The sequence below is a fragment of the Plectropomus leopardus genome, chromosome 23 (genome assembly GCF_008729295.1).
Source record: "Plectropomus leopardus isolate mb chromosome 23, YSFRI_Pleo_2.0, whole genome shotgun sequence".
Lineage (NCBI taxonomy): Eukaryota > Metazoa > Chordata > Actinopteri > Perciformes > Serranidae > Plectropomus > Plectropomus leopardus.
The window spans coordinates 3,431,204-3,503,292 of record NC_056485.1 but is presented as its reverse complement, the minus strand read 5'-3'; the positions used below and the strand labels follow the sequence as shown (position 1 = coordinate 3,503,292).

General features: G+C 38.1%; 4 protein-coding genes and 1 pseudogene across 5 annotated transcripts in view; 3 read left to right on the top strand and 2 right to left on the bottom strand.

Annotated features, from left to right (window-relative positions):
- Nucleotides 1-1,435, top strand: part of LOC121962278 (rho-related GTP-binding protein RhoA-C) — a 5,437-nt gene extending 4,002 nt beyond the window's left edge. Inside the window, exon 5 of the mRNA XM_042512511.1 lies at nt 1,026-1,435. Coding sequence (XP_042368445.1) covers nt 1,026-1,199 — 174 coding nt within the window. The 3' untranslated portion in view covers nt 1,200-1,435. The remainder of the gene's footprint in view (nt 1-1,025) is intronic.
- Nucleotides 1,436-6,152: 4,717 nt separating this feature from the next.
- LOC121962391 lies at nt 6,153-11,430 on the bottom strand (annotated as a pseudogene).
- A 3,376-nt stretch (nt 11,431-14,806) lies between these two features.
- LOC121962277 (nudix hydrolase 20, chloroplastic-like) lies at nt 14,807-21,316 on the top strand. The gene is made up of 8 exons (XM_042512510.1): nt 14,807-15,041; nt 15,132-15,373; nt 17,947-18,010; nt 18,095-18,225; nt 19,027-19,145; nt 20,729-20,861; nt 20,990-21,086; nt 21,173-21,316. The coding sequence occupies exons 1-8, from the start codon at nt 14,972-14,974 to the stop codon at nt 21,220-21,222; spliced, it is 906 nt and encodes a 301-aa protein (XP_042368444.1). The 5' UTR covers nt 14,807-14,971; the 3' UTR covers nt 21,223-21,316.
- A 7,836-nt stretch (nt 21,317-29,152) lies between these two features.
- Nucleotides 29,153-45,057, bottom strand: arrb2b (arrestin, beta 2b). Its single transcript, XM_042511989.1, is given in 15 exon segments — nt 29,153-30,196; nt 30,966-31,094; nt 31,659-31,742; nt 31,904-32,041; nt 33,120-33,161; nt 33,163-33,190; nt 33,380-33,464; nt 33,546-33,681; nt 33,907-34,004; nt 34,006-34,035; nt 34,927-35,123; nt 35,212-35,256; nt 35,724-35,784; nt 35,933-35,963; nt 44,937-45,057. Coding segments are annotated over 15 exon segments (1,227 nt in total). The 5' UTR covers nt 44,960-45,057; the 3' UTR covers nt 29,153-30,096.
- Nucleotides 45,058-46,125: 1,068 nt separating this feature from the next.
- Nucleotides 46,126-64,367, top strand: cd99l2 (CD99 molecule-like 2). 2 transcript variants are annotated; one of them, XM_042512431.1, is made up of 10 exons: nt 46,126-46,313; nt 52,492-52,545; nt 53,207-53,266; nt 54,040-54,165; nt 55,897-55,977; nt 58,850-58,918; nt 59,003-59,050; nt 59,136-59,255; nt 60,264-60,329; nt 63,251-64,367. In XM_042512431.1, exons 1-10 carry the CDS (start codon nt 46,253-46,255, stop codon nt 63,310-63,312), a joined length of 747 nt encoding a protein of 248 aa, XP_042368365.1. In that variant the 5' UTR covers nt 46,126-46,252; the 3' UTR covers nt 63,313-64,367. The 2 variants fall into 2 exon arrangements, with proteins under 2 accessions (XP_042368365.1, XP_042368366.1); XM_042512432.1 differs by lacking the exon at nt 55,897-55,977.
- Nucleotides 64,368-72,089: the final 7,722 nt, after the last annotated feature.

Sequence of the window (72,089 nt, the reverse complement as noted above, 5' to 3'; positions counted from 1 at the left end):
TTGACCAGTAATGGTCTGAACATACACTGTCATCCAAGTTTGATATTAAAATTTGGGGTTGACCTATATAGGTTTTTTAGGGCCGATACCAGTTATTAGTACTTAATACTTAATTAGTACTTAAAGCGCAGAAAAGGCTCTACTTCCTATGGAGACTTAGGAAGGCTAAATTCTACAGCAAGATCCTGGTTAACTTCTATAGAGGAGCTTTACTGACTTGAAACATGGCTTGTAGAAGGCTCTACAGCAGGTGATTAAAAGTGCCCTGAACATCACAGCCTAAAGGATACTGAAAGACAGCAGCCACCCCAGCCACAGTCTGTTCACCCTGCTGCCATCTGAGAAAAGATACTTGCTTCTGAACCACCAGACCACAGCAAGCAGTTTCTTTCCCCAGATGCTCAACTCCTCCTTCGATGCCAGAAGATGTAGCAGGATTAAGGATCAACTTCAATTTCATTTCTTCTTAAACCTCGTTTAAGAAAAAGGACAAAATAAACCTACCTTGTACCTTAAACAGACCAACAACCGGTATTTGGAACCGATATGCATTTACAATAACAATGAAAATATTTCTGTCAAAATTTAGAATTTTACATATAACAAACTCCAACACAAAACTTTATTCAAATGCCTTTAGCAAATGTTGGATCAAAGCTGAAACATTCACCATCATATACAGCAATTTTCTAGCAACTTTTTGATAAAAATGAATAAATAAAAATAGCTTACTGAGGTTTTACACAGTGAAAGTTCCTCCCATGCTGCTGCTTTCTTTGCAAGCATAGCAGACTGCCTTGCCTCGTGTTAGTTGAGTGTAATACACACACTTTTTAATTAATTAATTATATTAGTGATCATTAAAATAAAATACTGACACAGATAATTGGCAACATGCCAAATATCGGCCCTGATAATCGGCCTGGCCAATAATCTGTCGAAACCGATTTTAAATGCGTTTTCTACATTTGTAAAATGATGTCGACTATTTTGGTTCATGATTTTTCTTTTTTTTTTCCGCACAGGAACCAGTGAAGTCGGACGAGGCGAGGGACATGGCTAACCGCATCAATGCCTTTGGTTACTTGGAGTGCTCAGCAAAGACGAAGGATGGAGTGCGGGAGGTGTTTGAGATGGCCACCAGGGCAGCGCTGCAGGCCAGGAGGCGAGGCAAGAAGAGCGGCTGCTCTCTGCTATAGAGTGTCAGGTCTCACAGGATGGGGAGGGGGAAATAAACTGGGCCAAAAAAAAAAACCATCCCTCCTCTGTGTCTGCTTTGACCCAAAGGTGGACACAGATAAACGGGGCGGTATAGGGATCAGAGAGAAAAGTCAAACCAGACTAAAGGGGAAATAGAAAGGTCAAATGCATTGGGAAAAGGGAGTATAAGGTTATAGCTCTTAGCTTTCAAATAAAAATACTGTAATCTTGTGTTTAGGATTTTTCATTAGACATGAAATTATAAAGAGAATGTGAAAAGAATCCTACTTTTTAAAGTGTGGGAGGGTATGTAGGCTTTCCAGTTCTCTGAATGGAGTGGTAAACCGTAGCTCTATGGTTAGTGGTTGAGAGCAGCTCCAGAGGAGACGAGGTGTGTCAGAGCACCCACGGATGTGTGCCTGCCTAACTAACTGTGGGAAGACTTCGTGGCTTGCAGTGTGACTCTGCTTGTCTTTTTTTTTTCCTCCTTTCTTTCCCGGGGAAACATAGACCGACCTAACATTATATGGTCCCATGCTTCTGTTTTATCAACCTCTACTATCTGATAATGTTCATTCATTTAAAAAGCTGAGTTTGTATAGTTAAGCATAAATACATGATTATCATGAGACATAAAGTCATAATAAAGTCATAATATTACAAAAAAAATACATGATTAAATTTGAATATTTTTAAGTTTAAGCATGTAATATTACAACTTTTCTTGTAGAATTACAACTTTATTCCTGTAATATTATGACTGTTTTTTCTCAAAAATTTAGACTTTTTTCCTCATAATAGTATGACTTCATTCTCAAAACCTGAGATTTTTCCAATGTGGCCCTAATCCTCCTCCATGTCAATGAATGTAACACTTAACCCTGTGAAACCTTAGCGAATCTGCTTTTCTTTTAAAAACATGGGAGGAAGGCAATTAGCAACTTAACAAGAAATGACCAAAAAAGTGAGTAACAGATCTATAAAAAGCTACAAGAAAATTCAGAAAATTAGCAAAAATAACCAAAACAACAGCAACAACAAAAAGTCAAAAACAAGCAAGAAAATGGCCTGAAAAAGGTGCTAAAAATTAAAAGTTATAGATTGTGTAACACATTTAAATACATGTAATTCTAATAACCATAAATATAGTTTGTGGACATTTTTGCCTTTAAAAATATTTTTCTAATATTTCTCTCTCCCTGTCCTTTTCTTAAACATTAATTTCAAGCTTGTTTTCTTGTTACTTTTTAACAATTTCTTGCAATTTGCTCATTGTGTTTTCCCACGTTTTTGAAGAGAATGAAACCTTTTTGTTACTCAACCAGTAGTGGGGCCTTAATTATCCTTAGCCACAAAGCGAAGTCCTTTATGTAAAACAGGTTTATTTTAGAGACAAGCCTTATTTCTAATTTCCTGTTTATGTATTTTTAATTATATTTCCTCATATTTTCATAAGAAGCCTTCCTGTTTTCCGATCTGCTCCCGTTTAAATTTGCTGTTAATGAAAACTTAACTCTTCCTCCATGTTTTGCTGTTGTCTTGAAGGAATAGTTCAGATTTTTGGGGTTGGGTTGTATGAGGTACTAATAAATAGTGTGTTACATTCAGTTGATGTCAGTTAGCACGCCCCAGTTTGGAGAAGCAGGCTGGAGTCTGACATGGAAGCTAAGCAATGTGCTGCTGTGGAGGGGTCCGCAACAAGATGAATTTTAGACACCTAAAAAAACAATATTAATTTAGGTGTACACTATATTGAGAGAATTTCCACAGCTTTCCCTTTCTGTCAGACAGTCCATTCAGACAGGGAAGCCATGGACAACTCCAGTTCCCATTTATGCTCTCTGAACAGAGGAGCTGCTGATATACCACTGCTTCTATCAGTTAGTCAGTTTGTAATATTCGTGAGTTCGGTTAATCAAAACAAACACTTTTAAACCCCAAAGTCACACAATAACACGAACAAAGTAACAGATGGAGGCAGCAGTAGACCAGCAGCTCCTGTGTTCAGAGATGTTAAATTATTGTTTTCCTCTATAGAATCTGGCTTTAAAGAGAGCGATGAAATAGCTTAATTTTCCAGTCAAACAGAAAGGTAGAGCAGTGAAAATACTCTCAGTATTGCGTTTACTTCAACTGATACAATTTATTTTGCTGGTGAGATGTTTTTTAGGTGGTCAAAATATGTTTTGTTGCAGACTCCTCCACAGCAGCACAGTTTCCAAACTGTAGACATGCTGACTGATATCTACTGTAAGTAATATACTGTTTATGAAGAAGTACCCCATGCAATCCCACTTGAAAAAATCTGAACTATCCCTTTAAGAAATTCATAATGTAGATTTCTACAGCACTATTTTAGTCACTATAGCCGTGCCAGTCTCTCATTTTAACATAAATACAATTTGCACTTTCAAATTTTGCTGTTTTTCTGTTTTTAAGCTGCCATCAGTGAAATGCAACACTTAATGTGCAGATTTTACATTAAAATACTTCCAGCAGGTCACAGGATTTCCTCTTGTCACCAGTAGGCTTTTAATTTGAAACATTTTCATTAAAGTGTAGCATTTCATTTAAGATGACTAGCAATTTAACAAAAAATGCAACATGGAAGTGATTAGTGACTGAAAACAGTATTTCTGTTGGAGAAGTGAAACATTTAGTGAGTATGCTGTGAACAGGTTGGACAAGTGCTGGGGGAAATGTACATGACTGATTTTAAGAGCCTCTGTGTTTTAACCCAGCCATTATTGGTCCTTAAGCCGTCATTGAACACTCCTCGTTATTTACATACTAGCTTTTATGTTGAAATGTATGTTGTACCTGTATGTCAGGGTGTTTTTTTCCACTCTGCCTGTTCACTTATGATGTCTACAACTATTCTTTTTCTGCTTCATATTCTGTTGTACGTTATTTTAACTACGTGATATTCTACTGGCTTATATTGTATTATTTGCACACAGCTTAAAACAAAAGGTCAGTGTGGTCTACACACTTTGAAAAAGATATGTCAAATTATGAGATGCAAAATTGAAAGCAACTCCTAAACGATTGGTTATTTGTAAGAGGAAATATGTTTTGTATACAAACGTATCCTCACATTCCTCCAGTTGTATTTTTTAATGTATTCTACAAGAAATAAATTGTGACTGAGAATGACCAAATCCTGTCACTGGTGTCACTCCTCATATGTTCTGTCTCTTAACACCATTTCAGTTGAGCTCCTTTCCAACAAAAAAACCCCAGCTAACACCGTAACATCTGGCTTTTGTATGCAATGGGAAAGGTTACAATCAGCTTTCTCACACGGGTCAAAGGACTCTGCAGTCATCAGTGGGAATTATTGGCAGTGATGAAAATGCAACACCTGCGTGAACATGCTAATTTAAGCCCCTTAACCTGCGAGATGCAATGATGCACCACACCACAAAATACCACAGTTTGTGGAGACTTGATAAATACAAGCTATAAAAGGAAGTAAAAAAAAAAAAAAAAAAAAAAAAAAAAAAATATATATATATATATATATATATATATATATATAATTTAGTTTTCATCACAAAAAAGTAACATACAAACTAGCAAAACCACACCACCCACATACATAAAAACAAAGCCAACAAACAAACAAAAAACCCCAAAACAAACTGGACATAGAGCCATGTTAGCCTGTTACATTAAGAGAAAGGAAAAAGAAATGGGTAAGAGTTATAACAAAAACTTGGTGTCACACAATGAGGACTGAAGTTAATTGATGGGGATTGATATGTCTAATTATTAGGCTCTAGGTTCCATCAAATTTGCCCAGTGTGCTGTTTCAAATTCTCTCAGTGTGTATGTCTTGAGACTCACTTCCTTAAGCCATCTCGAGGAAACGAGGAGCACTGGTGGCTGCATGGTCACAGCAGTTCACATCATTTAGTGGCATCATGCCAAAAACTGGCATTTAAAGGGTAAAAATATTAGAGATTAACTAATTTTTCATAGTTATGATCAGAAGTGATGTTGGTTAAAATGTCTTGCTCAGTAAAAAAAACAAAAAAAAAAAAAACAAAGATATACTGTTCTTATTGCAGTTTTTTTTTTAAACTAGCATGGCACAAAAAAATGAATTGGATCAAAATCAGTGTTTTTGCAAATCACTGACGTGTCAATAAATAAATAAATTCAACATAGTATTTTGTAGGGGGAAAACAAACCTTTTTGTGTTTTTCTTTTTCATAAAAGCAACAATAATGTTATATAAACATACTTGCAATTTAAGGGTTAAAATTCTGGAGCTGAATTAATTTGTGGTGGTTATGATCAGTAATGATGTTGGTTAAAATATCTTACTCAATGGAAAATAATACAAGCACATAATATTTTTTAATTACAGTTAATTTTTAATCTGACACTGCTCAAAAAATAAAAATGCATCAAAATCAATGTTGTTGCTAATAATCGACACTGAAAAATAAATGAGTCCCCTTAGAATTTTGTAAAGGGAAAATAAAATCTTTTTGCATTAAAAAAAAAAATAATAAAAGTGATGTCATGTAAACAAACTGGCATTTATAGGGTTAAAATTCTGAAAACAAATTAATTTTTGTTAGTTAGTTAGATCAGGAGTGATGTTGGTTAAAAGATCTTCCTCAGCAGAAACTAACATAAACATACGCTATTTTTATTGCATTGTTTTTTGTTTTTAAATCTGACAATGCAAAAAAGTGTTGTTTAAAGTTGTTTAAAAGATTGAAGTCAGTGAAAGTGGAAACTGGTATTAATATACATTATTTAAATGGCAATTTTTTGGTGGGGTCATTTTTGTTTTACCACTGGAGAGATGGGAAATTTTCTCGTGAGCTGCAATAAGAAACTTCATGTTCAACTTTTTGCAGAGTTTTGTTGGAAAAACCTTTATCCCAAATCCAGCCCTCAGTTCACCAGTAATAATGTGAACTAAAGCTCATTGACAGCTTCATGCTCCAGATTCCAGAGTCAGTGGAGTCTTGGTTTTTTCAAAGCAGAAACTAGGGACACAGCCGTATTTGCAAAGATGAATGTAAACAACAGTGTAGATGTGTGTTGTCCTCTGACAGCGGGCTCACTCCTCGGCTTCACTCTAACGTCTGATGGAGTCCTGTCACAAACTCCTGATAGCATGGCTCTGAAATGAACAGAGAAGATATCTGAAGTCATCATCTTATTTTCTAATTGATTTCAACAGCAGACATTTTGTAGATGGGCCACAAACCTGAGTCTGGCTCAATAAACGAGTGTCTAATGAGGAAGTCCAAGACCACCATGGCAGAGTTGGGTTTAAAGTCATCAGTGGCTATCAGTTCCTTCACCTGAAACCAAGATGGAACCATCACAAATGACCCTTCTCATATTTTAGGTATATAAAACTTACCATTACCCCTCAAAATATAGTTATTTAGCAGGATCAGTGTTCAGAATACGTCAGAACTGCTGACCTTCTCTATGGGCAGGAGGTAGAAATCTTGCACCTCTCCATCTCCGACTCTGGGCTTGAACTCCACAGGAAAGTTCCAGATCAAAGACAAACTGACTCTCTGCAAACAAGCCCTCTTCATCCTCATAGGTGTAGCTAGAAAAAACATTGAAGAATCAGAATTAGAATCTGGTTTTATTGCCAAGTACATTTACATATACAAGGAATGTGACTTGATGTTTTGGTGCAAAAAAATTAACATAAAGGACAGAAAAAAAAATAGTGACTTTAAATAGAATAGAACATAAGAGAAAAAAATATAGAAGCACTTTAATTATATAAAATTCCAAAAACAATATAAAGGACACAAAATGTATGTGCAAAAGGTGCAGTGGAGGGATCTGCTGCTGTCTGCAGTTTACCTGTTGTCTGTCCATGACGTAAAACGTGACACACCAAAACAACCCACACACACAAAGAAAGGCAGACTCATCTGACGCAGATACACAGCTTTGCTCTACAGGCAAAGTGAAAGCAGTCTATAGCCTATTTTTAGCAGGTTTACCCATGTTTGAAAAACCTACATGTGTGCTACTTTGGCGGCTTTCTTCAAAGCCAGACTTCACTGACAGAGACTGTCATATAGTCTGCTATAGTTAAACGCTGACCTCTATGAAAATTCATCGATACATTTTCTGTTTTTGTATTTTTAATTCACCAGAAGCCTGTGATAAAAACGTTTATGCCACAGTTCCACATAATATAAATACTTGGTATTCCTTAAAACATTTTTTTAAGTTTAAAATATAAGGAAATTCTGAGTGTTCTAAAGTAAATTGATCTAACTTTCCTTTGAATTTTCTCCACAACAGTACAGGTACAGGTACAAAATGTTTCTGATATTAGAAAACCTCTGAAAGAAATCATTGATTTTTACAGTATGATTTGAGCTGACTCTCTGTTAACAGTTATGTGCAGTGAAACTGTGTCATGGTCATAGTCAGGGTCTTTTTAACAGAAATCCATTGTTGTCAGCTATTTTATCAAATTAGGACTTATTCACAGATGGCTTTATTTGGTTTATAAGATATGAGAAATAATTGCTGAAAAGCAAGTCTTCCTTTGTCCTTTTTGGTCGCTCCAGGCACCAGTACTGCAATAAATGGACGGGCATCAGAGTCTGTGTTATTCTTTTGTTTTTTTTCTGATACTCAACCAATCCAAGGTGCAGACCCAAACCAACATTTTAGTTCGTCTCTCAATACGTTTTGACTTTTTGTCTGTGATCCTCGGCTCCAGGTCCACTGATTCTTGCTAAAGACATAAATCTGTAAAAAAACACCTCACAAACATGTAATTTCATTGCTCAAAAAAAAAACGGTTCTGCAAGTTCCTTAAACACCACTGTAGTTTTGATCAAACGTTACTCAAACAGGAGGCAGTAGTGCATTTCTTAGGAACTATATTCAGCTGCGGATGGATCCTTAATGTGAATGATTACGGTAATAAGGGGCCATGTCACTCAGTGCAGCAGTTTGGCTCACTGATTAGTTTAGTTTTGGACAAAAATTGAGCTGTATGGCACAGAGGAAGACAAGATAAAAGATATATCAGGCTTTGACACTATACTTGTTATATATACCATTCACTGCTGGTTTGGGTCATTTACTCAGGTTTGTTGACAATAATTCACCAGCTGTATCCTTTCACTCCAAGAATATCTTTTTGTTTGATGAGTGGTGATATCAAGCTCACCTGACTGTGGATACAGGATGAGCCTTCTCAGCAATGGTTTCTGGGATACATGCTTCCTCCTGACATTCTTTGACCAGAGTGTGTTTGATGCCAACCCCAGCGGCCAGACCACCTGCTGCCTTCAAAAAAAAACAACAACACATGAGCCTTCTTGATTCATTTCTGGAAAACCGAATGAGAAAAGATTTAAATTTAAAATGGTGAACTTCTCCTTTAATTCACATCTTTTACCACAGTTTGCTGTATGTACTTGCGCACCTTATGTAGAAAGTAGGTGGGTTTCCATTAACCATCAAATTGTGCAAATTGAAATTTCGATTATAATTCGCCTAATGGCAATTTGAAAAAACTCCCATTTATCACAAATAAAAAGTTTTTTACGCTTGCATGAGGTGGCATTTCAGGTAATATTGAAAAAATCATATTTTGCAAAGCTACAATGGAAACACTTTTTTTCTTTTCTAGGTCACATGATGCTATGGCTATGTGCTTGTCAGTAGGAACTGGCTGCCTCATGATGCAGCAGGAGCTACAAGAGGTGTTTATTGCATCACATAACTCTTCAAAAAAGTTGAGCAGTTTTTAATCCACAATTCCTCTGAAATGTGAAATGTGGACTATCATCTCCCAGAAATCCCTCATTTGTGGCTGCTCCCACATATAAGGGGCTCGTCTTTCCATTATGGCTCCATAACACGCCTACGTGGCCTTGGATTGGATATAATGACGGCTAGTGTGGTGGCTGCAATAGAAATAAAGCTGCTAATGTTTTGAGCATCCATCACCATGCTTCTTGGAATGTTATCACCAGAGGAGAAGTCTGACATCACAGTCAGCTCATGCAACACTAATATTAATCAAATATTATGGAGCTGCCGCTGTTTGTGCCAAACTTACTTGTAGCTGCTCTTTCCATCCACATCAGGGGAGGGTCAAAGAATTTTGACATCACACTGTACTTCTGAAAAAAGGTAGGAATGCTTCAGAATTACTGTAATCATGTGGTGTTACTGACAACACTGAGGGTCATTTTAGGTATTAGGGTGTGATTTTTACTATTCTTATTTTTACAGTCCAAGATCCAGTCCAGTTTAGAGGCCCTGACACACCAAGCCAACAGTTGGCCGCGGTGAACATCTGTTGTCGCTGTGGTGTGTCATGCAGTTTTGGCCCTTGCTGTCTTTTTACTACCGACTTAGCATGTTGAATTATCTGCGGCCTTGGAGATAAGAAACAGAAGTGAGGAAAGTAAACAAGGAGCTAAAGTCAAGAGGACTATGAGATCGAAACTTAATTGTTGAATAAGGTCAGACAGCTGTTCTTTTCTGCTACAGGACAAGCTCTCCAAGCTGAACGTGCCTGACTCCACCTGCAGGTGGATCACAGACTTCCTGTCTGACAGGAAGCAGCAGGTGAAGCTGGGGAAGCATGTTTCTGACAGCAGAACCATCAGCACCGGCTCCCCTCAAGGCTGCGTTCTTTCTCCTCTCCTTCTTCTCCCTGTACACAAACAGCTGCACCAAGTCATCAGTCCGTCAAGCTCCTCAAGTTCGCGGACGACACCACCCTCATTGGACTCATCTCTGGTGGGGATGAGTCCGCCTACAGGTGGGAGGTTGACCATCTGTGACCTGGTGCAGTGAGAACAACTTAGAGCTCAATGCTCTGAAGACAGTGGAGATGGTAGTGGATTTCAGAAGGATCGCTGCCGCCCCCGCCCCCATCACCCTCTGTGACTCCCCAGTTTCCACTGTGGAGTCTTTCCGCCTCCTGGGGACCATCATCACCCAGGACCTCAAGTGGGAGCTGAACATCAGCTCCCTCATCAAGAAAGCCCAGCAGAGGATGTACTTCCTGCGGCAGCTGAAGAAATTCAACCTGCCAAAGACAATGATGGTGCACTTCTACACTGCCATCATTGAGTCCATCCTCACCTCCTCCATCACAGTGTGGTACGCTGCAGCCACGGCGAGGGACAAGAACAGGCTGCAGCGTATCATCACGCTGCAGAGAGGGTGATTGGCTGCCACCTGCCATCTCTCCATGACCTGTACACCTCCAGGGCCCTGAGGCGTGCAGGTAGAATTGTGGCCGACCCCTCAACCTGGATCAACATCAGTTTTCTTGTGCGGTGTTCAGATGCCTTTTAAAAGCTGTTTAACCCTTTGAAACCGGAACACTGGTTTGATTTCTTTCAAAAACATGGGGAAAAAGGCAGTTAGCAACTTGGCAAGACATGTTCCATGAAATTTCAAGAAATAAGTAGATTTGGAGATTAAAAAATAAAACCAAAAAAAAAGCTTGGGGAGAAAATGTCCTCAAAACTGTATAATAATTATCATAACTGGATATTTAAAATAATTTCACGGAATCACTATTATTTTAAGTGCTTTTTTCAGGGCATTGACTTGTTTTTTTTTTTTTTTTGTTTATTTCTTTTTTAAAACTAACATTTTCTTTGTCTTTTTCTGTAAAAATGTCAGTTAACTTTCTTGTATTTTATTTTTTTACAATTATAGTTTAAAAATAGTTCATTTAGTTTTTGGGTCAATTCTAATCAAGCTCCTCATTGCATTTGTGTGTGGGTGTGTGTGTGTGTGTGTGTGTGTGTGTGTGTGTGTGTGTGTCTCACCTCGTCTCTCCAACCTTTGAGGCAGGTCATGGAGGGCTCGTGTCTGAGAATCTGCAGGACAGTGTCCACGGCCTCAGACCTGCGCTGGTAAGAGTCCAGGCTGGACACAGGGTCACTGGCGCCCCCCTGTGGCGGGAAGAACACCTCTGGATAGCGGCTCAGCAGGCAGCTACATGAGGAGGAACCCAGCCCACTTGGGAGATTTGTTTATCTACAAACCGTAAGCACTTAGCACGACAGGAGCCTGTGGGAGCATAGATTGCAATGTTTAGTGAAAAAAAAAACAGCTTTTCATACCGTCGACCGCGTGTTGAATTTCACTCAGTGTCTCTGTGTGACCTGACTAAATAAAAGTTATTCATTCGGCGGATGAGTTGAAGTATTTTCTTGACCAGGCACAGTTAGCCATTTCCTCTCTGTCAGCAAAGCATCTGTCAAGTACCACAGCAGTAAGTGCGCTTGGTTCAACTAAGTGGACTGAGTCTACTATCTGTTTACACTGGACTTGTAAACACCATTAGTGAATACAGAGCTGGTCGCCATATTTTTTCTCCCATCGGCCCGCTGTAATGCGCAGGTCTGCTTCTCCGTGGCTGAGATTGTTGCATGAGGGACCTGGTAAATGCCAGGTAGAAACCCATAGACTATAACGTTATATTATAGGGAAGTATATAAAGATATATTTATAGAACAGTCCATGGGTAGAACTCCCTCCATCTAAAAAGAAATAGATAGATAATAGATAGATGCACTTTATTTGTCTTTAGCAGCAAGGTATATTTTAGAGGGTTTTTTAGAGATAGGAAATAAAAATACTGGTGTCAAAGGGCTTTCATCTAAAGCCTTCATTTATATCCAAATGAAAAACGATGTTTAGGTCCAGGATAATTTACTTCTTTAAAGGATAATTTGTTATTTCTTGGTATTCAGAGAATAAAAGTATCTAATAAGCAAGCCACAGAAAAGAACAATTCATGCATGACAAAATGTTTTCAACATCTACAATTTAGAAATTACAGAATTTACTGGATAGATTTCAATATGCAAGATTTCATTCGATAGTTTTTATGGAACAAAAGAAAGTCACGAAGTCACACACTCCGGTACAAAAGTGCGGAAACTGGAAACTGTCAATAAATTGCACACACTGTGGTACCAGCCAGAAACAGCTGAACATGTGGTACTTGACTGCAAGCATTACGGTAACCACAGAAAGAATCTAAATTCATTCACTAAAGAAGGCAAAATCCACAACTTTACATTAACAGGGCTATTGGGGAAATTAATAGGTAAAACAAAGCATGATGTGGATTATTAAGTTCCTGAGATGAACTGAGTTAGGTTAGTCTATGTTTTTTTTTTAAGTTAGTTATTTTACTGTCTAATCGCTTGCTCCACTCCATTTTAGCGGTAATGCCACCGGAAAGTTTGTCAACCACCAATAAACCTCAAATAAGAAGGAGAAGACACTCCGGTACAGCAGGTGGCGGCATGCACCGTAACGCTGCTGTGTTGCCCGCCAATAAACTGAAGAAGAGGAATAAGAAGCGGCAGCACTGCAAATAAACACAAAGAAGGATATGACAGCAGTAAAGAACTTTAAATGGTGTGAGGGGAGTAATTCAGCAGTAGTCTCTAAATGTTTAAGAACCGGGAGGCTACCGTGTGTGTGTGAGAGTTATGAAGGAGAGTCCTGCAGCTCAGCGGCTCTGTCAGCTGCTCTCTCCTGTTAGATAGCTGTAGCTCCTAACTAGGGGTACTGTGTGTCGACTAACACTCAAACAGCAAACTTTTTCACCACAAAAAGGAGGAAACATTTACCAATTGAGCCTTGGACTATTCTAGAAATTTGGACAAACAGGAAAGATTTCTTCGCTGTCTGAAATAACGCATTCCTACTGTCCTTGTGCGCTCACATAACCAGTCGGCTTAACGTTCAGTGAGAGGGCAATGATTTAAAACTGCATTCAAAACTCTTACAAACGGAAATTGATCTTAATGTATAGACGACTGATAATGCAATGCAACACGCAAGATATCTGGTAAGAATTTAGTCGGAGTATTTTCTGTCATATAATGTCTTCTGTAGCTGGGTGTTAACTCATTTGTTAAGCAGTTACAAACATATTCTGACCACTGCTACTTGGCTGGCACTGTGACTTACCGGCTTTGTGATGGCCCCAAAGAATAAACATGAGGTCGTGAAGCCTTTCTTAATATTGAGAGGTGTGTGTGTGTGTGAAAACACCATTACAGTGCGTCTTATCGCCACATACATAAACATTTAGAGTCTCGTGAAGGACTTGAAATCAGCCTTGTGTGTATAGCATATATGCCGTAAGGCTGCTTGACAGTAAAACGGTAGTCTTCCTGGGAATATCTTGCGGTGGCTCCGTATATGTCGTCTATACATTAAGATCAATTTCCGTTTGTAAGAGTTTTGAATGCAGTTTGGTGAGCCCTCTCACTGAACGTTAGCCGACTGTGCAGGAGCGCACAGGACAGAGGAATGCGTTATTTCAGACAGCGAAGAAATCTTACCTGTTTGTCCAAATTAAAGAATCGTCTTCAATTGGTAAATGTTTCCTCTTTTTGTGGTGAAAAAGTGAGGCTGTGTGAGTGTTAGCCGACACACAGGCTAGCTAGGAGCTACAGCTAGCTAACAGGAGAGAGCAGCTGACAGAGCCGCTGAGCTGCAGGACTCTCCTTCATATCTCACACACACATGGAGCCTCCCGGTTCTTAAACATTTAAGAGACTACTGGCTGAATCTCACCCTCACACCATTACATGTTCTTTACTCTGTCATTCCTTCTTTGTGTTTATTTGCAGTGCTGCCGCTTCTTATTCCTCTTCTTCAGTTATATTGGCGGGCAACACAGCAGCGTTACGGTGCATGCCGCCACCTGCTGTACCGGAGTGTCTTCTCCTTCTTCTTTGAGGTTTATTGGTGGTTGACAAACTTTCCGGTGCATTACCGCCACCAACTGGAGTGGAGCAAGCGATTAGACAGTAAAAATAACTAACTAAATAAAAAACATAGACTCTAACTCAGTTTATCTCAGGAACTTAATAATGTCGTGCTTTGTTTTACCTATTAATTTCCCCAATAGCCCTGTTAATGTAAAGTTGTGGAGTTTTGCCTTCTTTAGTGACTGAACAAGATTCTTTCTGTGGTTACCGTAATGCTTGCAGTCAAGTACCACATGTTCAGCTGTTTCTGGCTGGTTACAGTGTGTGCAGTTTCCAGTTTCCAGTTTCCGGTGCTTGTACCGGAGTGTGTGACTTCATGACTTTCTTTTGTTCCATAAAAACTATCGAATGAAATCTTGCATGAAATCTATCCAGTAAATTCTGTAATTTCTAAATATGTAGATGTTGAAAACCCTTGTTCTTTCTGTGGGCTTGCTTATGATACTTTTATTCTCTGAAACCAAGAAATAACAAAATATCCTTAAAGAAGTAATATCCTGGACCTAAACATCGTTTCATTTCGATATAAATGAAGCTTTAGATGTAAAGCCCTTTACACCAGTACTTTTTATTTCCTATCTCTAAAAAACCCTCTAAAATAACCTGCTGCTAAAGACCAATAAAGTACATCTATCTATCTATCTATCTATCTATCTATCTATCTATCTATCTATATAGATGGAGGGAGTTCTACCCATGGACTGTATATAAATATATCTTTATATACTTATAGGCTATAATATAACGTTATAGTCTATGGTTCTACCTGGCAGACCAATCTCAGGCAACAATCTCAGCCACGGAGAAGCAGACCTGCGCATTACAGCGGGCCGATGGGAGAAAAATATGGCGACCAGCTCTGTATTCACTAATGGTGTTTACGTCCAGTGTAAACAGTAGTAGACTCGTCCACTTAGTTGAACTCAAGCGCACTTACTGCTGTGGTACTTGACAGGTGCTTTGCTGACAGAGAGGAAATGGCTAACTGTGCCTGGTCAGAGAAAATACTTCAACTCATCCGCCGAATGAATAACTTTTATTTAGCAGGTACACAGAGACACTGAGTGAGAATTCAACACGCGGTCGACGGTATGAAAAGCTGTTTTTTCACTAAACATTGCAATCTTGCTCCCACAGGCTCCTGTCGTGCTAAGTGCTTACGGTTTGAGATAAACAAATCTCAAGTGGGCTGGGTTCCTCCTCATGTAGCTGCACTGCTGAGCCGCTATCCAGAGGTGTTCTGCCCGCCACAGGGGGGCGCTGTGACCCTGTGTCCCAGCCTGGACTCTTACCAGCGCAGGTCTGAGGCCGTGGACACTGTCCTGCAGAGTCTCAGACACGAGCCCTCCCTGACCTGCCTCAAAGGATGGAGAGACGAGGTGAGACACACACACACACACACACACACACACACACACACACACACACACACACACACAAATGCAATGAGGAGCTTGATTAGAATTGACCCAAAAACTAAATGAACTATATTTAAACTATATTGTAAAAAATAAAATACAAGAAAGTTAACTGACATTTTTACAGAAAAAGACAAAGAAAATGTTAGTTTTAAAAAAGAAATAAAAAAAAAAAAAAAAACAAGTCAATGCCCTGAAAAAAGCACTTAAAATAATAGTGATTCCGTGAAATTATTTTAAATATCCAGTTATGATAATTATTATACAGTTTTGAGGACATTTTCTCCCCTAGCTTTTTTTTGGTTTTATTTTTTAATCTCCAAATCTACTTATTTCTTGAAATTTCATGGAACATGTCTTGCCAAGTTGCTAACTGCCTTTTTCCCCATGTTTTTGAAAGAAATCAAACCAGTGTTCCGGTTTCAAAGGGTTAAACAGCTTTTAAAAGGCATCTGAACACCGCACAAGAAAACTGATGTTGATCCAGGTTTCAAAGGATGAATAATGTATTGTTCATGATGGTGACAGCAGAGGGGAAGAAACTGAGTCGTGAGGTTTTGGTCCTGATGGACCGCAGCCTCTTGCCAGAGGGGAGGGTCAAAAAAGAGTTGGGGTGGGGTGGGGTCGGCCACAATTTCTACCTGCACACCGCAGGGCCCTGGAGGTGTACAGGTCATGGAGAGATGGCAGGTGGCAGCCAATCACCCTCTCTGATGATGATACGCTGCAGCCTGTTCTTGTCCCTCGCCGTTGCTGCAGCGTACCAGACTGTGATGGAGGAGGTGAGGATGGACTCATGATGAGTGTAGAAGTGCACCATCATTGTCTTTGGCAGGTTGAATTTCTTCAGCTGCCGCAGGAAGTACATCCTCTGCTGTGCTTTCTTGATGAGGGAGCTGATGTTCAGCTCCCACTTGAGGTCCTGGGTGATGATGGTCCCCAGGAGGTGGAAAGACTCCACAGTGGAAACTGGGGAGTCACAGAGGGTGATGGGGGGGGGGGCTGCAGCGATCCTTCTGAAATCCACTACCATCTCCACTGTCTTCAGAGCATTGAGCTCTAAGTTGTTCTCGCCGCACCAGGTCACCAGATGGTCACCTCCACCTGTAGGCGGACTCATCCCCACCAGAGATGAGTCCAATGAAGGTGGTGTGTCTGTGAATTTGAGGAGCTTGATGGACTGATGACTTGAGCTGCAGCTGTTTGTGTACAGGGAGAAAAGGAGAGGAGAAAGAACGCAGCATTGAGGGGAGCCATGGCTGATGGTTCTGCTGTCAGAAACATGCTTCCCCAGCTTCACCTGCTGCTTCCTGTCAGACAGGAAGTCTGTGATCCACCTGCAGGTGGAGTCAGGCACGTTCATCTTGGAGAGCTTGTCCTGTAGCAGAGCCAGAATAATTGCATTATAAACAGAGCTGAAATCCACAAACAGGATCCTGGCGTTGGTTCCTGCTGAGTCCAGATGCTCGAGGATGAAGTGGAGGGCCAGGCTGACAGCATCGTCTACAGACCTGTTGGCTCTATAGGCAAACTGCAGGGGGTCCAGGAGAGGGTCTGAGATGTGTTTCAGGTGTGACAGTACAAGGTGCTCAAAGGACTTCATCAGCACAGAGGTCAAGACGACAGGTCTGTAGTCACTGAGTCCAGTGGTCCTTGGTTTTAAATATGCAGTCACCAGAAGTAAAAAGCTAACATTAGGCTATAAAGGAACTACAGTATAAAGAACCGTAGACTGTATATACCAATTGTTACACACAGATGTCAGTAATGCCATCAAACCCTTTTTTATAGCATCGAGTAACTAATTAAAAGTAAACTTATCAAAAAATGAACACTTGAACACACACACACACACACACACACACACACACACACACACATATACTGTATATATACATGCATACATGCACAAGTCACAATGCCACAAGTCAGCATGTCTCTGCCAAAATCTTGCACATAAACAAAGCAAACCGAACACTGGTTCACCTCTTAGCACATCTACAACACAACACACAACAACACAACACAACACAACACAACAACACAACACAACACAACACAACACAACACAACACAACACAACACAACACAACCTGATGCTGAAAGAACAAAGCATATGTACCAACAACACAAAGCATCAGGAAACATTTCTGCTAAAGAGCTCGATGGCTAAAGAACAGCTGTCTGACCTTATTCAACAATTAAGTTTCGATCTCATTCCTCTTGACTTTAGCTCCTTGTTTACTTTCCTCACTTCTGTTTCTTATCTCCAAGGCCGCAGATAATTCAACATGCTAAGTCGGTAGTAAAAAGACAGCAAGGGCCAAAACTGCATGACACACCACAGCGACAACAGATGTGTTCACCGCGGCCAACTGTTGGCTTGGTGTGTCAGGGCCTCTAAACTGGACTGGATCTTGGACTGTAAAAATAAGAATAGTAAAAATCACACCCTAATACCTAAAATGACCCTCAGTGTTGTCAGTAACACCACATGATTACAGTAATTCTGAAGCATTCCTACCTTTTTTCAGAAGTACAGTGTGATGTCAAAATTCTTTGACCCTCCCCTGATGTGGATGGAAAGAGCAGCTACAAGTAAGTTTGGCACAAACAGCGGCAGCTCCATAATATTTGATTAATATTAGTGTTGCATGAGCTGACTGTGATGTCACACCTCAGGTCTTTTTGGGGTGAAGCGCTATGGAGTCCATATCAATGGCTACACTGTCAGTGACAGTGGGGAAGTCAGCATGTGGCTCGCACGACGCTCCGCGACTAAACAGACCTTCCCTGGACTGCTGGACAATGTGGTGAGTACACTGACACTAGGTGGGTTTCCATGACAGATTTACAGTGATATTTTCGAAATGTTGATAAAGCACAATTGCAAGATAACTGTCTCTATTGATTGATAATCTGAGACTTCTCCTCTGGTGATAACATTCCAAGAAGCATGGTGATGGCTGCTCAAAACATTAGCAGCTTTATTTCTATTGCAGCCACCACACTAGCCGTCATTATATCCAATCCAAGGCCACGTAGGCGTGTTATGCCATAATGGAAAGACGAGCCCCTTATATGTGGGAGCAGCCACAAATTAGGGATTTCTGGGAGATGATAGTCCACATTTCACATTTCAGAAATTGTGGATTAAAAACTGCTCAACTTTTGAAGAGTTATGTGATGCAGTAACACCTCTTGTAGCTCCTGCTGCATCATGAGGCAGCCAGTTCCTACTGACAAGCACATAGCCATAGCATCATGTGACCTAAAAAAAAAAAAGTGTTTCCATTGTAGCTTTGCAAAATATGATTTTTTTCAAATTACCTGAAATGCCACCTTATGCAAGCGTAAAAACTTTTTATTTGTGATAAATGGGAGTTTTTTCAAAATTGCCATTAGGCGAATTATAATCGAAATTTCAATTTGCACAATTTGATGGTTAATGGAAACCCACCTACTTTCTACATAAGGTGCGCAAGTACATACAGCAAACTGTGGTAAAAGATGTGAATTAAAGGAGAAGTTCACCATTTTAAATTTAAATCTTTTCTCATTCGGTTTTCCAGAAATGAATCAAGAAGGCTCATGTGTTGTTTTTTTTTTTGAAGGCAGCAGGTGGTCTGGCCGCTGGGGTTGGCATCAAACACACTCTGGTCAAAGAATGTCAGGAGGAAGCATGTATCCCAGAAACCATTGCTGAGAAGGCTCATCCTGTATCCACAGTCAGGTGAGCTTGATATCACCACTCATCAAACAAAAAGATATTCTTGGAGTGAAAGGATACAGCTGGTGAATTATTGTCAACAAACCTGAGTAAATGACCCAAACCAGCAGTGAATGGTATATATAACAAGTATAGTGTCAAAGCCTGATATATCTTTTATCTTGTCTTCCTCTGTGCCATACAGCTCAATTTTTGTCCAAAACTAAACTAATCAGTGAGCCAAACTGCTGCACTGAGTGACATGGCCCCTTATTACCGTAATCATTCACATTAAGGATCCATCCGCAGCTGAATATAGTTCCTAAGAAATGCACTACTGCCTCCTGTTTGAGTAACGTTTGATCAAAACTACAGTGGTGTTTAAGGAACTTGCAGAACCGTTTTTTTAAATGAAATTACATGTTTGTGAGGTGTTTTTACAGATTTATGTCTTTAGCAAGAATCAGTGGACCTGGAGCCGAGGATCACAGACAAAAAGTCAAAACGTATTGAGAGACGAACTAAAATGTTGGTTTGGGTCTGCACCTTGGATTGGTTGAGTATCAGAAAAAAAACAAAAGAATAACACAGACTCTGATGCCCGTCCATTTATTGCAGTACTGGTGCCTGGAGCGACCAAAAAGGACAAAGGAAGACTTGCTTTTCAGCAATTATTTCTCATATCTTATAAACCAAATAAAGCCATCTGTGAATAAGTCCTAATTTGATAAAATAGCTGACAACAATGGATTTCTGTTAAAAAGACCCTGACTATGACCATGACACAGTTTCACTGCACATAACTGTTAACAGAGAGTCAGCTCAAATCATACTGTAAAAATCAATGATTTCTTTCAGAGGTTTTCTAATATCAGAAACATTTTGTACCTGTACCTGTACTGTTGTGGAGAAAATTCAAAGGAAAGTTAGATCAATTTACTTTAGAACACTCAGAATTTCCTTATATTTTAAACTTAAAAAAATGTTTTAAGGAATACCAAGTATTTATATTATGTGGAACTGTGGCATAAACGTTTTTATCACAGGCTTCTGGTGAATTAAAAATACAAAAACAGAAAATGTATCGATGAATTTTTCAGAGGTCAGCGTTTAACTATAGCAGCAGACAGTCTCTGTCAGTGAAGTCTGGCTTTGAAGAAAGCCGCCAAAGTAGCACACATGTAGGTTTTTCAAACATGGGTAAACCTGCTAAAAATAGGCTATAGACTGCTTTCACTTTGCCTGTAGAGCAAAGCTGTGTATCTGCGTCAGATGAGTCTGCCTTTCTTTGTGTGTGTGGGTTGTTTTGGTGTGTCACGTTTTACGTCATGGACAGACAACAGGTAAACTGCAGACAGCAGCAGATCCCTCCACTGCACCTTTTGCACATACATTTTGTGTCCTTTATATTGTTTTTGGAATTTTATATAATTAAAGTGCTTCTATATTTTTTCTCTTATGTTCTATTCTATTTAAAGTCACTATTTTTTTTCTGTCCTTTATGTTAATTTTTTTGCACCAAAACATCAAGTCACATTCCTTGTATATGTAAATGTACTTGGCAATAAAACCAGATTCTAATTCTGATTCTTCAATGTTTTTTCTAGCTACACCTATGAGGATGAAGAGGGCTTGTTTGCAGAGAGTCAGTTTGTCTTTGATCTGGAACTTCCTGTGGAGTTCAAGCCCAGAGTCGGAGATGGAGAGGTGCAAGATTTCTACCTCCTGCCCATAGAGAAGGTCAGCAGTTCTGACGTATTCTGAACACTGATCCTGCTAAATAACTATATTTTGAGGGGTAATGGTAAGTTTTTATATACCTAAAAATATGAGAAGGGTCATTTGTGATGGTTCCATCTTGGTTTCAGGTGAAGGAACTGATAGCCACTGATGACTTTAAACCCAACTCTGCCATGGTGGTCTTGGACTTCCTCATTAGACACTCGTTTATTGAGCCAGACTCAGGTTTGTGGCCATCTACAAAATGTCTGCTGTTGAAATCAATTAGAAAATAAGATGATGACTTCAGATATCTTCTCTGTTCATTTCAGAGCCATGCTATCAGGAGTTTGTGACAGGACTCCATCAGACGTTAGAGTGAAGCCGAGGAGTGAGCCCGCTGTCAGAGGACAACACACATCTACACTGTTGTTTACATTCATCTTTGCAAATACGGCTGTGTCCCTAGTTTCTGCTTTGAAAAACCAAGACTCCACTGACTCTGGAATCTGGAGCATGAAGCTGTCAATGAGCTTAGTTCACATTATTACTGGTGAACTGAGGGCTGGATTTGGGATAAAGGTTTTTCCAACAAAACTCTGCAAAAAGTTGAACATGAAGTTTCTTATTGCAGCTCACGAGAAAATTTCCCATCTCTCCAGTGGTAAACAAAAATGACCCCACCAAAAAATTGCCATTTAAATAATGTATATTAATACCAGTTTCCACTTTCACTGACTTCAATCTTTTTTTAAACAACACTTTTTTGCATTGTCAGATTTAAAAACAAAAAATGCAATAAAAATAGCGTATGTTTATGTTAGTTTCTGCTGAGGAAGATCTTTTAACCAACATCACTCCTGATCTAACTAACTAACAAAAATTAATTTGTTTTCAGAATTTTAACCCTATAAATGCCAGTTTGTTTACATGACATCACTTTTATTATTTTTTTTTAATGCAAAAAGATTTTATTTTCCCTTTACAAAATTCTAAGGGGACTCATTTATTTTTCAGTGTCGATTATTAGCAACAACATTGATTTTGATGCATTTTTATTTTTTGAGCAGTGTCAGATTAAAAATTAACTGTAATTAAAAAATATTATGTGCTTGTATTATTTTCCATTGAGTAAGATATTTTAACCAACATCATTACTGATCATAACCACCACAAATTAATTCAGCTCCAGAATTTTAACCCTTAAATTGCAAGTATGTTTATATAACATTATTGTTGCTTTTATGAAAAAGAAAAACACAAAAAGGTTTGTTTTCCCCCTACAAAATACTATGTTGAATTTATTTATTTATTGACACGTCAGTGATTTGCAAAAACACTGATTTTGATCCAATTCATTTTTTTGTGCCATGCTAGTTTAAAAAAAAAACTGCAATAAGAACAGTATATCTTTGTTTTTTTTTTTTTGTTTTTTTTTACTGAGCAAGACATTTTAACCAACATCACTTCTGATCATAACTATGAAAAATTAGTTAATCTCTAATATTTTTACCCTTTAAATGCCAGTTTTTGGCATGATGCCACTAAATGATGTGAACTGCTGTGACCATGCAGCCACCAGTGCTCCTCGTTTCCTCGAGATGGCTTAAGGAAGTGAGTCTCAAGACATACACACTGAGAGAATTTGAAACAGCACACTGGGCAAATTTGATGGAACCTAGAGCCTAATAATTAGACATATCAATCCCCATCAATTAACTTCAGTCCTCATTGTGTGACACCAAGACAAGTTTTGTTATAACTCTTACCCATTTCTTTTTCCTTTCTCTTAATGTAACAGGCTAACATGGCTCTATGTCCAGTTTGTTTTGGGGTTTTTTGTTTGTTTGTTGGCTTTGTTTTTATGTATGTGGGTGGTGTGGTTTTGCTAGTTTGTATGTTACTTTTTATTTGTGATGAAAACTAAATTATATATATATATATATATATATATATATATATATTTTTTTTTTTTTTTTTTTTTTTTTTTTTTTTTTTTACTTCCTTTTATAGCTTGTATTTATCAAGTCTCCACAAACTGTGGTATTTTGTGGTGGTGCATCATTGCATCTCGCAGGTTAAGGGGCTTAAATTAGCATGTTCACGCAGGTGTTGCATTTTCATCACTGCCAATAATTCCCACTGATGACTGCAGAGTCCTTTGACCCGTGTGAGAAAGCTGATTGTAACCTTTCCCATTGCATACAAAAGCCAGATGTTACGGTGTTAGCTGGGGTTTTTTTGTTGGAAAGGAGCTCAACTGAAATGGTGTTAAGAGACAGAACATATGAGGAGTGACACCAGTGACAGGATTTGGTCATTCTCAGTCACAATTTATTTCTTGTAGAATACATTAAAAAATACAACTGGAGGAATGTGAGGATACGTTTGTATACAAAACATATTTCCTCTTACAAATAACCAATCGTTTAGGAGTTGCTTTCAATTTTGCATCTCATAATTTGACATATCTTTTTCAAAGTGTGTAGACCACACTGACCTTTTGTTTTAAGCTGTGTGCAAATAATACAATATAAGCCAGTAGAATATCACGTAGTTAAAATAACGTACAACAGAATATGAAGCAGAAAAAGAATAGTTGTAGACATCATAAGTGAACAGGCAGAGTGGAAAAAAACACCCTGACATACAGGTACAACATACATTTCAACATAAAAGCTAGTATGTAAATAACGAGGAGTGTTCAATGACGGCTTAAGGACCAATAATGGCTGGGTTAAAACACAGAGGCTCTTAAAATCAGTCATGTACATTTCCCCAGCACTTGTCCAACCTGTTCACAGCATACTCACTAAATGTTTCACTTCTCCAACAGAAATACTGTTTTCAGTCACTAATCACTTCCATGTTGCATTTTTTGTTAAATTGCTAGTCATCTTAAATGAAATGCTACACTTTAATGAAAATGTTTCAAATTAAAAGCCTACTGGTGACAAGAGGAAATCCTGTGACCTGCTGGAAGTATTTTAATGTAAAATCTGCACATTAAGTGTTGCATTTCACTGATGGCAGCTTAAAAACAGAAAAACAGCAAAATTTGAAAGTGCAAATTGTATTTATGTTAAAATGAGAGACTGGCACGGCTATAGTGACTAAAATAGTGCTGTAGAAATCTACATTATGAATTTCTTAAAGGGATAGTTCAGATTTTTTCAAGTGGGATTGCATGGGGTACTTCTTCATAAACAGTATATTACTTACAGTAGATATCAGTCAGCATGTCTACAGTTTGGAAACTGTGCTGCTGTGGAGGAGTCTGCAACAAAACATATTTTGACCACCTAAAAAACATCTCACCAGCAAAATAAATTGTATCAGTTGAAGTAAACGCAATACTGAGAGTATTTTCACTGCTCTACCTTTCTGTTTGACTGGAAAATTAAGCTATTTCATCGCTCTCTTTAAAGCCAGATTCTATAGAGGAAAACAATAATTTAACATCTCTGAACACAGGAGCTGCTGGTCTACTGCTGCCTCCATCTGTTACTTTGTTCGTGTTATTGTGTGACTTTGGGGTTTAAAAGTGTTTGTTTTGATTAACCGAACTCACGAATATTACAAACTGACTAACTGATAGAAGCAGTGGTATATCAGCAGCTCCTCTGTTCAGAGAGCATAAATGGGAACTGGAGTTGTCCATGGCTTCCCTGTCTGAATGGACTGTCTGACAGAAAGGGAAAGCTGTGGAAATTCTCTCAATATAGTGTACACCTAAATTAATATTGTTTTTTAGGTGTCTAAAATTCATCTTGTTGCGGACCCCTCCACAGCAGCACATTGCTTAGCTTCCATGTCAGACTCCAGCCTGCTTCTCCAAACTGGGGCGTGCTAACTGACATCAACTGAATGTAACACACTATTTATTAGTACCTCATACAACCCAACCCCAAAATCTGAACTATTCCTTCAAGACAACAGCAAAACATGGAGGAAGAGTTAAGTTTTCATTAACAGCAAATTTAAACGGGAGCAGATCGGAAAACAGGAAGGCTTCTTATGAAAATATGAGGAAATATAATTAAAAATACATAAACAGGAAATTAGAAATAAGGCTTGTCTCTAAAATAAACCTGTTTTACATAAAGGACTTCGCTTTGTGGCTAAGGATAATTAAGGCCCCACTACTGGTTGAGTAACAAAAAGGTTTCATTCTCTTCAAAAACGTGGGAAAACACAATGAGCAAATTGCAAGAAATTGTTAAAAAGTAACAAGAAAACAAGCTTGAAATTAATGTTTAAGAAAAGGACAGGGAGAGAGAAATATTAGAAAAATATTTTTAAAGGCAAAAATGTCCACAAACTATATTTATGGTTATTAGAATTACATGTATTTAAATGTGTTACACAATCTATAACTTTTAATTTTTAGCACCTTTTTCAGGCCATTTTCTTGCTTGTTTTTGACTTTTTGTTGTTGCTGTTGTTTTGGTTATTTTTGCTAATTTTCTGAATTTTCTTGTAGCTTTTTATAGATCTGTTACTCACTTTTTTGGTCATTTCTTGTTAAGTTGCTAATTGCCTTCCTCCCATGTTTTTAAAAGAAAAGCAGATTCGCTAAGGTTTCACAGGGTTAAGTGTTACATTCATTGACATGGAGGAGGATTAGGGCCACATTGGAAAAATCTCAGGTTTTGAGAATGAAGTCATACTATTATGAGGAAAAAAGTCTAAATTTTGAGAAAAAACAGTCATAATATTACAGGAATAAAGTTGTAATTCTACAAGAAAAAAAAAGTAATAAACGTTACAGAAAAAATGTATAATTTTTAAAATTTTCAGCAATCTATTTTTTCCTTTTTTGTGGAGTGGTTTTGTTTATATATATATATATATATATGAGCATCATATTGCAAGCCGCAGAGCAAAGCAGTAACCCTGATGTCTTTTCTTTAGGTGGCTACGGGTCAACCTCACGAAGGCTCCACTTACTCAGCCAGGAAGGACTGTCAGATGGCGCTCAACAGAGCAGAGTACGCCAAAGTCAAACTGGGAGAACTGGGGCGGACCTGTGAAGTCATGCTGGAGCAGCAGCAGCAGCAGCAGCAGCAGCAACAACAACAGCAACAGCAGCAACAACAGCAGCAGCAGCAGACATGAGAGCACTTAGGGAAACTTTCCAGCAGTCTCATAGAGCCTCTTTGTAATTTACAAGTACTGACAGGTTACAAAGAAACACTCTGTATATAACATCATGTTTTTTTCTAAGCTGTTTGTTTCATTTGTTTTGGGGGGTTTTTATAGTGTGTGGGGGGGGTTATTTTCTTGGTGGTGATTTTTTTTTCTATTCATGTGCACAGCAGGACATATAAACCTTGTTAAGCCTTTGAAACCAGAGTAGATTGATTTCTTTTTATAAGCATAAGGAAAAGTCAGTGAACTATATAACAAGGGATGGACATAAATAAATAAAAAATCAGTAAAAAAAATTACCTGACAGAAAGCAGCAAAAAAACAAAGAAAAATTAAGATTACTTCAAAAGTACTAAAGGGTGAGAGAGAGTTTTTTTTCTTTAACACGATTTTTAAATATATAATTAGAAGATTTATATTTTCTGGACATTTTTCCCTAGTTTTTTTTTGTGATGACATCTAATAATCACCCTCAGCAAATTCAGCTAATTTTCTCATTTTTTTCACAGTTTGTTGGACCTTTGATTTCTTTTAAAAACATGGGAAAAAGGCAACAAGCAACTTTTTTTGCCCTTTTCACATGTTTTCAAAAGAAATCAAACCAACTGTTTCCCAAACTCGGGCCTCTTCTGTCGCTCCAACGAGCTCCATTTTCACCATAAACACTTACTGTAATTATGAGGGTTATACTGAAATGTACATACAGCTCTTTTAACCCTTTAAAACCTGAGCAAACTTAACTTGATGTTTTTCAAAAACTTACACAAAAGGCAATGAGCAACTTTAGAAGTGACCCAAAAATTAGCAAAAAAAAGGAAAAAGAACAAGATAATTACCTGAAAATTAGACAAAAAACAGTAAAAGAAATAAAAAAAGAGAATGACATGAAAAAAGTGCTTTAACATAATTGTAATTCTGTACAATAATTTTAAATATGTACTGTAATTCTGAACATTTTTTGGGGATATTTTCCTCTAGCTGCTTGTTAAATAATTTCCTGCGTTTGCACTATTCAGATGTTTAAATGCTTGTGAAAGGCATTGACAGACAACGCAAGAAAATTGCTCCAGGTGTTAAAGGGTTAAATGCCTCTAATATAAATATTAATATTAATTTGATACCAAATGTTTTTGGCATATTAAGTGCGCCATGGTCTGGAGATCCTGCAGTCACGTCATACACGTCATTCCTTTAACGCAGGAAAACAGAGATGCAGTTTTCTCCACCAATAAAACCTCAGCTGTGTAGATAATTATCAGCCTCCAAAATACCGAGAGATGGATGTTAAGAATTGAAAAACTTTCCAGCTTTGGACACAAATTTCTCAAGATGAGCACAGTGAAAAGTAACCAGCTTGCCCTGTGATTACACAACCCACCGAACCTTGTAATATAAAATTTGTTTGTCACGTTTTTCAGCCACCATTTGACACTCTCAACACTTGTTTATTTGTACATTTTGCTTCATTTTATTGAGTAAAAAAATACAACAAGAGTCTTGTAATGTGTTTTTAGCATATTGTGACATCTTCTAATGACCACATAGCATTTAAAGTGATTTATATATCTCAGGTTTGATTACAATAATAGCTGTGGTATCTGACATTTATACTGCTCATATTTATATCCAAAAAAATATCAGTTTGTCATTACCTACAATCCTTATAGGTACAAAAACACAAGAACCTATTTAGAGTTTGATTGTCTAACTTGGTCAACTTACGTGTTAAGTGATGATACAGTATTGATAAAATGGGCCCAGTTATTTGAAAAAAAATCTAATCTGGATCAGAATGGTCTGGATTTGGAAATTTTATGCTTCACTATGCAGGATCAGATAATCCAGGATCAACTAATCCAGGATCAGATAACCCGCTTTAATTTTGTGCTGCTTTTTAAAGCAACATCAGACTGGATTATCCAAATCCAGATACAAACCTTTTATGTCACCAAATTCGGATAACCAGTGCTTAAAATGGGACTACACATCATGATGTAAGATACGTAATGAACAACAGGTACAACGGCCAGTGTGCAGTCACTATGTGACTATATGTATATTTTTTTTCTTTTTTAATTAGAATTTTTGCTTAAACTGTCACTATATCCTGACAGTAGCACCCAAGGCAAAAAAATCTGAAAAAATCAGGTAACTCTGGCTCCTCTTAGTGCTCCTAATGGCATTTGCAAGAATCCATCAAGTCTGTATGACACAACCAGTCAGAGTCAAGCTGAGTCTCATAAACAGACCACATCGCCAAAAACATAGTCCATGGCAAAGACAAGCAAACAGAAGATGAAAATTTGCTTCCACTTTCACTCATTCTGTGCTTTGATTGGTTATTTTCAGGCGTGGTGGCCATCAGGAGCACTAGGAGGCACCAGAGGAACCTGATCTTTTCAAAAATGATCTGTTTCATGTACTACTGTCAGGATTTGGTGATGGTTTTCCTCCCCTCTCATAAATAACAAACAGTGCCTTAGCGCAAAAATGTCATTTTTATGACAGTTACCTACAGAAGCTTTGGATGTTTTTATTTGAAGAGACAAAAAACAGCAGGGCGGGACGCAACTGTCAGAAACTACTTTTGACTGTATCACTGTAATTAATATTAAGTTAAAGCTAAAATTAAGTATTGTTTTTATATTTACAGCTGTTTTATGGGACACAATTATTTTTTTAATTTGCTGTACTAAAAGGCTTAATCAGTTGCATATTGTCTATTTTATCTACTTTATCACTGTTATAATTAAACAAATTGAGTGCAGCCTGTAAATAAATGTATATCTGACCAATTAAAGAAATAAATTCTAAAAACAAACTTTTGTTCCTGAAATACAGTTAGAAACTAGCCTCATTCTCAACAATCTCAATTATTTTTTTGATCAAAGGTATCCCAATCTTACTAAAGTGCTTTAAAAAAAACCAATCCAGATCAAACCAAAACTGGATTTCATTATTTACTTTGATCCCCCCCAAACAAAAATGGGCCCCCCATGTCAAAGATTTGATCTGACCTGATATCTCAAATCCAATCAAATTACATCATGTAGAAACAATATTACTGTTACACATTTTGTCCACCAGAGAGCCCTGACATACTGATTATGTGCTGATATCACTGAGTTTAAGTCTATTGTCTTTGGTTGCATTAAGGGAATGTTTGTTATTTATGAGAAGGGTGGGGTTGGTGCAAAATGGGGGAGGCACTTTAAAAAAAACATTTTAAGCACTGGGAAGGAAGTTCTGTTTTTTGGTTTGTCTTAGGGGAGGAATATTCAACTTCATTGGTTTTATTTTGTATTTATTTTAAATACTCCCTGAATCCAAAAAACCGTAAGTGGGTTTCAAAGGCATTTTGTTTAACAAAATAAAAATAAAAATCTCATTTAGCTGTCTCAGTGATATACCTTTTTTTGCAGCTCTGGAGAGGTTCAAGATTAAAAAAAAAAAAAAAAGTCATACCTGAACCACTCACTTACTCTGATAAATAAAGTACAGTCCCTAAACAAGAGCTGATCTCACAGTGGAGGGCCAGAGCTAGATTCAAACAGTCCCCTTGCTGTTTCGTTGAAAATCAGTATGCATGATACCTGTCAGGCAATTTAAGGTTTAAAATAAAAATCTACAAAAAAATCCTATAAAAATAAAATCATTTGTATTCATGTAACTCCACTTTCTAGCTTGTTCTGCTCCAAATATAAAAATGAATTAGATTAATTTCAGGATTACGGATAAATCAATAACACAACAGCTGAGTTATCATCTATATTAAAATACCTGTATTATCCTGGCTGGAATTATAAACCCTGAATCACATAATAATACACAGCAGGATGATACCGTAGCTTCACTTTTTAAACTCCTGCTACATTAACATTAACCTCCTCCTCCTCATAAAACCAGTGTGACTCTGAGTAAAACTGTGAACTGCTCCTTTAACAACATAAGCAGTCGTCCAGACAGAATAAATGGTTCAATTAAAACATGTGGTAAGACTTAGTAAGCTGGCAACTCTTCTTTGTGGGTTCTCTACCTATCTTTTTTTGAGGTGTACCTTCCACTCAAACAGGAAACCCTGCTGGAGGAGGAGGAAGAGGAGCAGCTACCAGAAGAGGTTGCCATCTTCCTTGTCTTCCTTCACCCCCGTCAGCCCAAGGCGAGCAAAGTCTTCAAACACTAAGTCATCGACCTGAGAGGAAGTACTAAAAAGAGAAAGAAAGAGTTTCATCACATGCCTGGATTTAAAAAAAATATACACGGACATAACTAAAGAAATTGAGATAAGTATCAGTATCAGAACAAGTTTATTAAAGCAAATTGGCTTGATTTCTTTCAAAAACATGGGAGGAAGGAAATGAGCAACTTAAGAAGAAATGACCTAAACATTAGCAAGAAAACTGTAAATTGTACCAAGGTGTAACAACCACAAAAAAAACTTCAAACAAAAACAAAAACTAAACCAATATATATATATATATATATATATATATATATATATATATATATATATATATATATATATATATATATATATATCATGGAAATCGACTGAAAAAAGGTGCTTAAAAATTCTAATAATTCAGCAAAAATAATATTAAATGCTAGATAACAAACTAATCACATTCATACATGTTACCTGGATGGATCTCATTAATATAATATAATATATTATAATATTAATATTTTGTGTAAGTAACTGTAAACATGTATAAAACAGAGCATCACCTGGTTCTATTCACAACTCTCAACTCGGCGACATCATGTGACATTGCTCTATTCCAAACAAATCACAACCAAACACTCTGCAGTCTGAGAGTGAAAAATGGTTAGGAAAGTTTAGCTTAAGGCTTAGAGAAATCTCACTTTTCTGTGCTCGCTCACACACACACACACACACACACACACACACGCACGCACGCGCGCACACACACACACACACACACACACACACACACACACACACACACTTACTTTGTCTCTAACTCTATGAGGTTAGTAACAACCGCCTGAGCCTCTGGAGCCTCCGGCTGTGGCTGAGAGCTGCTCTGGTCTGAAGGTTTAGGATGCATCAGGACAAAAGGAAGTTCCACTGCTACATCCCTACACACACACACACACACACACACACACACACACACACACACACACACACACACACACACACACAGAGAGAGATTCTAATCAATTCATTCTTGAGTTCAAGTAGACATTTGTGCCAAATTTGAGGAAATTCCCTCAAGGTTCTTGAAATTTTTCAGTCACAATAAATCACAATCATAATGTTATGTGACCTTGACCTTTTGACCTATGCCCACAAAAATCGAATCAGTTTATCCTTGAAGTGGATGTTTGTGCAATATTTGAAGAAAAGCCTTTGCAGCCTTCTTAAGAAATCACATTCACAAGAGTGGGCAGACGGACAGGAGCACAGCCTTGGCTATCGCCAGCACAGAGGCATAAAGGTGCATTTTCATATTTCTGTGATTTTGCGCACACAGAGATTAGTCTTCAACCCACACAGAGTTCATGGTGACTTTTTTTCAGAGTTATTCAGTCTTTTTTTTGTTAAAATATATTTAATAGAAACAGTACATCCTTTGACTTTTTTTTTTGTTTTTTTTTTTTAACAAAAACAAAAACCATAAAAAGGACCAGTGTGTTTACCCTCCAAGAGCCACCACCAGTTTGACTTTGACTCTGTAGGAAACCAGGATCCCCATCATCTCCTTGTTGGTGCCCTCTTTTACTCTGCAACACACAGGACACACAGGTGTATCAATGTTTATAATCCTCAGTATAAATATGCGTGAGTTTGTGTGTTTTCTTGCATAAAAGTAAACCTTTTTCTATCAGATGTGTGTGTGTGTGTGTGTGTGTGTGTGTGTGTGTGTGTGTGTGTGTGTGTATACATGGTGCTGGAGGCCAAGTTGGTGTCTTCGTGCTTTAGCTTTCCATCCAGGGCCAGGCCCCTCTTTTCCCTGTTGGTGCCCAGCGTGGGGGTCAGAGTGTAGACCTGGCAGGAGGTGGAGCTGGGAGAAACCTGGTGACTGAGGTTAGGAATGGAGGTTAAGGTCAGGGAGAAGCAAATTAGGATGGTTAAAGAGTGATCCATTATTTTTGTCCACAAGGAAAGCAAATTAAAACTCTGAGCATGAAAGTTTATCCCTGATTGCAAAAAACTGCAGAAAGCACAGGATGGATACAATAAATGTAATATCTCTTGAAGTTGGTGAAATATGTTGGCGGTGTTTAATTCAATGTTCTATTGTATCTGCATTTACATATAATAATAAATTATTATTAGTTGTTTATATAGCACTTTTCTTAAAAAGGTTACAAAGTGCTTTTCAGAAAAGCAACATTAAAAACAAGGCAGCAGTAAAACAACACAGTCATCAGTAATTAATGCTGGGGAATAAAAAGAAAAAGTATAAAAGAAACTTACAATAGTCGAGAAGAGATGATAAAGCCAACAACAGCCACATATTATTATTCATAAATGCTTACTATAAAAGAAAGCCTTAAGAAGGGATATAAAAGAAGCTAATGAAGGACCAAGTCATTAATATATCTTATAAAACTATAGAAAACAGTGTCATCTGCATAAAGGTTTACCTCACAGGATGCACTGTGGGTATAAGCTTATTGTTGGCTGTTTGTCCTGTTCAAACAGTACCATGCCTCCTGTGTGTTTCAAAATCCCTACATGAAACTAGCCTTACATTGCCAGATCTATCTCCATACTTCATTGTAGCAATACGTGTGAAACAACAACCGCAACCTCCAAGCAAGCAACCTACATGCTAAAATCTCTTTAAATTAAAACTTTTTTTTTTTTTTTTTTTGCAGGAACTGAACCATTTTAATACCAGTGCTCACCTCCACCTCACACCATGTGCAAATGTTCCACCAAAACAAATTTCCATTTAATAATATTCTACATCCTGGGCTTAGCGCCCAAGATGGCTGTGATGGTTTTAATCTCAAATAACCATAATATCTTTATCTCTTTGAAGTAACCAGTATCGGTTGGGCAATAACTCTGGAAAACACAGTTTCAAGAAAATTAAAAATGGAATAAATTACAGGTGAAAAGGACAATAATGGCACAGAAGAAGAACTCACTCTGCTTCAATCTGGGCGACTGCACACTTATACTGAGCCGTGGAACAGACAGATATCAGCATACTGACGAACTGGGAGACGGAGAAGAAAGTTATTTCCTTTCAGCCTTTATCTGTCCTCCAAGTAAGGATTACAGTAGATGCAAGATGCAATAGTTAACTTTAATTATAACATTCAATAACAAACCATTTTTGTGTTGAGTGGTGCAAAGTGATAACTGAAACAAGAGTATGAGTGTGTGTGAGGGCAGGTGGAATTACCAGAAATCTTCACCCTCTTCACACTCTTGGTGGAGTTGTTGCTGACGTGGACATTGACACTGATGGGCTCACCGTGGTAGTACAGCTAGAGACAGACAGACACTTAGCTGTGTGTGTGTATACCCCCGTCATCAAACAACACATCAAAGTGTGTGAGTGTGTTTACCTCCTTATCCAGTGAAGCCTCCAGGTGTAGAGATCTGTCGGACATCAGGAAGCTGCGACTGGTCTCCACCATGGGCTGAGGACCTGGCTTCTCCGGAGCGTACTGAACCTTCCGGATCACTAGTGTCACAGAGTTCCTACGAATATAGATTTAGGATATGACACACCAATAAAACAGGTACTGCAGTAAAGAGAGAACTGTGCTTTCCAAACTTCCAAATATTGGCTATTGGGTTCAAAAAATATCATGCAAAAGGAAAAAAGTTTGCAGTCTAGTTTCTAGACTTTCTCAAAGGACCACACGGTGTATCTCTGTGGGAGTGTTAGGTTGGTTGTGTCTGAAGTGTGTGAATGTGTTAAACCTTTGGTGGATCTTCTCCTCCGCAGTCTTAGCACAGAATGCTTGAAGCTCATAGTCCACACCACACGCCTTCCCAGTGTCCTCTGCGCCCGGCTGGAGGGTTTACCGAGCAGGGCAGCTTCTGAGGGATCTGAGGTGAAATAAAATCGAGAAATCGAAATGGCAGCTTTACGTGCAGAATAACATAAAACAAAATCATGCAAAACGTATCTTCTCTTATGCACAGTTCAAGGTGATTAACTAGAATGTAAAAGGGTTAAGAGGAGTGGAAATTTTAACCTCACAGCAAGAAAAAGGGATGTCTGATGGATTCGTTACTATGGATACTTGTTTCCCTTTCCAGCTTATGCCTCCATATGAGGTGTAAAAGTTACACCCAGTCTAAACCCAGTTGGTCGTAACTCTCAGCTCTATGTCGGACTTTCCAGCTGGACCTACATCCAGTTGGCGACCTCGGCTCTGATGACCACACTAACTGAAATATTTTTTGAAATCTTCTCCCCTGTCATGTTCTAAACTCTGAGCGTCAGTCTTCTGCCGCGCATGCACGAAGTGTGGAGCCGCAGCAGAATGAAACAATTAGAAATAAGTAAATAAATTTTAAAAAAATAAAGAAAAAATAATTTGACTTGATATTTCTGTTTTTGTTTAGTAATTTATTTGTTTTTTCATTTCAAGCAGATAATGAGAAAACAAATGCCTTTTTTCAATATTTCATTTATACAGAAAAGAAAACAAACACATTTTTCACACTTTTTTATTTTTTCTAGAAGGAATTGGATAATTGAAAAGGGGATTTTTTTCTACCATGATGACAGCTGTGACAGCCAATCACATTCATTGGAGTTGCCTGTAACTTCACTTCAGCATAGAGGGGGGTAAGCGGGGGCATGTCGTCCATCTTTACATACAGTCTATTATAGCAACAACATTATGTGTTTCTGAAGACTAACTGGCCGTAAAATGAGTTTACAGTAGAGGCTGGACTAAAGTGGTGTCATGGTGTGTTTGGAAGTCTTACAGTGAAGTGGAAGGGGTAGGCGTGCTGACCCAGCTTCTTCAGCAGCCGCTCCTGCAGCCGGCTCAGAGGCATCTTCTTCTCCTCAAGAGGAGGGAAGGCCTGGATGGTGCTCACGTACAGATCCTTCCGGAAGGAAAGGCCCAGGACATCCAGGTCCTCCCGGCCATAACGAAACGCACAGGTCAGAGTAACAAACACTGAGGACGGACCGGGACATGGATTAAAGGGATCATTAATCAGCCATTCAGTCGCTCTGGTTAATTTGTGTCTGTCAGGGTTTCTTACCTTTTCGATCTTTCAGATACTCTGGGTCTACAAGGAGCACTCCGTCTACACAACACACACACAAACACACAGACACACACACACACGCACAAGATTGAACAAATACACTTTGCACCCCAATCCAGAGGCCACATTTCTAAACCAAACATGTTAAGTGCCAGCGTGGTCTGTCTCGTTTCAGGCTCTCTCAAATGCAGTCGAGAAGTGCAGCCTCCTTTTGCCCAAATTTGGACACAGCCTTTGTGTCCTTTGCAGCCTTAGACATCCAATAATCTAGTGCCCATCAGGGTGTTAAAGTGAAATATCACAGTTGTTACTATAAACTCTAATTATGAAACTATCTAATGAAACTTATTTGTTTGAGGACATCTTATTGGTATAAACCAGGATTTTTTTTAATTAAAAAGGAACCCTGAATGCAGCATTAATAGAGGACTCTGGGACACTGGACTGTGCCGGAAAACTAAAATCCCTGTGGGGACAAAATAACAACGAAGTTTGTTTGGACTCACCTACTGAATCTACATGGTCTAAGTGATCAACAAAGTCTCGCTTCCCCAGATAAACTGTGAGCTGTGGAGAAAAAAAAACTGTGATCAGGACAATCTATGACAGATGTGCGAGATAGGAGAAAACACCCCGCCCACACACACACACAGACAGACAGACAGACACACACACACACACACACACACACACACACACACACACACACACCTACCTTGGAGTTGGGGCTGGACTTTTTGAAGACTCTGCAGTGAGGGAAGAGAGAGCATATCTGAACGTGAACAGTGTGTGTGCTATGTGAAACTCAAAATTTGGAATTAATCTGTTAATGCTATTATATCAACAATCTGAGCTGACTAGCACAAATTTGGGGCAGTTTTGTGTTTGAAACTGTCCCACAACATTTTTAAGGACCAGTTGTTTCAAACAAGCACTCAGCAATATAGTGCAATAATAATCCAAAATTACCTCAAAGAAATAAAACATATGAGTCATATCACAACCCCCAAAAAACAAATTACCCCAGAGTCATACCACAACCCCCCAAAAACAAATGACCTCAAAGAGTCATATCACAACCCAAAAAATCCCCCAAACAAATGACCCCAAGGAGTCATTTCACAACCCAAAAGAACCAAACAAATGACCCCAAAGAGTCAACAACACAAAAAACAGACAAATGACCCCAAAGAGTCCTATCACAACACAAAAAAAGACAAAATGACCCCAAAGAGTCATATCACAACCCAAAAAAACCCAAATTACCCCAAAGAGTCATACCACAACTCACCCCCCCCCCAAACAAATGACCCCAAAGAATCATATCACAACCCAAAAAAAACAAACAAATTACCCCAAAGAGTCATATCACAACCCAAAAAAACAAATTACCCCAAAGAGTCATATCACAACCCAAAAAAACCAAATTACCTCAAAGAGTCATATCACAACCCAAAAAAATCAAATTACTCCAAAGAGTCATATCACAACCCCCCAACAAATCAAATGACCCCAAAGAGTCATATCACAACCCAAAAAATCCCCCAAACAACTGACCCCAAAGATTCATTTCACAACCAAAAAGAACCAAACAAATGACCCCAAAAAGTCATATTACAACACAAAACACAGACAAATTACCCCAAAGGGTCATATCACAACCCAAAAAATCCCCCAAATAAATAACCCCAAAGAGTCATCACAACACAAAACCAAAAATTACCCCAAAGAGTCATATCACCCAAAAAACAAAACAAATTACCCCAAAGAGTCATATCAACCCAAAAAAATCAAATTACCCAAAGAGTCAAAACCCAAAAACAAATTACCCCAAAAAAAACAAAGAGTCATATCACAACCCAAAAAAAATCAAATTACCCCAAAGAGTCATGCAACAACAAATGACCCAAAGAGTCATATCACCCCCCAAAAAACAACCAAAAAGAACCAAATGACCCCAACAAACAAATTCCCAAAGGGTCATTCACAAAAAATGAAAAACAAATTACCCAAAGAGTCATATTACAAAAAAAAAAAAAGATTCAAAAAAAACAAATGACCCCAAAGAGTCATATCACAACCCCAAAAAAAATCAAATTACCCCAAAGAGTCATACCAACCCCCACCCCCAAAAAAAAAGATTCAAATTACCCCAAAGAGTCATATCACAACCCAAAAAAATTACCCCAAAGAGTCCCCCCCAAAAAAACAAATGACCCCAAAAAAATCCCCCAAACAAATGAGTCATTTCACAACCCAAAAAAAAAAACAAACAAATGACCCCAAAGAATCATATCACAACCCCAAAAAACAGACAAATTACCCCAAAGGGTCATATCACAACCCAAAAATACCAAATTACCAAATTATTAAATAGGGTCATAACACAAACAAAAAAATAAATAAAATTTACAGTTTTGCTAAATATGGCTTTTTTAAATCGCCTGAAATACCACCTCATGTGAGCATAACAATTTTTTTTGTGATAAAAGGGATTTTTTTTCAAAACTGAAGTTTTTCAATTAGGCATATTTTATATTCGCAAGTTCAGTTTGCTCAATTTGAGGGTTAATGGAAACCCCGCCTACTGTCACTAATATATTTTTGCTAAAAACTACCAATGCTGGTCACATGACCACTACAGGGACAAATATATTCTGTATGTCCATGTAGTGTTTCAGAGTAAAGAAAGGAAGAATTATGGCCTGGTAAGTCAGAGCGTCACAAATAGACAACAACAAGCAGTGACTGCTGGAACTGTGGATCACATTACACTCCAAAACACACAAACACTTTTGTATAATCATGTCATATTTCCTGTATTTCACACACACACACACACACACACACACACACACACACACACACACACACTGCTGCAGTAGTGAACTATTCCTTGGTGTAAACACAAGTTAGCGATTAGGAAACAACAGCACAATGAACTGTAGGACAGGAAGGTTAAGCATAAACTAAACTGAATGTGTCCTGGATTCTCACACTGTGTGTCCGTATTGACCCTGGATGACATTTACTGTCAACACTCTTTATATGTGTACCAGAGGAGAGAAAATTCAACTGCAGCGTGCTGTTTGCGGCCTGTGTGTGACCATGTGTGCCAGCGTAGATTACAGCTGACCTCGAGGGAAACATCAATCACTGCTACGGAAAACTGCCAAACGCATTTTAACAAAGAACAATACCGTTAATCAGAGAAAATGTTTTCACTCGAGGAACTATTCTAAACTTATTTTAAGGAAATCTCCTCCCTTTAGTTGTGTTACAGTGTTAGATATCATCAGTGAGGTTTTTTTGTTAAGTTCAAACATAAGGGCAATTGAATGGGCTTTACGTATATCACGACAAACAGCACTTAAAGAGACAATGGAATAAAAATAAACTGGATTATTATGTGAATGCAGAATTTGTAAAAAGTTCATAATTGACATTACATTACAACAGAAACAAACAGTGATTAAAAATTAATAGAAATAATAGTAATCAATAAAATAAATAAGTGAACAAAAAAAAGATAATTATGTTGATGGTAATGCAAAAATACAACTATATTTAAAATAGTAATCAAAGATAAAAAAAAATTAACCAATAAATCAATCAATTCCCAATATAAACAAAAATAATATAAAACAACTTTTCCTTTTATTGAACTTATCATAGACTATTCCATGACACAATAGACCTGTAATGAACAGTTTTTTTTCATCAGCGTAATGTAACTTATTACATTTGATGAATGTGGTTAATGTTCTAACAAATGCTTTAGATGGGGCAATAAAGCTGAAAAATGTCCGAAAAATTGGCTATGCCAAAAGAAGGCATACCTGCTAAAAGATGCAAGGCCACAAAAATGAAAATTATATAGTGCATAAAAACTTTTTGCTGATAAGCATATATTCTAGGGATGTACAATATAGTACATACAATATAGTTTTAAAAAATATAAGATATAAACAATACCATATATCTTTACATCTGTTTTTTTTCCCCTCCTAATTTTAGTGATAATCAAGCCTCTTCTACAGTGAAATTAACATCACATTATGTTAATCAATCAAACCATTGACAAAAAAATTAAGTGCCAGCTATTATAATAAACATTTTTTAATCACATTAAGTTTTATGAATTTTTTTATGATTCTGATTTTTGGGATATTTTCTGTTTTTTTATTAAAAAAAAAAAAAAGTTGTGTTTTTAGGATGTCTTGTAAAATCTGAATAATTTTTATACATTTTTTAAATTATTTTTTTTTTTTTATTTGGAATTTTAAAACAAAAAAAATTGGGTGATTTTTTATTTTTAGGGTTTGTATGTGTGTGTCTGTTTTTTTTATTTTATTTTTTAAACATCCTTTTCAAACCCAATTGCAGGTTTTGGGGTTGAAATAAATACAAAATATGACCATTTAAAATAGTACGTCCCTCTGCAAAGCCAAAAAAAAAAAAAAAAAAAAAAAGCAAAAAAAAAACCCACAACTCCCTCCCTTGTGCTTATATTCTTTGATTATCCCAAAATCACAATGTATAACTACACCAATAAAAATAAAAGTCCAGTTTAGACCAGTCAGGTTGTGTTGTATTCAGCTTAGTCAGCACACGAGACAGTTGGCGTCGTGTCGTTGAGAAATCTCCTCCAGTCAAAAGCCAAACAGAGAGAAAGAAGCAGAGCATCTGTACTTCAGCTAAACAGGAAGCAGCTGAAGTGCGCTCCAGGAAATGTGGCCAGCGTATGCTAGTGTGACAGGAATCATTTAGTGACCAAGTGCTGAGACTAATCGATCGACACAAAATGAAAACGGCGTCCTCATTGTTTACATTACTGCCTACAAGCAGAAGCATGAGGGCCGTGTCAGCTGAAACTTTATGCACACTGCTGCAGTTTTCAGAACATTAGCATGTCCCCGTCAAGGAATGTGCTGCCTTTTACTTTCTGAGGAAAGAAAACAGGGGCAAAGAACAAAATGCACATCCTGATTATCAACAAAAATGTCCATTACTTCCTCAACACGGGACATGTGTGAACCCCTTCCTGTCAAACCCGAATCCTAAAAAAAAAAGCATGCTATCGTAACAAAAGATGACTCAGCAGAGTATGGAGCTCCTAAGGTCAGCGCTGAGGACAGGAAATAACGCTGCTATACTAACCCACAGTGTTGTTTCACTGTTGTTCACACTGTAAACTGGCAGCTCTAGCCACAAGTGGAATTAAATGAAAACCAAATAATCAAATGTTAAAAGATTTGACAGATTTGGAAATAATCCTACAGCCAAACAGACTTTGACCTCCAAAGGATTTTCACCTTTTTTCCACATGAAAATAATCAAAATATAACCCTTTACTACCTAAAATACAACAATAATTAAATAACAGGAAATTGGTGAAAAAATGACATCTTATATAATTATAAATGGAAAGATCTTGTGAATTAAACACATGAGAGAGAGAGAATTAGAATCCAAACATATATATTCGCAGACAGATGGGAGAAATGGATTAAAAATATAACATAAAGAATTTGGGGTTTTTTTTTCTGTTCCTTTTTTCTCACCTGCTAAATCCTAAATATAGCCAGTGTGGATAAATACAAACCCCAGTTCCAATGAAGTTGGGACGTTGTGTAAAACGTAAATAAAAACAGAATACAATGATTTTCAAATCCTTTTCAACCTATATTCAACTGAATACACTACAAAGACAAGATATTTAATGTTCAAACTGATAAACTATTGTTTTTTTGCAAATATTCATATAAATATACTCATTCCGAATTTGAAGCCTGCAACACGTTTCAAAAAAAAGCTGAGACAGAGGCATGTTTACAACTGTTACATCACCTTTCCTTTTAACAACACTCAATAAGCGTTTGGGAACTGAGGACACTAATTGTTGAAGCTTTGTGGGGGGAATTCTTTCCCAGTCTTGCTTGATGTACAACAGTTTTCGTTGTCATATTTTGTGTTTCATAATGTGCCACACATTTTCAATGGGAGACAGGTCTGGACTGCAGGCAGGCCAGTCTAGTACCCACACTCTTTTACTACAAAGCTACACTGTTGTAAGACGTGCAGAATGTGACTTGGCATTGTCTTGCTGAAATAAGCAGGGACATCCCTTAAAAGGCGTTGCTTGGATGGCAGCATATGTTGCTCCAAAACATGTATGTACCTTTCAGCATTAATGGTGCCTTCACAGATGTGCAAGTTACCCATGCCATTGGCACTAACACACCCCCATACCATCATAGATGCTGGCTTTTGAACTTTGCACTGATAACAGTCTGGAACGTCCTTTTCCTCTTTGGCCCCGGAGGACACAACGTCCATGACTTTTCCACTTTGCGTCAGTCCAACTCAGATGGGCTTGGGCCCAAAGAAGCCGGCAGCATTTCTGGGGGTTGTTGATATATGGCTTTCATTTTGCAAGGTAGAGTTTTAACTTGCACTTGTAGATGTTGGGACAAACTGTTTTAACTAACAATGGTTTTCCAAAGTATTCCTGAGCCCACGTGGTAATATCTTTTACAGAATGATGTCAGTTTTTGATGCAGTGCCGCCTGAAGTATCAAGGGTCATGGGCATTCAATGTTGGTTTTCGGCCTTGCCGCTTACGTGCAGAGATTTCGCCAGATTCTCTCAACCTTTGATGATATTATGGACTGTAGACGATGAAATCCCTAAACTCCTTGCAATTGTACGTTGAGAAACGTTGTTCTTAAACTGTTGGACTATTTGCACACACAGTTGGTCACAGAGTGAACGAATGAGCCTTTTGGGGATGCTCCTTTAAAACCCAATCATGACAATCACCTGTTTCCAATGAACCTGTTCACCTGTGGAATGTTCCAGACAGGTGTTTTTGAGCATTCCTCAACTTTCCCAGTCTTTTGTTGCCCTTGTCCCCGCTTTTTTAGAACATGTTAACAGGCATCAAATTCAAAATGAGTGAATATTTGCAGAAAACAATGAAGTTTATCAGTTTGAACATTAAATTTATTGTCTTTGTAGTGTATTCAATTGAATATAGGTTGAAAAGTATTCGCAAATCATTGTATTCTGTTTTAATTAATGTTTTACACAACGTCCCAACTTCATTGGAATTGGGGTTGGTACTTAAGTTAAAGTAAACCAATTTTCAAACTTGTTGCAATCACTACCACCAGCCCGTTCTCATTCCAAAGTCATCAAATAATGTCGCTTCTGCAATGCTTTTCGCATAAGATGCCGACTTCAAAAGCCACCTTTCACGTCTGCACGACACACCACTGGACGTCTTCAGCTGAGAACGCAGACAGAGAGAACCGGTCACTGTGTTATTATTTGTCATCGGGCAGCACCTGCTGCAGCAGCATGAGTAGTGGATGGGTTTCGTCACTTGAGAATGCTGCGAAAGGGTACCTGTAGATGGCGGGAGGGATGGTGGATAGATCCAATAAATCTGGACTTTTATGTCAGACTTTAATGCTGGACTTTCATGTGGTAGTCCAGTGTTCGCTTCCTGTCTGAATTGTTTTTCTACACATTACCATGTACAGTTTTGTGGCTGCATCTTGCATGGTTGTGATGCTATTGTGTTAACAAAATCTGTCCAGATGGACAAACCCCTGGCAAAGTACTCAGAACTACCTCTGTGGTAGTTCCAGCTACAATAGATGTCTCCAGGACCGTATTTTGCCATGACACACACACATACACACATAGACAAACACAAAAACACATGCATGTGTGCACTCGTGTGCACATGCACATGCACATGCACACACACACACACACACACACACACACACACACACACACACACTCACAAGGATAAAGCAATACCAGCCTTGCTGTCACAGCGGGTTACAAAAGCCATGCACAGTATTCCAGAGTTTATCCGAAACTAACGTGAGGCTTCAGCAAGTTATGCAACTCAAATGGAGAGCTTCCAAAGTCAGACTATTGTTTTTAAAAGATATTTTGGGCATTTTTATGCTTTTTATTGGGAGGAACAGAGACAGATATGAAAGAAAAAAGGAGGCTCTGTAGTGGGCTTGGGGTGGTATGTAATATTTCATACCTGTCTGAAATATAACTGGGGTAAATGATCAAGAGTAAGTGTACTACTTAAGCATTTCATGTTAACAGAGATATCTTCTCCAACCAACATGTTAAAGAGATATCTCTTGGTCACAGAAGACTGATGAGCCTCGTCAACGCATAAAACACACTTCATTCAAACTAAACTAAATAAAACTCACCCAAACCGTCTCGGTTACTCTTGCTACTCTAGATAGTAAGTCCACTGTTTAAGCAATCACCAGCTCCAGTTTGGTTAAAATCAATCCTTAATTTACCAAGTTAAAAAACATGCAGTTTTTACACGGTCTCTATCTGTCTGCATGCCGCCAGCTGTTTACAGTCCCGTAACTGCTCTCTCCACCACTTTGTTGCTGTGTCTTTCAGCTCAGCTGCCTGTTCTACTAAGCCAGAGACTGAGCTCTGGTGGTGCGTGCCGTGCACTACATACAAGTTAATAGCACGCTGTATTTATGACGGTATTGAAAAACATGTTTTTTTAATAGGTTTTCTGAATACCCTGGTATACTGTGATACTGCCCAAGTCCAACCTGCAGCTTATTCTGTTGAGTCTAAAGTCATCAAATTTGTGACTCCTGTCTAACGCGGGTCTCAGTCATGTGACTCTAGTCCATGCCTTTGGCTATGAATCAAAAATCCTAAAGGACACGCAATCAAGGCCAAAAAAAAAAAAAAAAAAACTTGATCGTACCACGAACAGCTCGAATGATTAAAGCAAGTAAAAGCATTTATTACCATATATATGAGGACTTAACTATTGTTTTCAGACAGACTTTAAAAAACAGTGAAACCATCCTTTAAATGTTTAAATATTTCCATCTTCAGCGCCTCCTTGTGGTACTATACAGGAAGACACCTTAACCAAACCGCTACATTGTTGCCTTTCTAACTGCCAATTCTGAATAATAGGTTTTCGTTTGAAGCGCACCAAAACAGAAGAAAAAGTACCGTATACAGAGCGGGGTTTTTTTTTTTTCTTTTCTTTTCTTTTCTTTTCTTTTTTTTAACCCATAGCAAATTTTAAAAAAAATCGAAAATTAATTGATAATTATTGTTCTCAAACACCTGCTCTGTTTACCAAGATTTTACATATTTCTATTTTATTGGTTTCTATGGAAATAATCTTCAGTGTAAAAGTATTATGAACCCACTTTAAGGCGTAAACTGTGACTAAATTCTCACTCCTCAACACCCCAAAACGCCTCGTTTTTTCACATGAGGAAGTTACGCCAGACTCCTTTCAAAAATGTACACATTTTAAGGAATTTTTTCGCTGCTTTGCTTATAGTTAAAAGTAACAGATGCAAAACGTACGGCAGAATAAAACTTCAAACTTTTTTGTATTTTTTGGCATCCACTCTTCAATTCGGCATCACTTATCGGTCGATATTTATAGTTATATTTCGGAATATGTCAAGTTTTAGTCTTCCAAACTCCTCACAGTCATGTTAACAAGGTCTATTTCCGTATTGTCCGGGACTTTCTGCGACAAACACCGGAGGTTTAAATGTCCGTTTTTTAAAGGAGTTTGGATAGTTCCCCTTTTTCCTCACGAGTTTACGGACCGTAAACAACGTCTTCTTTTTCCAGTCTTTCACAAATATAAGCCAACTGGACAGATGTCCTACCTTGTCCCCGCTTTTTCCCCCATATCCTCACTGGTGTGTGGACAGTAAGTCTTAATAGTTATGTTGCAGTGCTGTCTGTCCTGGTCCACAGTGTCCGCTGCTGCTGTGTCCAGCGTTTTGGGATAATTCGGCCTGTTTCCGCAGTTTTAGGACAAAAACCACGCCTACAGCCTAATGCGACAGACACCGCAAGCAGCCAAAAACTTTCTACACCTGCAAATTATAATGTATAAACTCAAAAACCAGGATACTGGAAAATTTTCTGTATTTCTTTCAAAGAAGGCAACGAGCAACTTGAGTAGAAATTGCCCCCAAATTTGCAGGATACACACACACACACACACACACACACACATATATATATATATATATATTATTAAAATGATGTTGGTAAAAAATAAACTCAATAAAAATAGAAAAAATACATACTAATTTTATATTGTTATAGCTATGTTGACTCTGCACAAAAAAATGTATAAAAATCTACGTTGATGCTAATCATTAACATACCCCAGGCTGTGATAGCAATTATAACTTTCTTCCCATTTTTTCATGTAAAAACAAAGTGGTACAATGACGAAAACATGGCATTTCAAGGGTTAAAATTCTGAAAAAATTAGTAAGTATTTGATCTTTATGATTAGGACTGATGTCCCTAAGAGCGTGAGTATTTAACACTGTACAAAATATAATTATGTATAAAAATCAATGTTACTGCTAATAACTGACAAATCCTAAGCTGTAATATACCTACCTAATACTAATACTACTTATACTACTACTGCTACTGCTGCTACTACTACAACAACTATTATTATTATTATTATTATTATTATTATTATTATTATTATTTACTTAGCATGTAGTATATCGGAAATATATATATTTTTTCTTTTCTAATTCAAGAACGTAGTGGCATCATGACAAAAACCTTACGCTACATTTATAAGGTAGAGGGTAGATTTATTAGTCATTTAAAAAAAAAAAGTTTTAAATGATTTTAATGATTATAGGGAAAATTTGATATTAATGATTAGGACTGGTGTTGGTTATAAAAATTAACTCAATGAAAGCAGAAAATCATCGGCAATTTTGAAACCGTTACATTTTATTTTGAAAGGCATGGCAGGAAGTGGCACAGTGTGGGCGTGTCCCCGGCTGCCATAGTGAACGCCTTGTATGCGGTTTTACAGTGAGACGGAGCTGAACCGCAGGCTGCAGACGGTATAACGGAACGGTGCCGGGGTCGCCGCGTTATTTAGCCGTTTTTTTCTCACTTTGTTACCGGGTGTTTCGTGCGCGTGGAGACCGGAGCTATGGCTTCCCGCTCGCTGTGGTCGCTTTGCCTGCTGCTGGCGCTGCTGCTGCCGCTGGAAGGTGAGGCTTTTGTCCCGCACACCTCCGCACATCCACATGTTCTCGCCTTTTGTGCCGCACTTTGATTCCAGGCCGAGTAACGGTCCACCGGCCCGGCCGCCGACGTTAAAGAGACAGAGAGCCGTCGATTATACATGTAGACACCGAATATTATGCTTTTATTACAAAATCACGCCTTATAGATTTCATTAATGGTTTTATTTTGATAATGTGGCCCCGTTTTGCTGCACATATTGCAGATGCTAACCAGCTGTACTACACTAAAATACTGTAATTACACATTATTGCATACATTATTCTAATATTTTATTTTATATATTTTATAAATTGTATTATTGAAGCTTTATTGTGGCTTTATATGATGCTAAAAAGCTTAAAAATAAATGGTAAAAAATCCTATAATTTGGTAATTACATATGATTACATGAATGATTATGATATTATATATATAATCTTAATATAGAGTTTATTATAGTGCCATGAGGTGCAGTAATGTGAGATATAATGTACATCAAAGTCATGTGGCACCACCCTCAGTATCCTGTCTGTCTGCATGCAGCTGCACAGGCCATGCTGACAATGATGTCACTCTCGCTGCTGATTAATATGAAAAGTTAGTCACTTGAAGGTGAATTATTTAACAGCATTTGATTTCATGCACCCAGAGCACCTGTCCTCACGTCCCACATATGTCTCCACCTTACGCCACCCCTCAGCCAGACAGCCAGACGCTCAGGTGCAGAGCAGCTCCTGACATTTGAGTGTCTCATTCAGAGGGTTTATGGTATGGACCGGCTGCAAAGCTGCACTGCAGTCAGAACCAGAAAAAAAAAAGAATTTATCAGCCAGTGGACGGCTGGTGCATGCAATGCTGTGATGCAAGTAATGTAAATGAGATGCAGATTTTGTGAATTAATTTTGGCTGGCCGAGCCAGAGGGGGTTGGGGGTTTGGCATGAGACTGAAAATGCCTAAGTCTGCTGCTTCAGATATATATTTTAAAATATTTGAAACGTGAGTAAGTTGGCTTGAATTTTTTCAGAAACATGGGAAGACTGTAATGAGCAACGACAGAAGAAATTAACCCAAAAATGGCAAGAAATAAGTAAAAAGTACAAGAAAATTACCTTAAAAATGAGTGCAATAAATAAATAAATGAAAAAAAAACAAAACAAACCAATGCAAAGAAGACTTGGGAAAAAAAATGCTTAAAAATTGTAATAATTCTGTATCATCATTCTTTCAAAACATGGGAAGATGATAATGAGCAACGGCAGAGGAAATGCACCAAAAATTAGTAAAAAGTACAAGAAAATTACCTGTAAATTTCGTCAAATAAATAAATGAAAAAAAGCACAAAAAACAGGGCAAACAAGACTTGGAAAAAAAACTTAAAAGCTGTAATAATTCTGTAACATCATTTTAAATCTGTAATTATGATAATTATAATTACTGTTTTTCAGCAGATTTTTTTTCCTTTTTCCCAATTAGGGTTGCAAATTGGAAGCACATTCCTAAAATGATTATTGCTAAAATTAACAATCAATTAATTGTTATTTTAAAAAAATGCTTATTTCAAACAGTAGCTAATGTATTTTTTCTCAATCAAACCTCTTATTGGGTTTACTTTGACGGCAGCATAACCCATCAATTAATCGATAAAATTTCACATATTTGATAAATTCTTAATGACCGATTAATCGATCATTAATTGTCATCATCCCATTCTAAATCTTTAAATTTCTTGCAATTTGTGGACTGTTTCTTATCAAGTTGCTCATTGCCTTTTTCCCTATGTTTTTCTAAGAAATTGCACTGATTTTCTCAGGGTTCAAAGGTTTCAATACTTGAGAAAGGCAGCTGAAAGCAGCACGAGGAAGGGTTAAGATTTGCGTCGGAGTTAGTAGGTGTTAGGTTAAGATTTGGTGTTAACAGGGACAGGACTTCTGTCTCTGCTGTGACTTTTTATCCCTGATCATGAAAGTCATACATGGACTTTGGTATCAGTCAATGCAGAGTACAGATCCAACTCCAAATTTAAAGTCAGAGTACCTCTTTGCTTCAAGCTCACTGGAATAATTTTTCTGTAAGGTAGCAAGTGGACGGGGATTGTCCTAAAAACTGCGGGAGCTGTATTAGTGTGGATTAGTCACATCTGGGCGATACCCTCGGCACTGGGCAGTGGGTGAGTGGGTCGGCCCAGTATGCAGACTGAAGATTGCGCAGGTCAGAGGGGGTGAATCCATCAGCCCATAGTACATCTGTCTAGACTGCCATACAGGAAACAGAAGTTCCTCTCACAGAGACAAAAATAACCTTTCAGCAAATTGACTAACATTCACATTTTTATCAGCTGTAGGCACAAAGTGTGGTTGATTTAGCATTGCACTGCTCTAACACCATCACAGTCACAATAAAAGAAGGAATAAAAAATGCAGATATCTTTAATTCTCATTAGAACCTTGCGCCTACATTACCCACAATGCAATTTTATCATTGACAGTTTCCCATTGTAGCAGCAGCTATTGTAGCCTGGAGCTTCAATCAGGGATGAACAGTGAGCTACAGAGGTCTGATAAACTTACTTCTTTCCAACGCTGCCTTCACATGCTCCTTGTAAATATCATATTTACGAGTTAGGAGCACATGAACGGCCCTCCAAAGATGTAATAATGATAGGGAAATTTTGAAATTTGGATTATACCGGAGTTGCGAAGTTTGCATGACGGTTCAGGGCACCAGAAATGTCGGAAAGCATGAAAAAAGTGTCAACAATTGTTGATAAAAAATAGTATATTTTGCTATTTTGTTCCTAGTAGCTATCATTTACTTTTAGTAGTTGCACATTTCAGTATCTGCATGAACTCTAAAGCATGCCAGGCGAGTAAACTAACATTCATAACAACATTATTTTATTACATGAGTTGCCGACTTGACATCATAAATGCATGGCGGGCAAAAGTCAATGTTTGGTCAATTATAAGAATTTTTTTTATTAATTCACGTATTAAATATCAGTTTTTGATCACATGTAAAGTTTAATATGGTTTTAATGATAACTGCTGTTCATGTAAAAAATAATATAACATAAAATATAAACAAATATGTATAAATATAAATAAACTGTAAACAGCTATCAACCTCTTGTTTAATGCTCTAAAATGCAACTTATGTTCTTTGTATCTTCCATCTCATTCCCACTTTACGACCTCAAAGCACATGAACGCAACGAAGTCAGAAAAACGACTTCCCAACTCAGAAACTCTGATGTTTCAACATCTCATGAATGCATCATACGTCTGAATGGGACAGTGTTTTATAAAAATGAGTATCACGCTGTATTGCAGACCTAATACAAAACCATAAACTTATTATAAAAATGTTTACTGAGGTAATAAATCCAACTTCAATACAGTCGGACACCTTTCTGCAACCAGTGGAGTCGCCTCCTGCTGGCCATTAGGAAAAATGCAGGTTTGAAGCATTGACTTTTAAGATCCTGACATTTTGTCTGCATCCACTTCTTTTATGAAGTTCTGACCACACTGCGCAAAGTGCAGGGTTACAGCACCTCACAGTACAGTAGAGCATCATAGATATGAGTACAGGCGACCACACCCAGCTGCGATGATGCGTCAGTGAGGAGCTGCTCATACATAAACAGGCATCCCTGTGGTGAAGAAGCCTCAGGCTCAATTATTGCAATGTTTCTGGTTTTATTCCAGCTGGGTGTCTTTGTTACATGCCACCTCTCTTGCTCTCTCTCAGGAAAAATGGCAAAGAAATCATTAAGAGGAGCAGTTTAAAATCTGCCCCAGCCTGACGAGGAGGCCAAAGCAGAAAAGCTAGACTGAAATAACAAGATACGAATTGATTCCCAGGAGGAAATTAGGTATGACAGCAGGACAAAAGACCAGATACAACGATACAACAAAGATAGAGCAGAGGAACAAACAACTACAACTACAGCACAAATCATAATTAGATTGAGTGTATACTTTTTATTGTTTTTCATTTAATTTCGGAAATCAGGCTTTCTGCTTGTTGTTCATTATCCTTTTGAAACGTAGAGCGACATGATTGTCCTTGTACTGCTTTAAGATGCCCTCTACAAATATTTCAAATTTGTGTAATAATATTTCAAAAACCTGGGGAAAAAAGACAAATAGCAACTTGGAGAAAAAAATGCTTCACACATTGGCAGGTTTAGAAAATTATAAAAAACAATGTTTAGGGTAAAGACGAAAAAGCTATTGGAAAAACAATATATTTAATTATCATAATTACATTTTTATTATTGTTACAAAATGATGATTTTTTAAGCACTTTCTCGGGTCATGTCAGAGGTTGTTTTGTTTTTAAAAAAAATTACTTTCTTTTAAGTGTTTTTATTCATTAATTTCTTGCTAATTTTTAGGTTTCTTCTTTTGTCACTCGATCCCTCACCATGTTTATTGAAAGAAATTAAAGCAATTTGCTCAGGTTGTTCAAGCTCAATGTAAGGATATAGTGAAGTAATGGCTTCCTGAGCAGAGAATGAAGTCACCCTCCCTCTCTGTGTGTTGTAATCTGAGCTTCTCTGTGGTTTGTTGTGGTAAGCTGGTCTGGTGCATAATAATGTACATGTGCACTGGCTCTTGTTGCACCCAGTTGACACTGTTCTCTGGCTCTGTAGGACTGTTGCAGTTGTTTTATGGAGTTAGCAACGTTAGCTGCTAGCCACTCACTCAGCCACCTCCACCTTGTGTGCAGATTACTTATACTCCCTGCGTTTTGTAATCCGAGCTTCTCTGTCTTGTGTTGTGGTAGACGTCTGGCTGCACATGCATGTTAGTGCTGTGAGTCCCTGTGTGTGGCGTGCTAAATCACTGTGACTCTGCGCTGCGCTCATATCGCAGTTAGTACTAATATCGGGACCAGCGTTGTCATGGAAGCGTTAACACTTTTAAGTCTGTCAACACTGTTGCCATTCTTCGCACTGTTCACACCATTAACTGCTAGCTGCTAGTCAGCATCCTCTATGTTGAGAGCCATATGCAGACAACCTCTGACAACCTTAGATACGCTATAATTATTGCACTTTAAACTCTGGATCAGTATTACTTTTAAGTGCTTTGTTCAGATGCTCAGATTATTTAATTTCTTTCAGCATCATGGGGAAAAAGGAAATCAGCAACTTGGTATCAAATGTCCCAAAAAAATAGTAAAAGTTGACAAGAAAATGACCTGAAAATTAGAACAGAAGAATAATTCAAAAACTCATAAATGACTATAGAAAAATATTTATATTTCTTATAATGTTATACTTAAAATACTCTCACAGTAATTTTATTTATTAATATTTATTATTTTAGTACCTTTTCAGTGTATTTTCTGTACTTTATTCTTGTACTTTTCTTTTTTTTCCTTCTTTTTATGTGCTTATTTTCAGGTCATTTTCTTGTAACTTTTTCTTGATTACTTTCTTGTTAATTTTCGGGCCAGTTCTTGTTGAGTTGCTAATTGCCTTCTTTTTCCAAGTTTTTGAAAGAAATAAAGCCAATTTGCTGAGATCTCAAAAGGTAAACACTTCAGAATTTGAAATAATTAGAATTTAATGTTAACATTTTTGTCTAATTATAATAATATAATATGTGCATCTTGGCAAAAAAACTGAACTTTATGGCACAACAGGATCTTGGGTATGGTTGATAGCATGTTATCAATTAATTGAAATTTTAATTGAAGTATTATGTTTGTGAGTTAACCACCCTCAAATTTGGGGTTAGAAAGGTAAGAAAAAGTGAGGACACAAATGTAGAGCAGTATGAATGTTAAAGTTTGCTGCAGCTGCATGATGGCTGTTTGCTTGTTAGGGGTAGTCAGTGCGGTTGGGTCCTGTTTGTTTGTCTCTGCTTTTGTGTCCTGGCTGGTAAATGATCTTTGTTTTGCAATCCAGACAACAAATAGAGCGGATTAGTGCTCTCTGGGGCCTGTTTGGCACTGGGGCCACTTTCTGTGTGTCAGTAACACCAGCAGGGCCTGGAAAAGTGATCACTGAAAAGCTCCGAAAATAAAGGACGCTCCCATCAAAGAGAACACTTCAAGAAATGTCTAAAGTGTGTTTTATTTGTCGGTTTTATGTGTCAGATTCAGTCTAACGTGTCTGCTTCCTCTGTCTCTCTGTCCTCCCTGCGCAGTAGTCCTGTCTCAGGACTTCGACCTGGCTGATGCTCTGGATGATAGTAAACCACGTAAGTACAACAGAACTGTGGTCCTCAGGTTATTATCAGGTTAGCGTTTGTGACCCTTTCCAAACCGGCTCACATTTTTAGTTTTATCATCTTACACATAGGTGTCGTTCAACATACAGATACCGATACTAATTATTATTAGCTAATGAGACAAATAACTGATAAATGAAACCAATATGTGTTTACAATAAAAATGAAAATCTTTCTGGCAATATTTGGAGTTTGGAATATGACAAACTCCAACACATAACTTTGTTTAAATGCCTTGAGCAAATACTTTTAGGGTTACAGTAATATATATATATATATATATACATCATAGATTTTTATATAGTCAAGTGAGAATTTGAATAAAAAATGAATAAAACAACAGCTCCCTGAGGTTTTACAAAGTATAAGTTCCTCCCATGCTGACACTTTTTTCGTCCTTTTAATGAATTAATTTCATCATCGATCATTACAATAGTGCTGTTACAGATAATCGGCAAATTGCCAAATATTGGCCACAATAATCGGCCAGGCTGATAATGTGTCGACCCCTACTCCACAACCATCTGGCAACCCACAGAAATGCCCTTTATCAATTAATCATGATAAAAAATGTAATCGTTAAATAATCATTTTTATGTAAATAAAATAACAATTTGATCATTTTTCACAGCGGCAACTCCTTCACCAAAGCCACCAAAACCAGCAGCACCAGGCACAGGAACGGGAGGAGGTAAGAAACACTCGGCAGCTGATATTTATGATACTTATGCTGATTATTTCATTATTATTTCATCTTTCTATAAATTTTATTTTCTCTGTTTTCTCGTGATAGCAACTTATTTTTCTCGTTATCTCGGGAAAACGAAGCCCATTTTGTCGGGATAACGACATCATTTTTCCTGATTAAGAAAACATCAGGCTGTTAATCATAGGTATTATCCTCGGAGTTGCAAAAGCACAAAACAAGCAAAAATAGACTTAACTCATCAGCGTGGGGGATGGCGGCATGGCTTGTCCTCTTGCTTATAACAGTGACCAGCATGATGTTTTGTTTTCTTAATCACCAGAAAACGATGTCGTTATCACGACACAACAGGCTTTGTTTTCCCAAGATAAAAAAAATAAATGAATCCATTATCACGAGAAAACCAGCTTGGTTTTCCCGAATAATGAGAAAAATAAGTTGTGATCTCAAGGAAACAACTGGAAATATGTCGTTATCATGAGAAAATGGAGAAAATAAAATGTATAGAAAGGCATCCTTTTAAGGCTTCCTTACATTCTGTAGTAATGGTATTATATAATATATTTTTACGTGGGAATCAGTGTGGACCTAAATCGTAACAAATCTGATTTGAATTTTCTATTTTCATCTCGAACTATGTTACATTTTGTGTTTTCAACTCCAACTCCGGTTGCTTTTAGACAAGCCTTTTTTTTTTTTACAGAATCCTTATCATAACTGAAGTCAGTGGATATTTGTGCTGTCAATGTTCTGTGCAGACCTCAATCTGGAAGATTTTTTCAATGCTGACGACACGACCACCACGACCACCAAAGCCCCACCCAAGGACGTGCCTAAAGTCCCTGCAGCTAGCAAGGCCCCAGTCAAGCCCAAACCCAAGCCAGGTGAGAGAGCACACCTTCCTCTGTGCTTACAGCCGCTAAACTCCCAACGCACCTCGACTGCAGAGAGCACCTAGTCTTTCCTTTGCTTATAACCTGCTCTGCTTTAAATTTTAGAAAGCAGTTTTCTGACTGTTTAATTTTAATTTGCTGTTGGTCCAAATCCAACACGTCCTCCTTCTTCCTCTATCTGTAGGCTTTATCCTCCTCCTTTAATATGATTCATTTCCTCACTTACTAATTCATTACACACAGTTCCACTTCGCCATGCTATTGACCAGGTGTTAAACTATCATCAGTAAAACTCACTGCACATATGTTTGACATCCAAAGCCTTCCAGTGGCCCAAAGGGAAAAATTCCTACATTTTCTCTGCAAGCTTTTACTTTGAAATCTACAATTCTACAATTCTACAATTTCATTTAGCAGACGCTTTTATCCAAAGCGACGTACAACACAAGCAATCTGTGCAGGAAGTGCAGAGTTTCACCGGCAGTAGCTTTACACCAACTGAAAAAAGGACAAAGCAGAAGCAGAAGTAGAAATGTGCTGTAGAGCAACAAAATGAATACTTGTATGTAACACAAGATTTTGATTGCAATAGCCTTATTAAAGGGGACCTGTTATGCTCATATTCAGGTTTATTTTTGTATGTTGAGTTTCTACTAGAACTTAATTAAATAACACATATGTGTTAAAAAGCACATATTTTTTCTTTTGTAATTTATGCTGCAACACCTGTATTCCCCCTCCGTCTCTGAGTGCCTGTCTCTTTAAGAGCCCCTCCCAAAAAGCCCAGTCTGCTCTTATTGGTCAGCGTTTTCACAAGCATCTCCACTAGGCCCCCTGGAAGTGCCCCAAGCTCTGATGCAAATTTTACACAGTGGCCAAAAGTGGAATTACACCATCTGAGTCGGTCACGTGACGCACATGGGCCCAGAAAGACTTTCCCATTGACTTACATCAGGAAAGAGACGGCTGTAAATCACTAAAACAATTTCTTTGATTGTCGAAACCCCCACAAAACGACTAATTTCTCTATCTAGATTTAAGCCATCCGGTTCAATAACATTTGGAAAGCCATACATTTTTTTAGACAGCCAATCAAGCCAGCGAAGTGCTAAACCAGAAGTTAGTCACTCCCGTTCGTTATTCATTTGCGAACTCGGCCGCCGTAAGTCTCTATTGCAAATGCCTTATGAGCCACTAGATTTAGTGTAGTAACTGCTGCCTGCCGCAGTGGCTGTTTGTAAGTTCAAAGATTGCTTAGACTGAATTAGCTGGGCAGCATAGCTAATCTGTCGTTCATTTTGTAACAAAAGCACCAAATTTGGTACAGATATACATAGCTCAATATAATATATATTGAGAGGAAATCTGGGTATCGGGCCACTGCAGATTGGCAACCATGGTCCAAGTTTGTGATGGCCAATGTCCAGTTTTGTTTGTAATATATTCATAAACTTTTATGCCAAATTTGGTGCGTTCATCACAAAATGAACAATTGTGATATGTGTATACTGAGCGATGCCGCCCTACTAAATATGACTGATTGTTAAATTATTACTGTTATCTAGTTCACATGGGACAGCATGAATGACCTTATCCTTTTGAGTCTTTTAGTTCTTTAATTTCAGTTGTAATTAATTTTTATGTCCTAACGTTTCTTTTTAACTCCTGCATCTGCTTTCTTTTGCAAAAAAACATCGATTGCTGACCTTTTGACCTCTACAGCTGCCGATGACTTTGACCTGGCTGATGCCTTGGACCCCAACAATGACATTGGTGTGAAGGATAAGAACAAGGGGCAGGGAGGTGGGTGGTAGTGTCTCCCCTAGGATTAGTACTCGTAGATATTAGATTGGAAACACTCCAAAAATAATCACTTTGAAATGACTTCATGAGGAATTAAAGCCACAGTGCAGAACGTCTGAGAAATTTCTGTAACATCCGAATAGTTTAATAACTGGATGCTCTAATCACACTACATGTTATGCACATAGCGGTTTTAACAGACAGTAAAGCCTCCTTTCCACCAAGCAGTCTGGTTCAGTTCAGTTCGTTACACATTAGAACGGTAATTTTTGTGTTTCCATTGTCAAAAGTTTTGGATGGTACCAATAGAACCGTTCCAGTCCATCCTGACACGATGTAGCCGACATAATGCATGGGGTTATATATACTATATATATATATACACGCCAGTACGCGCCATTCTTGAGCCTCTCAGGATACCATGTATCAGTGTTGCATTTACCCCATCACACATCGCACATCGTTTGACCACTTTTTAAGTTATATAACTGCTTTGATTTCAATAAAACTGCGGGAAAATCAGAACTTTTCTATGGAGGTCTATGGCCAGGATGTTTGAGTGCAATGTGTAGCTGCATGAAATGTGATTGGCTCATGGCATTGAAGGGCGGGGCTTAGCAATAGGTCAATTCCAAAAGGTGGAAACACTGCAGTCCGTTGACTGGTGAGGACCGAACCATTATTTGTACTCGGTTTTGTGAAGTTTGTGTCCTTGTAATCAACAGCCACATCAATTGTGTCTCTTTACATTTCCTATGAGGCGTTAGATGTAACGTCACATACTTAATTACATTTACCTTCCGGTAACAACTATTAAGAGTACTGTCTGCAGTGGAAATGCCAGAAAGATTTCGGGTTTAGGTACATGTCTATATGGGTTACCTCCAAGTCCTAGTGCCGCTGTAGGGTAAAGGGTACAAAACTGAAAGTGTTTGGTGGAAACGTGGTCATTATCTGTGGTTTATCAGCAATATACAGTGTATTTAATGTTTGGCATTTGAAATTCATTTGTTTCTTAGTGCTGCCACTGGTTTTGGTACCAGATCATAAAGAACCCTCGCCCTTGATTATTATACTACAGCTTAAACCTGTCCACTCATCCACACTGGCTATTTCCAGTGGCTTTTGTTTAGGACTTAAATGTGCCACCTGTGTCTCCATTCAAGGTCTCCAACTCTCTCAGATACATCCTTCTTAAATTTAGCAAAGTTATTTAGAAATCATGGGGAAATTATAACAAAGTGTAAGTAAAAATTTCAAGTAAACTTAACACTTATGTGTGAATTAAACATAAAGATTCACAGTTATATTTACTTTCCTTTTTCAAGGCAGTTGGTTTTTTAAGATTATTTTAAGTAAGATAAACTTGTCAGACTTTAAAGCAAATATGACTCAAACATATTTTTAAATAAGTTACCGGCTAGAGCTTCGAGCAGCAAATGTATAATTCACCTCAGTTGTAGGGCTGCATGATTTAAGGAAAATATGCATTTGTGATAACGTTAAATATCACAATAACAATGTCACTTTAATCATGATTAACTTACATTAAAGTGTACTCAGCTCTGCCTTTCTGATGCTTTAAGTAAGAAAATATATTGTGCAGCCTCACTCAGTTCTATGATTCTTGCAAATCTTACAAAGCCACAGCATGTAGGCCTACAGCTTATTAAAAACTGACTGTCTGAAGTGCAGACAGTCGCTGTGGCTCCACCATCAGGATAATTATCCCCTCAGTCTGCTTGAATAAGAACTTTGTTGTAAAGTGCAGCAGAAGAACTACATAACAATCTTCCTAGTCAGGAGAGGGAGCTCATTGTTTCCATCATTGCTCCCATCTGTCACCCATCGTCCCCTCCCACCCCGCTCGAACTCTTAACACTGTCCCACACAGATTCACATGTTATGTCTGCTTTCTTTGAGTTCAGCTGCTGAAGACCAAAATATACTTTCAAAGTTTTTAATATTAATTAGCTGATATGCTTAAAACATTTTCTATATTTTCATTCTCAGGTAACATTTTATATAAATGTTTTACATTATGTACAGGGTTTCTGCAAATCCCTTTCAAAATTCTTAAAAGGCACTGAATTCATTAATCAAGAAATAAGTTATTTATTGGTATTAAATTAAATTTTTTTTTTTTTTTTATTAAATTAATCTTTTGAAAGTCTTAAACATGCTCAAACATGAGCCAAGCTTTAAGCATGTTTATTTCTGCTATAAAATTGAGTATTTAACATGGTTGTCGATGGGATTTTACTCTGTTTTGGAGCCAGCCTCTGGTGGCCATGAGAGGAACTTCACTCTTAGGTCATTTTTGTTAGATAATTTCACATTCATGACAACTGTATGGGGCTGACTTTTCATACAGCTCAAAGGTTTAAATGTTATTAAAGCTTGAAATTATGCATAATTAAGGGCATGGCCACTTAAAGTGACAGATGGGTAGCTTTTGCTTTTGCAAATTTGCAGATTTTCTCTTTTTTCAGGAAGTTAATTTTATTTTAATGATTTTACACGTTTCTCACTTGGAAAATTACCATTAGTATTATTACAAATAACCATAGCTGTAAATAAACTGTCCTAAATAAGCTAGCTGCTAGCGTGAGGGTTATCTCCACCCTCTTGTCCAAATATGGTCACTTCTGGCTCCAAAATAACAAGATGGCGACAGCCAAAATGCCAAACTCAAGGCTTCAAAAAGGTAATCCACAAACCAATCAGTAACGCCATGGTGGCTACGTCCTCCTCTTTTATCCAATGTTGTATGGGAACAACACTTGCTTCTGCGTTTCATACACTAAAGTACTTTAATAGGTACTTTAACTTTAATACCTTCATTGTGGTGATTACCTCTGTCTCCTTTCAGGTGGAATATCCGATGATGATCTGTTAGATGTTGCTAAAGACCGTGACTACAAACCCGACAAAGGCAAAGGTAATGTCTGAACCTTTACAGAGAATCCACAAATAACTTGGTAGCAAAGAAATTTAACCCTGCTGTTATTTTGCGTTTCCACAGGTGGAGCTTCAAATGGTGGAGATCAAAATTACCAAGATGATAACAGTGGTGCGTCTCCTCGGTCTCTAGTGTTTGTTGATAAATGCATATCTGTGCTCGGCTGTTAGACTCGAATGAACGTGTGTGTTTACAGGCCCCCCAGCCGAAGTAGGCACCATCGCAGGGATTGTTAGTGCAGTTGCTATGGCGTTGGTGGGCGCGGTCAGCAGCTACATCTCCTACCAGAAGAAGAAACTGTGCTTCGGCATACAACGTAAGGCTTTTTAACTACAGTTGTTAGAGATAGGTACTTTTTTAATCCTGAGGGAACTTTATGAATTTTATTTGGACAAGAGGGTGGAGCTAACCATAACACCAGCTGCTAAAGTGGTTAGCATGGCGCATTTACAACTTCGTTAACTATGATAATGCTAATGCACTTACTGGAAAAACACCCGACTTTTTTAACGGTTGCCATTCCAGGAAGTGCAGTTTTTGGCACTTCTGCATTAGCTTCATTTTTAAGACTAGGAAATTGTCACTTGGTTGCACAAGCTATTAATAAATTAATGAAATCTGAAAGTTATTCATAAGTTACTGGGGAGTTTCAAACAAGCAGAAACAAATGGGGCTGAAAAATGAAGCCACAGTGGAAGTGCCAAAAACTGCAGTTCCTCAAAAGGCCACTAGAGGCTGGCTCCAAAAAAGAGTAAATCTCAACAGACCCCCGTGTTAATATTTCCAACTTCACAGCAGAAATAAACATGTTTACAGCCTGGAATAAGAAACAGTTTTGGTCTTTATGGATAATTATTGTTCAGGACAACTTAATGGGAGATTATTATTATTTTTATATAAGTCACCAATTTCAAGGCTTAAAGTTACACATAATTAAGGTTACGGCCACTTTGAGTGACAGCTGGGTACCGTCTATCAAAAAGCAAAAAGTCTCTACCACACGACACCACTTGGTTGGTGACGTAACCATAGTGTAACCACAGATTCACAGAGTATAGGCATTGCTATAGCTGTTGTAATTTCATAGTATTGTATTGTAGTTAATATTTTGGTCACCCAAGAGAGTCTTGTTCTGTGTTTGGTTGCACTAAAAAAGACCCTTTAAAGTGCTACTGTTTTTCTGGCAGGTACATTTGGTTTTGATGGTTTCAGGCAAGATTTTTGCTCGCTAAAATTAGCATAAGGAGTAATACAGTTAACCATAGCTGTAAATTAACTGTGGCAGTTATTGCTGATGCTCACTATATGTGTTGTGTTGCAACAGAGAGCCTGAATGCTGACATGGTGAAGGCTGAAAACCCAGAGGCTGTGGTGGCTACAGAACCACAAGGTAACACTTCTACTGTACTCTACTCACAACTGCTTCACATTCTTTTCCAAACTCGTCTGTTACTAAAGATGCACAAATCAGAAGCCAAAGGGAGGAATGTATATTTTATATGTTCTGATTTCATCATGGCACCCCTATAGTTTTGCATAAATTTAACAGAATAATCCAATCACATCCTTCATTCAGAAGTTTGACTAGGATGATGTGAGTTTAATGGAGAATCCTGACATACTGGTGAACATAAGACTCATTCCCACTGTATGAGAAAAGCTCAAATCTGACTTTTTAATGTAGTGGAAATATGTACAATCAGCATTCACACCCAGGTCAAATAACTCTGCAGCAGTCACTGGTATTTATCACCGACAGCTCCGATCGGCATTGACAGAAACACAACACCCGGATGAACGCACTAATTTCGAATTTCTCCTTCATCGGCAAGATGCAGCATCACTAGTTACTATCCATCTCCTCCTAAGCAGCACTAAAACAATGATCCAAATGCGTCTAAACTGAGTTTGAAAAAGAGACTGAATGAGTAAGAGATATATAAACCACATTTACACTGCCTGTTCAAGAAGGGAATATCATGCCAGTATGCCGCCTCACTGTTCTGTGCGTAACATCCGATCTCGGAAAGGGGGGACAGCGTGGTCTCACCTCTGAGCTGGGACTGGAATTAGTAACAGCACCCAAATCAGGTCTGTGTAAAACGTGAAAGCTGGAAAGACGTGACCATGGGCGACACAAGTGTGACATTTTGACAATGTGTCCATATGTGCGACCCACCACGGGAGATTTAAAAAACAGCTGTAAGCATAGCTGCTAACTCAAAGAAGAAAAGCAGCGGCTATAAAAGTCCGCAAACTGGGAAAACAATTAGACTCAGGAGCTCCTTACCCTCCAAGCAGAGGACACGATCAGCCGCCATATAACAGAGAAGGTAAACGATTGTGATTGACATGGTATGCCTTTGTTATTGTTTAGAAAGTCCTGCAGACACACATATTATTTGTCATGCGAGAGGCTGACGCTTGTGTGTTTAACGTCATGCCTGTCATGCCTCCTTTGATCGCAGGATGTTGCGATGCAATACATAATCGCACACTGAAACAGGATGATGCTGCTCGTTTGGTTCTGTGTAAAATTGCAGGGTGGTAAAAATCGAGGACTTCATTGCGGCCCTGTAGTGCATCTCTGTGTAAAAGCTGCCACTATAAAGTTTTCACACACCCCTGCGCTGTACCATTTACCTGTTCTCCAGCCTGTCCATGACATCACATGGACACACCAACACAACCCCTACACCCCCAAAGCGTGCCCACGCCAATATTAATGGGAAAGGGGTAGAGACACAGAGTGGATCTGAGCTGGTGAGCTGACCTCGAGCAAATGAATTGTAAGCACTGTTATTCAGTAAACCAAAGCAATGATCAGGCAGTGTGGAACTAATCAAATGGTAAGGAAAGGCAGTGATCAGATGGCGTGCAAAGGGGGTTATTTGCATACACACTTGAAAGGGACACACAGTTCAAAATGATCAAAATGAGCAGAGGACAGAAGGACACAGTTTGAATATGACAAGATCAAGAAGCAGCAGTGAGGAGGTCTGGATGTTGCTATCAGCTGTCACTCGATCATGTGCACTGCCCTGATGTGTTTTCTCTGCATCAGTCACACTGAGCCAGACAGCAGCTGCTACACAACACAGGAGCCACACACTCTGAGCAACAAACCCTCTAATCTGATTTATAACCATGACCATGAACATACGTCTTGCCCTGCACGTTAACACGTTGCACGAGCCACCAAACCAGCAGGGAGCAGGAAAACGCTAACATCAGGTCACTAGCAAGATAGCAAACTAGCTGCTTAGCTGCAGCACTTTAAACAGCCTGTAAATTTACCTGCGCGGTCATTTGGGTCCAGGTCGCTCTAATGCTTCCGACAACACACCGTCTGCTCATCACATGTAGCTGCAACGAAAGTTTGTTTACCTGCTCGCAGTCTGAACGGTGTAACACCGGAACTCTGGCAGGTGCTGTCAATCAAACATAGACCGGGACACGCCCCTTCAGCCGAAGATAAAAAGGAGCATTTCTCATATTTCACTACGACTCTTTTTCCCTTGCTTTTAATTTAAAAAAAAAAAACATTAACAACACAATTCAAAAAACTTAAACATGATTTTATTTATTTATATTTGCATTTAGGAAATTATGTGATTAGGGACTTTATGATGTTAGTGGACATTTAAACTAAAAACTACGCAAAAAAATGGACACTTAAAGGGGCCCTTCATGTCTGCAACAATGGAGTATTTCTAATATTTAAACATCTTTTTCCTTTCTTATAATTTCAAGATATCATTAACAATACAATTTAAAACAAAAAAACATTAACATTATTTTATCTGTTTTATTTTTTGTATTTGTCTGTTTTTATTTGCATTTCAAGAAATGATATGACCACGCATGTGTCGCTATTAGTGGACAAAAAACAAAACAGTTCACTTTGTGGACACTTAAAGGGGCCCTTCATGTCTCTATAATGATGCACTTTATAATTTTTCTTTATGGATGTTTATGACTTTCTTATGACTTTTATCTAGTTATTTTTATAGGTTGCTGTGATTTTACAACTGCCTTGTTCTCGTGAGCACGATATTTCAAGAACGCCTTGAGTTTGAAGGAATTGCCTTAAATTTGGCACAAATGTCCACTCTGACTAATGAGATTTATGTGGTCAAACATAAAGGTTAAAGGTCAGTTTTCTTATTTCTGTGTTTCTGGGCCTGTAACTTAATGAATTTTAGAACATCTTATCAAAGGATGGTAGTTTAGCTGCGGTCTGATGTCTTTTTGTCATGTGATCTGTGTTTAAACCGCCGTCTGTTTTCTCTTTTTGTTTTCTGCCTATAGTCCAACAGACTCTTCTGGAGCCACCCAACGCTGAACCTCCCGCTGCAGAGAATACTGTGTAACACACACACACACACACACACAGCCACACACACCCACACACACAAACACACACACACACACACACACACTACATGCGCTCTTTCCCAAACACCCATCACTCAACCCCAAACACACACATATACATACACACACACATGCTGCAGGATAGACTGCCTATCGTGTAGCATGTCCTTGTTGATCCTGCAGCTCTTTGCTGCAGAAGTTGGGATTTGTAGTCCTTCTACGCTGAATGTGAACACAGATTTCTTCTTTTTTTTTCACTCTCTGCTGTAAACATGGCCAGCCGCATATCGAACCTTGCCAAATGTTTGTGTATATACTAATTTATTATTCACGGTTTGAACACCACTAACAATGTTGATTTACAGTTATCCAGCCTCCAGCATGTTCTCTGTGGTTTCTGCGCTGTGAGCCGGGGCTTTAGTTGTAGCAGTTTGCCAAGCTCCAGACTCACAGTCAAGTTGGATTTTTTTTTTTGGGAAAAAAAGGCAGTTAATTGTATTATATGTTGAAGACAGAAAACTCCTGCGGGCATCTCTGGGTGTGTGTCAGGCTTCTTTGAATGAGTTTGACTTTCAGCATATCAACTGAGCCAGGGAGCGCTGTGAGACACACCCACTTTTTTGTCTTCTTTTCTTTTTTTTTTAAAGATGTGGGGAAGTTGCGAATTGCAATCAGCAATATCTCTTTTCCTGTCTTTGAATAGAATTTAGCAACTTCCTACTTTTGACACGTAACTGATTATTTGTGGCAAGTGATTGATGTTACTTTGTTGATAAAGGAAATGAAATCCGAAAACAGAGCGACACTTAAATTCCTGATTTTCTCTCTGCATGAGTAGAGAGTGAATAAAAAAACTTGTTACAGTATTCCCCAGATTTCTATCCAAAGCCTTGTAGCAGCTGATTATGTAATCATTTGTGAAATGTTGTGATGAAATGTGTAAATGCTCAGATAAGGTAATAAACACAGTAGCCAATTAATGTTAAGGGCAAGCTAAGGGTAAAGCACATAGTACAGAAGCCGAGAACAGTGGTGCTTGCACTTTTTTTTTTTTTTTAAAATGCCATTATTTGGAGATCACAATTTATTAATTTTGTATTTGAGTGATAAAGCTCCATTTTTGTGATAATGGGTTAATTAATGTTGCTTCTCTGGAAAATACATTTCTCCAGATAATTTAACATGAAAAAACGACCTGAGTTAAAAAAAGAAAAGAAAAAGTGATCTTGAGAAAACAAATATCATTTCATCATGACTTTTTTTTATCTAGGGAAATCAACCTTTTGGGGGGTTTTTTTGGAGAGGTGAAATTAATTTACTCATTTTTACAAGAAAAAAACATTATTTAAAAGCATGGCCGTTTATTGAAAGATAACAAAGCTTGATTTTTGTGATGATGGATAATTTATGTCGCTTCTCTAGAAAACAAAAGGCCGATTTCTCCAGAAAATGTATCATGAGAACGTTTTCTGTAGATCACAAACAAATACAGCTCACTGTACCTCAGAATGATTACTGAGAAAACAATAATCATTTTATAGCGCTAAATTACTTTGCTTCGTGTATTTTTTGTATTTATCTCATTACAAGAAAACAAGCTTTGTTATTTCAAGATAAAAAAAAATAACTTGTGATCTCAAAGTAACAGCTTAAAGAAAAAAAAAATTATCAAGTACGGCCGTTTTTGGCTTCCGTATGCAGAACTGAAATTACATGGTGTAGGAATGATTATGAGGTTTTAATGGTGATGCTATTTGCTATGTTAAGATTCATTATTAATTGAGGTTTCCCAGTCGGTCTGACCACCTGGTGCATGAAATGCCTTTAGATGGGCTCCACTGTTAGCTAATGAAGTCCTTTAGGGAGATGCGTTACTTCCTGCAGGTAACTAACTGTTTACATCATGTGACAGTTACATCATTGGTTGCTACACCCTCCTCATGTTGTCTATCTTGATGTACAAAGTTGCCTTATTATTCAGATTTGGAACTTTTTGCAGTGGGGGGAAAAATAAGGCATCTAAACATTTCTGTCTACTTAAAACCTGTGAATTTTTATAGTGTAAATAGATTCAGTTTTTTTTAACTAGCCTTTAATGACAATGCCTAATGAAGGGAGCCTGGCTTGGTTTTCCAAAGTGCTGATGGTGAAATTATTGTGATAAACAACAGTCAGCTTCTTTTTGTAAAGGACTGAGTGGTTGACAAAACTTAAAGTTAAAAATGAAGTTAAAAAAAAAAGTTTACTCACCATATTTGTAGCATAAAAGCGATGCTAGCTAAATCAGTTCCACTGCAGTTAGAGCTTAAAAATGCACAGCGCGAACTTCTCTTTCTCTGATCATTTGAAAGAATCTTCTTCAGTGGGAAGCTATCAGAAAAAGAGAAACCTTAAGCACCTTTTTTTCCGGAAAAAGCCGGCTGTGGCGAGGCTCGTGGACAGGCAGATAATCCGTGAAATGTGATTTTTTTTGTTGACGATTCACTGCTACATTCAGAAGCTAATATTGTTTGTGCTGTTTTATTGTGTTAGCAGTGAGGTGCCAGTGTGTGCAGGAAGACTCTTGGTTGATCTTTATTCCATGGTGGCCATTTGAAATTGAATATAATTGTGATTAATTATATTTTCGACAGCTATAGGTCCAAGCAAACGCTCATAAAGACAAACAATGCTAAGAATTTCAAGGGATCCTTTGAGATTTTTCTGTGAGGAATCTAATTTAGTTATTCTGCAATATGTGTGTCCTTGGGGACATGGTAAATACATTTCATTTGTCATAAAACATAAAACATTTGGTGCAGTGCAGCCAAATGTGGGTTATTTAAATTTTTTTAGGTAAAATCAATTAATTTGGGGAAATATTTTGAATCGTAATCAGTGACAGTGAAATCATCAAAAGTTTACCCCAGTATGCTTTAAAGTAATTAGTTTAGGGCTTAAAAAATTGCGTGCACTAGTGCATGTAACTTCATTTTACATGCACCAAATTATTTTTACTGGGAGAGTGTGTAGATTGCATGAATCTCATTATCGATTTGTTAGAGTTGCCAGCTCTGCACAACATATTTTCTGCATGTACAGCTGGGAGTTAAGTGCACAACTCGGATTTTACATGCACAACTGTGCATAGGCACGTAGTATTTTGAGCACACGGTGTAAAGACAAAAGCAGTAATACCTGTTTTGAGTGGCTGCGCTGTTAGCCTTCCTCTGGCTGCATCCCATCGGCCAATCACTGTGCAAAGCAGGCGGGATTGGGAGATGTTTTTGGAAAGGTTACACCGTCACCACCTCCCCTTTTCCTCCACCTGAAAAGCAGCATCAGAGCTATAAGATAATCAGGCAGACACTTTCTTTTCAACATGGCCACAATGGAAGAAGATTCACAGGAGTGGAAATGTGAGGTACTTGTTGTGAAAGATATCCGATGTGTGAAGTCAGAGAGGAGTTTGGATCAGTTGGCACTGCCACAAAGATAATACTGGTTAAAATAATATGCATTTTTAAAAAAAACCTAGAAGTCTGCTTTAGCTGTGTAGATGAACTTAGCAGCAATAGATAGCTTTAGGATCTTGAATAGTGTCATAACGAGTGCTTTTGGAAAGCTGTGATGGTTGTACATATTCCTGTGAGCAGTCCTGTGTTTGTACTAATAGCAGTGTGTACGAGCAGATTTATGCTCTATATTATACTCTTTAGTGTGTGTGTGTGTGTGTTTACACTCTTCGCCTGCTCTTTTTACACTTTGTACCCGACTTTCCTAATAACTTAGCTTAACTTTTTGTAGATAGTTACTGCTTCCTTGTTCTGTACTGCCAACAGTTTGCTGTTTGCCTAAAAACTGGAAATCTCGGATGATCCCAGATCAGAACCAAGCTGCACCTAAAAACCATTCACTGTTTTCTACACTGTCTGATATTTAGTCCGTCTGTTGTTTTATAGCACTGCTCAGAATCTCTAGTGAGGATGATTGAACCCTAAATGGTGGACTTAAAATGATCCCAAAATGTAAATTAGCAAATAATGCCACGTTCATGTCAAAGGTGATGGAAGTTTTAAATTCAAGACAAAAAAAAAAGAGAAGATGATCATTTGCAGTTGGTTGGCGGAGGGCTATAGCAATAAATGAATTTTCTGAAAACTGTTTCCAAGTAGTAATTCTAACAATTCTAACCCAGGCTTTTCACAATTAATCAAAAAAATCCAAAAATTGTAAAAAAAAAAAAAAAAAAAAGAAAAAATTACAATTACAATTAACCAAAGTGAAATCTTCAATTGCTTAAATTTTCATCCAACCAACAGTCCAACTCACATTTAATATTCTGGAATCAGCAAATGTTTGATATTTTTGCTTGAAAAAAAGACTGAAACTACAATCAGTTATCAAAAAAGTTGCCAAATCATTTTATTTTAATCAGCTAATGAGGCCCTTTGCAAGTTTCTTAACCCTGTTTGCACAACTCTTCACATTGATGTAATTTCAACAAATGCTTGGACCCATCCTCTTTGGATGATTCAGTCCAATGAATTTACCTTTGAAAACACACTGCCAAACAGCCAATTCTTGACATGCTTAAAACAAAGAAGCTCGTAGAAGCACACATGACATGGACGTGGCATAAGCAATTATTTGGTACTGACCTGAGTAGTCTGATAGAATATCTACACAGAGGCGAATGCGTGAAGGAATTTGGCTCTTGGCCTGAGTGAGTCTAAATTGGCGTCGAGTTTATTTAGATAGGAGTCGTGTTTCCATGCAGTTGTAAAATGTATTTTTAGCAGACTTTTGAAATGTTGCAAAAAAGAAATGTGAATTAGGCGCGTTTCGTAAACTGGTTTAGAGAAACTGAAGGGTCAGCAAAGAGTAGTTAGATCAGACGGTTGGGGTATGGGCTGTGCTGTATGCATGCCTGTAATCCACCAGTGAAGCGCTGATGAAGTCAAGGTTACGAACTGGAAACGAAACAAGTCGCCTAGGCTTTTTAAACTATTTACATGAGAATCAATTGGTTTTAATTTGGTAAGTTTTAATCATTCTTTCATGGCAGCGAGTATTAGCCATGTTTCATGCTGTCCAGACATGGATATAGATAATTTCGTTATGGGAATATCTGGGAAGACGACTAAAACTGAAACAGCTGATCAGTCGTAAGTTATGCTGCCTTGAAATGGAACTCGTGAGCTGGCCCAGCTTTGGACCAAACTGGGCACGCCAGAGAATAAATAAGAAATAAGTCAGGCTGCGCACAGTTGCTGGACTGCTGAACAAGATATTCTTGGTGTTCAAGTGGTTCAGTCGTGATGTCTCTGCAATGAAATGGACGCAACCGGTGGCGCCCAGAAGCTACCAAGGTCGTTGGGATATCAACATTTTCCGAAGAAAAAAATCAGAATGACTAAAATGTCAGTATATTATCTTACCATCCACTGGAAGAATATGTCCATGTCCTCCATTTCTGAAAACATCAGCAAACACGTCACAACTCATAAACTTCAACCTTTCTGCGAATTTTCACTATTCAGGTAACGTTCATATGGACTCCTCGTAAACACTTCCACTAGTTCCAAACGTCAACAAAGGCGTTTCCATATCCCATAAGCGCATCAACTCTTTAAACAAAATCAAAAACCTTTTTGTGCAATTATGGAAATTTTAACAACTTTAGCTGTTTCTGTTTATCACTTTCTAATGAGACATTTCAAAATGTGCATAAAAATACATTAATGGAAACACGACTACTTCGGCAGTATGTGTTGTATGAGCTGTAAATAGCGTTGGTGGTGTGTTACATATCTGACAGGATGCAGCACAGTCCTACATGAATACTACACCTTGGTCCCCTCGATGTTGCCTTGGAAAAGCAGCTGCCTCTACCCACAATCCCTTTGTGTCACTCCTTCTCTAAAAGTCCTTAAACACTGCTAAAAAAGTGACCCAAAGTGTTTTTTGAGCTGCTTTTAGAATGTGTGTTCAGGGACTCTGAGCAGTCGGAGAAACTGATCTGCTACACCTTGCAATGCATGGATGCACTGTCAGCTGGAATTCAAATGGTGCTTCTCTCTTTGCCTTATACTCTGCACAGTCCCACAGGGACGCGCCACGAAATTCATCAAACGCCCCGCGGCCGCACCTGAGCAAGAGCAACCTTCAGCTCCTTTGGGTGGTTACCTCGCAAGAACGTTTGAGGCACCCAGAGGAGTTGAAGGTGCTTGGAGGGCGATTCATCGAGTTCAGGTTGCGGAGAACTTCTCACAAAGCAAACACAAGAAAACAAACCTTTCTGTTTACTGAATGTATTGAATGTCTTAATGTGATATAGCAAAAACCTTTGGCCTGTAGCAAAAATACAAATTCACCAAAGATGTAGCATTGATTGAGATTGGCTTTGGACTGAATGAAAAAGGTTTTTGAAGAAAAGGGAATCTATTGGAACTCAGACATCCTCACTGTGCAACATTTGAATTGGTTTGATGGTTGGCTTGATGGACTAGAGTGAGGAGTACAGATCCATGGATGGATACATGTGAGAATGACTCGGTTATTATGGGCACTGTGGTTGTACTGCTTTATGAATCAGTGTGGACGATGATCCTGGAACACGCTGCCATACTGCTGTTTGGAGCTGGTTACCAGACTGTACAGACTGGGGGTGGACACTATATGATAAACAACTGTACAATCTAAACGGGCTTGGACGACATTGCGTCCGCTGCCTGTGGATAGTCAGGTGTTTGGAAAGCATGTTTGTCTGAATGCAGAGCCAGAACAAAGGAAGGTCCAAATAAGCAGCAGCGGAGTCACTAGATAAGGTTTAGGGAACATACAGATCTGTTTTACAAAGCGTGCTAAAATAATCAAGGGCATCATAATAGAGCGTGAGTTCAGCTAACTTTTTAGACAAATAAGGTCTGCCCCCTGGAAGTTGGAGATTGGAATCATCAGTTGGAGATCCCTCAGTCTGAGACAGTCAACTGAGAAAGCTTCAAGTCGAGCAGTCATGTTTTTTTTAGTCAGTGTGCTACTCACTCTGCAGCAAAATCTGGGGACCAAAATGGCCCCAGACTTTGCTGCAGACCTTATTACCTAATCAATCCAGCTTGACATCTATAATTGGTTACTATAGCAGCATTGATTGCAAGTAGTTCTGCACGATATGAGGAAAATGTACAATAACATTGAATATTGTGATAACTATATTACTTGCAATAATGAACTAAGTTCTGCCTTTCTCCTACTTTTAGTATACTCCTCAAATACAACAAATATTGCTTGCTGGATCAAAACTAAATAAATAAAGTAATTGGGCAATATGGAGAAAATCACAGATCAAAATATTTTTGACCAAATACCTCAATATTGATATTGCGATTTTATGAAGATGAAGTCAATTGGTGCTTTCAAGAAATATTTACTCTATGAGCAGCAATTTACTGAAATGCAGCCAAAATCAGGAAATTACAACACTTACAATATCAAAGTCGATATCTAGTTTTATATCTTAATACTGATATAATAAAAATAAGTTGCCCAGTCGTAATTGAAAATTAAACTTCCAAAGTGATTTAAAAAGAAATAATCCGGGTGCTACAGTTAGCTCACTTTGTAAAGGTCTGTATGGAATCTGCATTGTATTACATGATAAACGCGTGCGAGTGAAGACAGCTTATGCGAATGTGGTCACATCACACTGTCCTCTCCCTGCAGTCCACTCTAGTGCCTGTCACTGTGTTATGCAAAGCCAGCCAAAATCCTGCAACCTTACTTTGTTATGATTTTGAGGAAAAACCCAATGAGAGCCCAGCAAAGCTAGGAATTCTGTGCTGTTGGAGGGCTGGCTTTGCAAGGCCACCTGTCACATACAACACATACACACCAACAGCATACTGCTTCCATACACACTCTGATGCATGCTTTTCTTCACATACTGTACACACGCTTACTTGTAGCTTTTGAGTGTTGAACTCTGTGCGTCTTCCTGATGACTGAATGTTGGACAGTCTCCATTGCTTGAAGTGTAAAAGTGAACTCTGCTTTCATTCTTATCCCACTATGATAACTCTTTGGCAATATGTTACAGGTACTTGTTACTAATATGAACTATTAAATAAACCATTTAAAAAGACAAAAAAAGAAACTGGAGTTCGGATTCTTCTTTTTTTTTATTTTTTAAAATGGAATGTCAGAAGTGATTATGGCTCATTAGGGGGGTTAACTTTTCATGGTTAGACACGTTCTTTACATAAAAAAAAAAAAGATTTGCACGATACACATGCCACAGGTACAGTGTGATTGATAGGTTACATTTATGACAAAAAACAGACGTCATTACACTGAAAAATTTTTTAAAAAGAGGTGTGAGAGGGTTAAACAAAGTCTAGGCCCTGTTTGTTAGATGTGGTTTAAGTAATCCAGGCTAACATGATGTTAGCGAGCTAAACCCAGTGATGGTAGTCTTGGCAACCAGAATTAAGTTGATTTATTTGGCCTTATTTTAAGGTGACATTTCTCTTGAATTTCAGCCATATCACAAAACTGCAAGCCCCCTGATTTAGTTCCTCTAGCATGCCGAGTTTGGGCCCATGCTGAGCCAGGAGATTGATAACAGCAGAGTAATGGTATTGTCAGCACTGGGCTATCATCCATCCCAAGTCTTGTCTAAATTGGGAAACCAGTGGCGGCCTGACTTATTTCTTCTGCTGTGCCGAGTTCACGACAATGTCGGCAGCCAGAATTGTGCCAGTTAATTTGGCCTGATTCTGAGGTGTCATTCATT

Coding starts and splice junctions, on each gene's coding strand:
- LOC121962277 (XM_042512510.1), top strand. CDS start 14,972: ATGGCTAACTGTGCCTGGTCAGAGAAAATACTTCAACTCATCCGCCGA. Junction 15,042..15,131: donor GAATAACTTTTATTTAGCAG/GTACACAGAGAC, acceptor TTGCTCCCACAG/GCTCCTGTCGTGCTAAGTGC. Junction 15,374..17,946: donor TCAAAGGATGGAGAGACGAG/GTGAGACACACA, acceptor ACCTTTTTTCAG/AAGTACAGTGTGATGTCAAA.
- cd99l2 (XM_042512431.1), top strand. CDS start 46,253: ATGGCTTCCCGCTCGCTGTGGTCGCTTTGCCTGCTGCTGGCGCTGCTG. Junction 54,166..55,896: donor CAAGCCCAAACCCAAGCCAG/GTGAGAGAGCAC, acceptor TGACCTCTACAG/CTGCCGATGACTTTGACCTG. Junction 59,256..60,263: donor ACTGTGCTTCGGCATACAAC/GTAAGGCTTTTT, acceptor GTGTTGCAACAG/AGAGCCTGAATGCTGACATG.